Raw genomic sequence first — 65,175 nt, 5'->3', positions numbered from 1 at the left:
AAAAAATTTTTATGTATACACTATATATATATTATTTCATTGTACTTGACGTTTATCTTTTTTATTTTGGGATCTAGATTCTTTTAACAAGCAGGATCTTTTAACACACCCAGGGTCTAGTTAGGGGAAAGGTGTTGTTATTGTTGTTTTTCTTATAGTTTCTTTTTCTTTATTCTTTCTTTCTGGACAAAATAATGACATGGAGAAAATACTCCCAAAAAATAACACGAGGTAGCACTCACAACTAGGGAGTGAATCAATATAGCTATAAGTAAGATGTCTGAATTAGAATGCTAAACAATGATTATAAGGATAAAAGTTGGGCTGGAAAAGAGCACAGAAGACTAAATTTTTGTTTTTTAAAGATTTTATTTATTTATTTATGAGAGACAGACAGCGGGAGGCAGAGAGGCAGAGACACAGCAGAGGGAGAAGTAGGCTCCATGCAGGGAGCTCAACATCGAACTTGATCCCGGGTCTCCAGGATCACGCCCTGGGCTGAAGGCAGTGCTAAATTGCTGAGCCACCGGGGCTGGCCCTTTTGAAAATTTTGAAAGCTCGTCTGAGTTCTCTATTCTGTTCCATTGATCTATGTGTCTGTTTTTGTGCCAGTACCCCACTGTCTTGATGACCACAGCTTTGTAGTACAACCTGAAATCTGGCATTGTGATGCCCCCAGCTATGATTTTCTTTTTTAAAATTCCCCTGGTGATTCAGGGTCTTTTCTGATTCCACACAAATCTTAAAATAATTTGTTCCAACTCTTTGAAGAAAGTCCATGGTATTTTGATAGGGATTGCATTAAACGTGTAAATTGCCCTGGGTAACATTGACATTTTCACAATATTAATTCTGCCAATCCATGAGCATGGAATATTTTTCCATCTCTTTGTGTCTTCCTCAATTTCTTTCAGAAGTGTTCTATAGTTTTTAGGGTATAGATCCTTTACCTCTTTGGATAGGTTTATTCCTAGGTATCTTATGCTTTTGGGTGCAATTGTAAATGGGATTGACTCCTTAATTTCTCCTTCTTCAGTCTAATTGTTAGTGTATAGAAATGCCAGACTTCTGGGCATTGATTTTGTATCCTGCCACACTGCCAAATTGCTGTATGAGTTCTAGCAATCTCGGGGTGGAGTCTTTTGGGTTTTCTATCTAGAGTATCATGTCATCGGCGAAGAGGGAGAGTTGGACTTCTTCTTTGCCAATTTGAATGCCTTTAATGTCTTTTTGTTGTATGATTGCTGAGGCTAGGACTCCTAGTACTATGTTGAATAGCAGTGGTGGGAGCGGACATCCCTGTCTTGTTCCTGATGTTAGGGGAAAGGCTCCCAGTGCTTTCCCATTGAGAACTTTATGGTCAACTAGTATTCGATAAAGGAGGAAAGACTATCCACTGGAAGAAAGTCTCTTCAGGAAATGGTGCTGGGAAAATTGGACATCCACATGCAGAAGAATGAAACTAGACCACTCTCTTGCACCAGACACAAAGATAAACTCAAAATGGATGAAAGATCTAAATGTGAGACAAGAGTCCATCAAAATGCTAGAGGAGAACACAGGCAACACCCTTTTTTAACTTGGCCACAGTAACTTCTTGCAAGATACATCCACAAAGGCAAAAGAAACAAAAGCAAAAATGAACTATTGGGACTTCATCAAGATAAGAAGCTTTTGCACAGCAAAGGATACAGTCAACAAAACTCAAAGACAACCTACAGAATGGGAGAAGATATTTGCAAATGATGTATCAGATAAAGGGCTAGTATCCAAGATCTATAAAGAACTTCTTAAACTCAACAGCAAAGAAACAAACAATCCCAACATGAAATGGGCAAAAGACATGAAGAGAAATCTCACAGAGGAAGACATAGACACGGCCAACATGCACATGAGAAAATGCTCTGCATCACTGGCCATCAGGGAAATACAAATCAAAACCACAATGAGATACCACCTGACACCAGTGAGAATGGGGAAAATTAACAAGGCAGGAAACCACAAATGTTGGAGAGGATGCGGAGAAAAGGGAACCCTCTTGCACTGTTAGTGGGAATGTGAACTGGTGCAGCCACTCTGGAAAACTGTGTGGAGGTTCCTCAAAGAGTTAAAAATAGACCTGCCCTACGACCCAGCAATTGCACTGTTGGGGATTTACCCCAAAGATTCAGATGCAATGAAATGCCAGGACACCTGCACCCCGATGTTTATAGCAGCAATGTTCACAATAGCCAAACTGTGGAAGGAGCCTCGGTGTCCATCGAAAGATGAATGGATAAAGAAGATGTGGTTTATGTATACAATGGAATATTACTCAGCCATTAGAAATGACAAATACCCACCATTTGCTTCGATGTGGATGGAACTGGAGGGTATTATGCTGAGTGAAATGAGTCAATCGGAGAAGGATAAACATTATATGGTCTCATTCATTTGGGGAATATAAATAATAGTGGAAGGGAATAGAGGGGAAGGGAGAAGAAATGGGTAGGAAATATCAGAAAGGGAGACAGAACATGAGAGACTCCTAACTCTGGGAAATGAACTAGGGGTGGTGGAAGGGGAGGTGGGCGGGGGATGGGAGTGACTGGGTGGCGGGGACTGAGGGGGTCACTTGACGGGATGAGCACTGGGTGTTATTCTGTATATTGGCAAATTGAACACCAATAAAAAATAAATTTATTATTAAATAAAATAAAATAAAATAAAATTTTGAAAGCTCTTCCTGAATAGAGGGAAAGAAGGCATGATCATAGTAGGAATAATGTGACAGGATTGAGTGCAAGTCCCTTTGATTTGAGAACCCAAAAGGTCAAACTGCTGGATGAGGGCTTTCTTTAAGTTTCTCTGAGCACTCAGGTGGTTGGAAGACATGGGAGAGAGCTCTCATGAGGGTCATCCAGTGCCTCCATTCCCATATTAATTGAACAGCTCTGCTTTGGTTGATTTCGGTTTCAATTGGGCAGAGACTTTAGTTGCTATAAAGTACCCATCTGAAAGCTTTTAATTCAGCTCAGCCCAGTCATCCCAAATAGGGACATTTGGGAAAAATGATTTTTATAAGATTTTATTTCCTCATTCATGAGAGATACATACAGACTGAGAGAGATAGAGGCAGAGACACAGGCAGAAGCAGGCTCCATGCAAGGAGCCCGATGCAGGACTTGATTCCCAGGTCTCCAGGATCACACCCTGGGCTGAAGGCAGAAGCTTAACTGCTGAGCCACCCAGGCATCCCACATATGGGAAAAATGATTTCTAAAGCAGGAGGCATGGTGGCCCCCATGAAGGCTGAGAAAATCACCTGTTTGCCTGCCTGCCTGCCCATGTCCTGTAGTCAAGGTTTGCTGCCTCTCAGGAAGTCCAGGCTGACTGAGGGGGTGCAGAAAGGACAGGCATATGGGAGATCCTTCATCTGTCCTGGTCCTTCTGGAAAGAGGCCCACTCACCGGGAAACTTTGGCCCATGCCTTCTTTAGGCAGTGAATTGAGGCACTCTGCAGAGCAGAGAGGATGGCATGCAGTGAGTAGTTCCACAGGATTTGACAGTCCTGGGAAGGGAAGAGAATGAGCTGTCAGGTGGGTAGCAAGAGCCCTATTTGCCCAAGAGCTACAGTATCCCTCCGTGTCAGTCTCCCCTCCTGGATGAGACAGGTGTCCAGGGACCTGCAGAAGGGCACACTGAAGACCCAAGGAGTAGCACTGCTAGGGAAAGTGGGCATTTTACCTCACTCAAGGAAGGAGCCAGGTAGGAACTGAGCATCCCAACATTGGGCCATGCAAGTAAAGGTCAGCATGTCCCTGGAAGGAAGAGCTTAGACCAGAGACTTCAACCTTGAGAACTGATAAAGGGAAGAGCAGTTCCCCAGGCTCAGGAGAGCATGTTAGCTAGGCCTCCCATAGCATGCTTTGGCCACCTTGATTCAGTGCTTCACCACCATGGACCTGTCCTGGGATGTCATGCTTGGGTTGTCAAGGCAGGTGGTGATGATGCAGTTGGCCAGACCACTGAACTTGGTGATGGTGGCACAGACTGTGTGTGCCAGATACTCATTGCCAGGCTTATTCTGCTTGGACAAGATGGAGCCCAGGCACTGATGGGGCAGCACCTTCCTGAACAGATCCTAGAGAATAGGGGGATGTTCACTCACACAGCCATTTCACATGCAAGACTAATGTCCTACATAAGGGCCTCAGGTCAGAGCTGGAGCTCAGCAAGCTGAGAATATAGCCTGAGCCCAGTTGGAGTCCCTGGATTGCATTCTATTCCTCTTCACTGAGGGAACCCAGTATAGGATGAGCCAGAAGAAGATACTGGCAGGGGATGGAAGGAGGGCATTTGCATCCTGATCATTCTCCCTAACTTCAAGCTCCAGGTAGCAGTTCAAGGTGGCTCCTCACAAGGGGGCATCTTCCCCTCCAACTGTTCATCCCTCTGGTCCTACTTCCCTTTCAGCTGCACATTCTCACAGGATAGCTATAACCACAGGTTTGTCTGCCTGTCCTGTACTTAAGCACACATCAGTTGCCTAATAAGTGCAGAGGGTGCTCGGCCTCCAAGGCAGATGGATGTCTGACCTGTGGACTTGGACACACACCATGAATTTCCCTCCCCCACCCTAGGACACAGTCTGCAGCTGAACGGTGAAAGCTTGGGTTTGAGGAGTTGGACAGGTTGATGTGGTTGGTAAGTGATGGAACTGAGATTTGGACCCAGGCCATACAAGCCCACATCAGGGAAAGGCAGATCTGGGGCAGAGGATAGCAGAAGAAAAGCCTGCCCTAGCCCTGCCCTGAGAACCCAGCTGCTCATTGCATCTATGGATGTAAATTTCTCTGCCACCAACTTGGGAGGGAAGTCCATGAGGCCGGGCTTCTCCTCATGCAACTGGTTCTTGGGAGTTACCCACCAGTGACAGGTAGCCTCTGGGGCTGGAGTTGCCTCTCTCTAGTTTTAGGGTTGGAGTCACAATTCTCAGGAAATCTGGTGGTCAAACTGACTTCAGCTCAGGACCAGGCACACATGCAAAAGAATTATGTAATCCGTTGTTCCAGATCGGGAACAACTGATGGAGGTGATGTTGGCTCCGACGTTTGAGGTGATGGTTGAAACAGAGCTAGGGGTGTCTCTAGCTCCATCGGAGACCCTTTCTCTGGTTCTGCAGCTGGTAGGAGCCATGGAGCTGGCACTGGCACAGGATAAAGAGAAACGTTAGTCCACATGACTGACTTGCCCTGTGCCCTTCCAAAAACAGGACAGATCCCATGTCTGTTAAAGGAACAACCACCCCTGAACCCCATCCCAGATAGTCTTCCCAGCTTGCAATCCTTCTTACCCTCTACCTCTGCCTCAGTGAGCTCCAGAAGTTTCCACAGCATCAGGATAAGGAGGGCATGGTATTTCAGGTCCCAGTCATGCAACTTCGTATGCACATGGGCCTCCTTTACTTTGAAACAGGCATAGTGCAGGTATCCTGCAATTTCTCATCAGGCCAGGTATCCAAGATGGGAGAGAAGTGCTGGGGAGAGTCATATGTGGAGCAGCATCAGAGGCCTGGTCTTTCCTTCCACACGGTACTCCCATAGCACCATTCTTTCTGTATGGGTTCCAAAGAATGGCCCCAGCCTGACTTCCAACCTTTCTATAGCTGTCCTTGCAGTGGAAGGTCTGGTCATCCAGAAAACCTATATGAGTCTTGTTTTTCTACTTATCCTTTTCTCGCCATGGCCAAGGGCCTCGTCTACTCCACACTCCATGCAGAACAGTCCCAGGGCTTAGGTTTGTGGCAGATTGGTGAGTGGTCTGCTGACCACAGCTTCTGTTCTTAGCCCCAGGTGTGGTGGTCAGCAGAGGTGGTATGGAGAGGGGCAGGTAGAGCAAAATAGGACAGTTGAAGGGATGGGTGTTTGGGGCACCAAATCAGCCCAGACTGTTCTCTGCTTCCCAGAGGGCTTGGAACCCCATTTGCAGCTCCCTTTGATTCATTTGCCTCTTCACAGGAAGTCCCCAAAATGAAGGCTTCCCAAATGGAAATCAAGAGATCTGGGAGTTCCATGGCTCTGAAAGTCCCTCCCCAGCCACAACCCCTGTAGTCTCCCAATGTGCTCTGTGGAGGCAGCAAGGCCCTCCTTCTGGACCTAAAGATCAATCAAAGTTTTACTTGATCTTTAAAAAAAATTTAAGTATATTTATTTATTTGGAGAGAGAGAGGGAACACAAGCAGGGTAAGCAGCAAAGGGGGTGGGAAAAGCAGACTCCCTACTGAGCAGAGAGCCCAATGTAGGGCTCAAACCCAGGACCCAGGATCATGAATTGACCTGAAGGCAGAGTCCTAACTGACTGAGACACCCAGTGCCCTTACTTGATCTTATCGTCCATTATAATGGTCCAAATACAGGTGGATCCATTACTCACTCGAGATGGCCATGAAGATGTCACATCTAACAAACTATGGACATGGGTGCTTACGGCGTGTAGAGTGATTGACCGTCTGACCCTCTGATTAGAATTGAGACCCAGACATTGTATCTACTTTATTCCTTCAATTATCTTAGTGACTAGAAATGTGTCTTCAATACTAGATGCATAATATATATTATTGGATGAAGGAATTCCAACCAGTACTTTCCATATACTGAGTGGACTTTGAGCTCTTCTGCCTGCCCCCAGTGACCTCTAATCTGGTCACATAAAGGGCAAGTAGCAGGACCAGTTAGATGGAATCCCAGAAGTACTTTACAAACAGGAAAACTGCCTCCTTTCCATGCACTTCTTTTTTTTTTTTATGATAGTCATACAGAGAGAAAGAGAGAGAGGCAGAGACACAGGCAGAGGGAGAAGCAGGCTCCATGCACCGGGAGCCTGATGTGGGATTCGATCCCGGGTCTCCAGGATCGCACCCTGGGCCAAAGGCAGGCGCCAAACCGCTGCGCCACCCAGGGATCCCCTCCATGCACTTCTGTAAAGGCGGAAGGGCCACAGGCCATGAGGGTTGATGTCAGAGCCTCTTCACTGGGGAGAGAGAACTACTACACATGAAGATGCCCAGCATGTCCAGAAGCTCTTTCTACTGAGCCAGGCACCAGGTAAGTCTATGCCATGTTTTTCTCCCATGATTTCCCACAGTAGCCCCATGAAGTTCATCCTCTTACTACATCACATTTCAGGAGAGGAAAAGGAAACTTAGAGAGGTGCAATGACATTCCCAAACATACCAGTAGTAGAGGCAAGCCTCACCCCCTGTGCTGTGCATGGTGTAGTCACTTACCTGTTGAACTGCTGGCCCAGAACCTGTTGGGCTGTGATGAACACCTGGTATATGCAGGAAATTATTGAGATGTTTGAGAGGTTTCTATACTGGAATATGGAATATAGAGGGACTGTATAAAATTCTCCATCGTGTCTTCCTTGAGCATCAGCATGGTGCAGGCCTCACTCAGGGACAGGGTTGATTCCTTTTCACACCAGAGAGACAAGGAGGGGCACCATAGTCAGCTTCCAAACCATGAACCACTGGGAAGATCAGGGTCTGGCGCTCAGACTAAAGACTCCCATCCCTTTGGGACCTTGTACGGGACAAGGGACTTGAGTGCCCACACAGAAAAAGGTTACAGGCTTCAAAGTACCATTGTTTTTAGGGGAGACATGGTAAACCGTTGGTAACTTCAACACATTATGTTACCTGAGCAACAACAGCATTTCTCTCAGCTAATAGCTTTTATGAAGACCAGTATGCCATTGAGTCATCAGTAAACATCCCCACTGCCGATAGAACTCAGAGGGTTAGAATCTCAAATGCTGTTCAATATCACATATGTTAGGCCTGAGAATTCTCCACAGCATGGGCTGCATGGCATTTCTCCTAAGCTGATGTGACTTGGTCTGTTCCTGACATGGGGCAAGAGGGTCAGGGGAAAACCACGTTCCTCAGCAGGCCTCAGGGGAGCAAGTTGTTTCTAGTCTGGGTTCTGGGATTGTCCTTCTCATCTTTGGGTCTTGACAATGGGCATGAATGTGGACCTGTTCTCACCCCAGACCGACACTTGATGTAGTTGGTGGCCTAATGTACCTGTACTTCTCAAGAGAGATGGAGTAGTTGAACCCTTGGAGCAGCTCATTAAATATTTCCTGGGTGGATCTCTAAAAAAATACAGAGCCAGATACTGGGGCCAGGAGGAATCAGAGGTCTTCCCCCCTAATCTGGGGTTCCATGTTATGGCAGATCTAGCAACTAAAACAGTCTGTGAGGACACGTAAGGCCACTGCAGAAATGGCAAAAGAATGGCATCAGGTCAAGTGCCAAGGGCCTTAAAAGGCTGAATCACTGTGGCAGACAGCCTCATTTACAGAGTACTGCAAATATCTATAACCTGTTGGTTATAGACCTGTTGGGCCTACAATGATTTGGTGTGTTCTGAGAGAGAACAGGTTACAGAGAAACATATAGAATGGCTTCATCCCACCCTTTCCTTTTGCATTAAATCACCCTCTTTAGTGTGATGATTTGTAAGGGCTTGGAGAAGTTCTGCAGGGACAGTGGATCTGGGTTCTACACAGGCTATCTGGGATGAGTCGGTGAAATAATAAAAAACAGTAATAAAACGCAAAGATACTCATCAGGTCATGAAAAACAAAACAAAACAACCCCTCCCCAAACCCTCAAAAACATTAAATATATTCTGCACCATTCCAACATAGGTGAAGAGTGTCTTCCCACTTCATCACATAGCTGGTGGCTAGGTGTGGAGGTTCAGGTCACTTTGCGGTTGAGGCCATGGGACACTCATGTGGAAACACTATGAGACGGCCCCAGGTTTCTCTCCATGTTTGTGTGGGGGCCATATTTGGGTGGAGAACCTTCTTCCCATACTCAGCTCAGAACAGCACTGATCCTTGGTGGCCTGGTGCACCTGATAATTATCTAGGGAGTTGGAATATTTGAAGCCACAGACCATCTGCTCCAAGATCTCCTGGGTGCAGCTCTGTAAATACAGTGCCTTGTATACACAGGGCCAAGAGACATTAGGGTCCTCCCTGGACATCACCACAAGGGGACACCCCCATTAGAAATCGTGTTCTCCAGTTCAGGCCAAGAGAGGGAACTGAAAAGACATCTGGCAAGGAGGAAGCCAGATTAAAGAAACTATTGGGCTCATGACTAACATATTCGTAGTTGAGCTTGGTCACCAGCACTCGCCTTCTCATCTTGCCTGCTATGACCTGGGGTCTGAACACAATCGATGTTCTGGAAGGAACCTCAATCTAATCCAACTCAACCATTTTAAAGGTGAACATTTTTGAGTGAGGAGAGTTGACTAGTCAACCATCAGATGTTTGGTGAACAAGCCAGCACCAGAATCCTGGCTCCTGATTCACTTCCTGCCTGTTCTGTGCTCATTTCTAGAATTTTCCCTGTAATAAGAACTAAAAAGAGAATTAGCCTACACATTATTTTTTGTGCATATAGATGCAATATGTATTTTTAACCAGCTCAGACAGCCACCAACAAACTTCTTAAATTTTCATTTTTATTTATTTTTATTTTTTTTTTAATTTTCATTTTTAAATTAAACTTTTAAATAGTAAAGATGTGGTCTCTGTATACAATGGAATATTACTCAGCCATTAAAAACGACAAATACCCACCATTTGCTTTGACGTGGATGGAACTGGAGGGTATTATGCTGAGTGAAATAAGTCAATCAGAAAAGGACAAACATTATATGGTCTCATTCATTTGGGGAATATAAAAAATAGTGAAAAGGAAGAAAGGGGAAAGGAGACAAAATGAGTGGGAAATATCAGAGAAGGTGACAAAACATGAGAGACTCCTAACTCTGGGAAATGAACAAAGGGTGGTAGAAAGGGAGGTGGCAGGGGGTTGGGGTGACTGAGTGATAGGCACTGAGGGGGGCACTTGATGGGATGAGCACTGGGTGTTATGCTGTATCTTGGCAAATTGAACTCCAATAAAAATAAATTTTAAAAAAGTTAATATATGTAAGACATGTAATTGTAGAAATATGAAAGTCAAAAAGAAAGAAACCTAAAAATGAAGAAGTGTATAATATTGTAGTTAAGGTGGGAAAAGAGAAAAATATTGAAAATTTTTAGTTTGATATAAAAATGAGTTGCAACGGAAAAGGGGGGTGGGTGGGAGTACCCTCTAGTTCTATATACTAAAATCCCTTGACTTCCCTTGGAGCTTTCCAGCGCTTCTTGGTCAAGACCTTGCTCTTCCCCTGTTCATCCAGCTTGTCTTCTGGGGGAGGGGTCTGCTGTGCTGATTCTCAAGTGTGTGCACAGCTCAGTGGGAGCTGTTTAATCCTGTTATGCCTCTATTCCCTGGCAGCCGGCCTCTCCCAGGTGCAAGGTGAAACAAGGAAGAACAACAATTGCAGCCACTAGATCTCCAGCACTGGAGTCAGCTCCCTGATAGTAACTAATGCAGTCTCCCAGTCTGTACTGGCCTAGATGCTCCCAGGGCAGGTGCAAGTCCACTGATCTGCACAGCTTGCAGGTCACCCAGTGGCAGGAGAGTTCTCACTGTCCTGTGCCGTCCCTGCTTCCTGCTGTCCCAGGGGGAATGCAGGATCATGGGCTTTGTCACCTTGGCTCCCTGGGGATCCAGGACCTTGTGCTGCTTGAATAGAGCTCCCGGGGGATGCAGCTCCCGAAGGCAGCAGATGCACTACCACCTCCATCTGGGCCTGGCCTGCCTAACCAACTGACTTCTCCCAAATGCCCTAGGCTGCAGGCTCCAGCCCTTTACCAAGATGGGTCCACACTTTGTGGGGCACTTTCCCCCAGGCACACTTCCACTAATAGTGACTCCGGGAAACTGGAGGCTTCACTGCCCCTCCTGGGATTCTACCCAATTTCCCTGGTGAGCACTTTTTCCATCCGGGGAGACTCCTGTGTGGATTTTTAAAGTTCTGGCTTCTGTAGGGCTGGGCTTTACTATCCAGGACGCAGCTTCTTGCGGTTCCCCTTCCCCACTTGATTCAATTTTATTTTTTTCCACCTTCCTACCTTGCTAGAAGTGAAAACCCTTCTCTCTGTAGCATTCTGGTTGTTCTCTCTTTAAGTCTCTGGTCGAATTCATAGGTATTCAGGATGTTTTGAAAGTTATCTAGGTAAGTTAGTGGGACCAGGTGTGTCAAGGACCCCTAGTCTTCTGCCATCCTGCCCTGACCTCCTTACCACAGCTTCCTTATCTATATATCTGTCAAAGGACATCTGGGCTCTTTTCATAAGTTGGCTACTGTGGACTTTGCTATCAATATTGGAGTGCTGGTACCCCTTCAGATCATTGTTTGTATCCTTTGGGTAAATACATAATAGTACATTTGCTAGGTCATAGGGTACCTCCATTTTTAACTTCTTGAGGAACCTCCATACTGTTTTCCAGAGTAGCTCTACCAGCTTCAATTCCCACCAACAATGTAAGAGGGTTCCCCTTTCTTTGCATCCTCACCAACGTTTGTTCTTTCCTGACTTAAAAATTTCTTCTTTAATTTCCTGGTTAACCTATTCATTCTTTAATAGGATGCTCTTTAACCTCCATGTATTTGTATTCTTTCCAAATTTTTTCTTATGGTTGACTTCAAGTTTCATAACATTGTGGAGCATCATATGATAATCTCAGTCCTGTACTTGTTGAGGCCCGACTTGTGACCCAGTGTGTGAAATATTTTGGAAAATATCCCATGTGCACTCAAAAAGAATGTGTATTCTGATTTAGGATGAAATATTCTGAATATATCTGTTAAATCCATCTGGTTTAGTGTGTCATTCAAAGCTATTGTTTGCTTGTTGATTTTATGCTTAGATGATCTGTCCATTTCTGCAACAGAGGTATTAAAATCCCCTACAATTATTGTATTGTTATCAATGAATTTCTTTAGGTTTGTTATTAATTTATTTATATATTTAGGTGTTCCCAGGTTGGGGGCATAAATATTTACAATTGTTAGATTTTCTTGTTGGATAGACCCCTTTTTTATTATATACTATTTTTCTCCATCTCTTTGCTACTGTCTTTGGTTTAAAATCTAGTATGTCGGGGATCCCTGGGTGGTGCAGCGGTTTGGTGCCTACCTTTGGCCCAGGGCGCGATCCTGGAGACCCGGGATCAAATCCCACGTCGGGCTCCCGGTGCATGGAGCCTGCTTCTGTCTCTGCCTCTCTCTCTCTCTCTCTCTCTCTCTCTCTCTCTCTCTGTGTGTGTGACTATCATAAATAAATAAAAATTTAAAAAAAATTTTTTTTTAAATCTAGTATGTCTGGCTACTCTGGCTTTCTTTTGATGTCCATTAGCATGATAGGTCATTCTCCATCTCCTTACTCTCAATGTGTTTTTAGGTCTTAAGTAAGTCTCTTGTAGGCAGCACATAGATGGGTCTTGTTTTTATCCATTCTTTTTTTTAAAGATTCTATTCATTTATTCATGAGAGACACAGAGAGAGAAGAAGGCTCCCTGCAGGAAGCCCAGTGCAGAACTCGATCCTTGGACTAGGATCATGCCCTGAACTGAAGCCAGACGCTCAACCACTGAGCCACCCTGGTGTCCCTTATCCATTCTGATACATTATGTCTTTGGATTGGAGCATTTAGTCCATTTACATTTAGAGTAATTATTAATAGATAAGAATTTAGTGACATGTATTACCTGTAAAGTTAGTGCTTCTGGTTAATTTCTCTGTTCTTTTCTAGTCTTTGTTACTTGTTTTCCCCCTCAAAGAGTCCCCTTTAATATCTCTTGTGGGGCTGGTTTAGTAGTCATAAAATCTTAGTTTTTGTTTATCTGGGAAACTCTTTATCTCACCTTCTATTCAGAATGAAAGACTTACTGGATAAATTATTCTTGGCTTCATATTTTTTCCATTCATCACATTGAATAGATTGTGCCACTCTTCTGGTTGGCCAAATTTCTGTGGATAGATCTGTTGTGAACGTTACTTGTCTTCCCTTGTAGGTTAAGAACTTTTCTCCCCTTGCTGTTTTCAGGATTCTTTCCTTTTCTGTGTATTTTCTAAATTTTACTGTGATATGTCTTGGTGTTGGCCAGCTTTTGTTGAATTTGAGTGGAGTTCTCTGTGCCTCCTGGATTTGGATGTCTGTCTCCTTTCCTAGATTAGTAAAGTTTTCAGTTATAATTTTCTCAAATAAATCTTTTACCCCCTTTCCCCTCTCTTCTTTTGGGATTTCTGTGAAGTGAATGTTATGCTTTATGGAGTCACTGAGCTCCCTAACTCTACATTTGTGATCCAATATTTATCTTTCCCTTTTCCTCTCAGCTTTGTTATTTTCCACAATTTTATCTTGTTTATCAATGATTCATTTCTCTGCTTCTTCCACTCTTGTCAATACATCAGTTGGTTTCACATCTCTGTTATAGCATTTTAAAATTTTAGCTTGACTAGTTTTTAGGTCTTTTAGTCTGTGGTAAGGGACTTCTTGGTGTCTTCTATGTTTTTCTGAGGCCCAGACAGTATCCTTATGATACTGACAGTATCCTTATGATCGTCATTTTAAATTCTGGTTCAGGCATATCTGTTTTGATTAGAATCCCTGCCTGTATCCCTATCAAAATACCATGGACTTTCTTCACAAAGTTGAAACAAATTATTTTAAGATTTGTGTGGAATCAGAAAAGACCCCGAATAGCCAGGGGAATTTTAAAAAAGAAAACCATAGCAAGGGGCATCACAATGCCAGATTTCAGGTCGTACTACAAAGCTGTGGTCATCAAGTCAGTGTGGCACTGGCACAAAAACAGACACATAGATCAGTGGAACAGAATAGAGGATCCGGAAGTGGATCCTCAACTTTATGGTCAACTAATATTTGACAAAGGAGGGAAGACTATCCACTGGAAAAAAAGACAGTCTCTTCAATAAATGATGCTGGGAAAATTGGACATCCACATGCAGAAGAATGAAACTAGACCACTCCCTTGCACCATACACAAAGATAAACTCAAAATTGATGAAAGATCTTAATGTGAGACAAGACTCCATCAAAATCCTAGAGGAGAACACAGGCAACGTCCTTTTTGAACTCGGCCACAGTAACTTCTTGCAAGATTCATCCATGAAGGCAAGAGAAACAAAAGCAAAAATGAACTATTGAGACTTCATCAAGATAAGAAGCTTTTGCACAGCAAAGGATACAGTCAACAAAACTCAAAGACAGCCTACAGAATGGGAGAAGATATTTGCAAATGATGTATCAGATAAAGGGCTAGTATCCAAGATCTATAAAGAACTTATTAAACTCAACAGCAAAGAAACAGACAATCCAATCATGAAATGGGCAAAAGACATGAACGGAAATCTCACAGAGGAAGACATCGACATGGCCAACATGCACATGAGAAAATGCTCTCCATCACTGGCCATCAGAAAAATAGAAATCAAAACCACAAATCGAAACCTCACACCAGTGAGAATGGGGAAAATTAACAAGGCAGGAAACCACAAATGTTGGAGAGGATGCGGAGAAAAGGGAACCCTCTTGCACTGTTGGTGGGAATGTGAACTGGTGCAGCCACTCTGGAAAACTATGTGGAGGTTCCTCAAAGGGTTAAATACAGACCTGCCCCATGACCCAGCAATTGCACTGCTGGGGGTTTATCCCAAATATACAGACACAATGAAATGCCAGGACACCTGCACCCCGATGTTTCTAGCAGCAATGTCCACAATAGCCAAACTGTGGAAGGAGCCTCGGTGTCCATCGAAAGATGAATGGATAAAGAAGATGTGGTCTATGTATACAATGGAATATTACTCAGCCATTAGAAATGACAAATACCCGCCATTTGCTTCGACATGGATGGAACTGGAGGGTATTATGCTGAGTGAAATGAGTCAATCGGAGAAGGACAAACCTTATATGGTCTCATTCATTTGGGGAATATAAAAAATAGTGAAAGGGAATAAAGGGGAAAGGAGAAAAATGAGTGGGAAATATCAGAAAGGGAGACAGAACGTGAGAGACTCCTAACTCTGGGAAACGAACTAGGGGTGGTGGAAGGAGAGGAGGGCGGGGGGTGGGGGTGACTGGGTGGCAGGCACTGAGGAGGGCACTTGATGGGATGAGCACTGTGTGTTATTCTATATGTTGGCAAATTGAACACCAATAAAAAATAAATTTATATTAAAAAAAAAGAATCCCTGCCTGTGACCTCTTATTTTTCTTGTTGTGGATGAATTCTATGGTCTTGGCATTTTGTTTAGGTCTCTGTCTCTGTGTTTTATGAAAATCTGTTATATTTCCTGCTTCTGAGAGTAATGGCTGTATTAAGAAAAGGTCCTATACTGTCCAGGATCTGGATCTTCAGAAATGTTTTTGGTGTATGCTCTGTGCACTCTGCTATTGTGTTTTGGCATCTTTCAGGTCAGTCCTCTGCAGTTACTCCTTGCCTGCGAGTGAGGAATATTTGGATCTTTTCCACTGTGTAGCAAGTTTTAACTCGGTGCATTTTGGTCTGCTTGTTAAAATAGGCTAGATCCTATTTCTGCTAAAGTTGAAGTTTTAGTAGTGAGTGTGCGAGTGACCAGTTCACTATGGTCAGTGGACTTGATTCATGTAGGAAGCTTTGTCTTGATCTTCTAGGGGAGGGATATGCTTCTGCTCTGTCTCTCAGGCACATTTGCCCTAGTTCAGAAGCACTCCAGAGTACAGGGGTAGAGCTTGGTGTAAGTGGCTCAGGCCTCTACTGTATGCACTATGTTGCTCACTGAAGTCTGTCCGTACTTATTGGTAGGTTGGGGGGAAATGTCATCAGCTGGCTCTCTCATCTCATGAGAAGAGAGTTCACCCCCACTGCTGTTTAGGAACGCCTCATAGAAGAGCAAAAATCTCTCATTTATTCCAGACTTCCATCAGATCCCTGCCTTCACTCTGTCTGTTTCTAAGCCATCTGCCCACCCAGCAGTACTATGTTCCTATATTTTATCTCAGGAATGCTGGAGGGGTTCAAAACTCCAAATTTTAGGGACCCAGCATGGCACAGACACTTGCTGATCCTCTAGGGAAGGGTCTCACCACATAAAGGCTGGTGCTGGTTTTTCCCAGAGAGGCAGCCCACAGTGCAGGGGCTTGGAATTTATGGTAAGTGCAGCAAAAAGCTGGTGTTCAGGTTAGATGACTTGAGCAGGTGTCTCTGCTCCTATGATAACGAATGGGGCAGATTAATGGTGCCCACTGGCTCTTTTCTCCCTGGAAATGCAATGCTATCTCTCCCAAATGCAAGAAGAGGAACTGCGTCTCTTACTGTGATAGAGGGGATCCTCAGGCCATGCTGTGTGCTCCTGGGCCTCTGCCCTCCTTCTCCATAGAAGCACCTGTACATTGGCCAGGCTCCACCCTGCCAATAGCGTGGGCTTCTAAAAATTTAGACTTTCAGTTTTACTGCTTGTGAAAACTTACAATTATCAGCCCCTCTCATTTTCCCAATGATTTTGGCGAAGTGTTTTTCTTGTGTAATCCCCTATGTCCTGCTCTCTCTCCCTTTCCCAATCTCTCTCTCTCTCTCCACTCTCTCTGATCAAGGCTCCCTCCCCTCCACAGTACAGTGATTCTTTTCTACACCAAATCATGTAGCTGCACCTCCTACCTTCCACAATATCTTTTCTCCTTCTAGTGTAGTTTGTTCTTTCAGTACTCAGATCAATTTCTTGGGTGTTCAGAATGATTTGATATTCATTTTAGCTATGTTTGAGGGATGATGCACGGATAAGGTCCTCCTACTTCTCCACCATCTTAACTCCCTCTTTATTATACTTTAATTGCCGATGTAGATGGTTTATTTCTGGAATCTCTCTCTCCTGTTCCATCAATCTATGTGTCGATTTTTTCTATTACTATGCTGTTTGGTATTCTATAGCTCTGTAGTGTATCTTGAAATCTGGAATTGTGATACCTCAAGCTTTTTCCTTCTTTTTCAAAATGCTTTGGCTAGTCATGGTCTTTTGTTGTTCCATACTATATAATTATTTCTTCTAGTTCTGTGATAAGTGTTTGGTATTTTGGTAGGGATTGCATGGAATCTGTAGATTGCCTTGGGTAGTATGGACATTTTAATAATATTAATTCTCCCAGTGCATGAACATGGTATATTTTTCTATTTGTTTTGTATCTTATTTATTTCATCAGTGTATAATAGTTTTCACAGTATACCTGTCACCATATTGGCTAAATTTATTCCTGGATATTTTATTCTTTTTCATGCAAGTGAAGTGGGATTTTTAAAACTTAGTTTTCTCCTTCTGGTACTTCATTATCGGTGTATAGAAATCCAACAGTTTCCTGTATATTCATTTTGAGTCTCATGTCTTTATTGAATTCACTTTTCAGTTCCAATAGTTTTTTTTTTTGTTGTTGTTGTTGTTGAGTCTTTACAGTTTTGCATGTATAATGTTATCTCATCTGCAAATTGTGAAAGTGTTACTTCTTCCTTACCAATTGGGATACCTCTTACCCTTTTTCTTGTCCTATTGCTGTGACTACTTCTTTCAGCACTATGATGAATAAAAGTTGTGAAAGTGGATATCATTGTCACCTTCCTGATATTCCAGGAAAGGCTTTCATTTTTTCACCACTGAATATGATATTAGCATGGGTTTCATATATGGCCTTTATTATTGAACTATGTTCCCTCTAACCCTGCTTTGTTGTGAATTATTATTATGAATGTATGTCATATTTTCTCAAATGCATTTTCTGCATCTATTGAGATGGATCACATAGTTTTAATCTTTTATCTTGTTAATATGATGCATCACATTGATTAAATTTTGAACCACCCATGCATCCATTAAATAAATCTCACTTTATAGTGGTTAACCTTTTTTAAAAAAGATTTTATTTTAGAGAGAGCAAGAGAGCAAGCATAAGCTGGGGGAGTGGCAGGCAGAGGGAGATGGAGAAGCAGGGATACTGATGTGGGGCTCAATCCAGGATCCTGGAATCATGACCTGAGCTGAAGCAGGACACTTAACTGACTGAGTCACCGAGGTGCCCTTGATTTTCTAAGTTTAATATTGAATTTCATTTGGTAAAATTTTGTTGTGGAATTTTTGTAACTATATTCATCAGAGATATTGGCCTGTAGATTTTTGTTTTCATTTTTTGTATATATTTTTTGGAGTTCGATTTGCCAACATAGAGTGTAACACCCCGTGCTCATCCTGTCAAGTTTCCCTCTCAGTGCCTGTCACCCCAACCTCCTGCCCACCTCCCTTTCCACTAGCCCTTGTTCATTTCCCAGAGGTAGGAGTCTCTTATGCTCTGTCACCCTCTCTGATTTTTCCCACTTATTTTCCTTCTTTTCCCCTATAATCCCTTTCACTATTTTTTATATTCTTCATATGCGTGAAACCATATAGTGTTTGTGTCTTTATTTGGTTTTTGTATTTATATAATGTTGGCCCTGTAAAATAATTTAGAAAGTTCTTCCTCTTCTATTTTTCCCCAATAGTTTGAGAATAAGAATTAAGTATTCTTTAAACATTTGGTAGATGTTAACCAACTAGAAATTTAAGTAAATACATGAAACAAACAAAAAAATATTTGAGATCCCTGGGTGGCTCAGCAGTTGAGTGCCTTTAGCTCAGAGTATGATCCAAGGGTCCTGGGATCCAGTCCCGCCTTGGTCTCCCTGCATGGGGCCTGCTTCTTCCTCTGCCTATGTCTCTACCTCTCTCTGTGTATCTCTCATGAATAAATAAAATCTTTTTAAAAAATAAATAAAATGAATAAATGTTCAGTAGAAATCACCTGTGAAGCCATTGGGTCCTGCAGTTTGGTTTGTCAGATGCTTTTTGATTATTGATTCAATTTAATTATTAATGATCTGTTCAGATTTTCTATTTACTTTTTATTGCATTTTGAAAGATGGTATACTTCTAGGAATTTATTTCTTCTAGATTTTCCAGTCTGCTGGAATATAATTTTTCTCAATATTATTTTATAATCCTACGCTTTTCTGTGTTTTTGAGGTTACTTAGGCTCCTTTATTTCTTTTTTCGTTAAGATTTTATTTATTTATTCATGAGAGACACACAGAGAGAGAGAGAGAGAGGCAGAGACACAAGCAGAGGGAGAAGTAGGCTCCATGCAGGGAGCTCAATGTCAAACTTGAGCCTGGGTCTCCAGGATCACGCCCTGGACTAAAGGCAGGGCTTAACAGCTGAGCCACCCAGACTACCCCAGCCTCCTTTCTTTCATATTTTATTTATTTGAGTCCTCTTATTTTTATAAGTGTGTCTAAAGTTTTCTTTTTTTGACGTTATCTTTTCAAAGAAACAGCCTTTGGTTTCACTGTTGTTGTTGTTAATTTACATTTTTAGTTGGTGTATTTTGTTTAAACATCACAAAAAGAAAGTGCTGGCACAGGCTTATTAAAAAGAAGAGAGAGAAGACTCAAAGTAATAATATCATGAATGAGAAAGGAGAGATCACTACCAACACCAAGGAAATACAAACGAATCTAAACACATATTATGAACAGCTATACGCCAATAAATTAGGCAATCTAGAAGAAATGGACGCATTTCTGGAAAACCACAAACAACCAAAACTGGAACTGGAAGAAATAGAAAACCTGAACAGGCCTATACAGGGAGGAAATTGAAGCAGTCATCAAAAAACTCCCAAGACACAAAAGTCCAGGGCCAGATGGCTTCCCTGGGGAATTCTATCAAACGTTTAAAGAAGAAACCATAACTATTCTACTAAAGCTGTGTGGAAAGATAGAAAGAGATGGAGTACTTCCAAACTCGTTCTATGAGGCCAGCATCACCTTAATTCTAAAACCAGACAAAGACCCCACCAAAAAGGAGAATTACAGACCAATATCCCTGATGAACATGATGCAAAAATTCTCAACAAGATACCAGCCAATAGGATCCAACAACACATTAAGAAAATTATTCACCATGGCCAAGTAGGATTTTTCCCCAGGATGCAAGGCTGGTTCAACACTCGTAAAACAATCAATGTGATTCATCGTATCAGCAAGAGAAAAACCAAGAACCATATGATCCTCTCAGTAGATGCAGAGAAAGCATTTGACAAAATACAGCATCCGTTCCTGATCAAAACTCTTTAGATTATAGGGATATAGGGAGCATTCCTCAACATCTTAAAAGCCATCTACGAAAAGGCCACAGCAAATATCATTCTCAATGGGGAAGCACTGGGAGCCTTTCCCCTAAGATCAGGAACAAAACACGGATGTCCACTCCCACCACTGCTATTCAACATAGTACTAGAAGTCCTAGCCTCAGCAATCAGACAACAAAAAGACATTAAAGGCTTTCAAATTGGCAAAGAAGAAGTCCAACTCTCCCTCTTCACTGATGACATGATACTCTACATAGAAAACCCAAAAGCCTCCACCCCAAGATTGCTAGAACTCATACAGCATTTTGGCAGCGTGGCAGGATACAAAATCAATGCCCAGAAATCAATGGCATTTCTATACACTAACAATGAGACTGAAGAAAGAGAAATTAAGCAGTCAATCTCATAAACAATTGCACCCAAAAGCAAAAGGTACCTAGGAATAAACCTAACCAAAGAGGTAAAGGATCTATACCCTAAAAACTATAGAACACTTCTGAAGAAATTGAGGAAGACACAAAGAGATGGAAAAAAAATTCCATGCTCATGGATTGGCAGAATTAATATTGTGAAAATGTCAATGCTACCCAGGGCAATTTACACGTTTAATGTAATCCCTATAAAAATACCATGGACTTTCTTCAGAGAGTTGGAACAAATCATCTTAAGATTAGTATGGAATCAGAAGAGACCCCGAATAGCCAGGGGAATTTTAAAAAAGAAAATCATATCTGGGGGCATCACAATGCCAGATTTCAGGTTGTACTACAAAGCTGTGATCATCAAGTCAGTGTAGTACTGGCAAAAAACGACACATAGATCAATAGAACAGAACAGAGAATCCGGAAGTGGATCCTCAACTTTATGGTCAACTAATATTTGACAAAGGAGGAAATACTATCCACTGGAAGAAAGACAGTCTCTTCAATAAATGGTGCTGGGAAAATTGGACACCCACATGCAGAAGAATGAAACTGGACCACTCTCTTTCACCATACACAAAGATAAACTTAAAATGGATGAAAGATCTTAATGTGAGACAAGATTCCATAAAATCCTAGAGGAGAACACAGGCAACACCCTTTTTGAACTTGGCCACAGTAACTTCTTGCAAGATTCATCCATGAAGGCAAGAGAAACAAAGGCAAAAATGAACTATTGGGACTTCATCAAGATAAGAAGCTTTTGCACAGCAAAGGATACAGTCAACAAAACTCAAAGACAACCTACAGAATGGGAGAAGATATTTGCAAATGATGTATCAGATAAAGGGCTAGTTTCCAAGATCTATAAAAAACTTACTAAACTCAACACCAAAGAAACAAACAATCCAATCATGAAATGGGCAAAAGACATGAACAGAAATCTCACAGAGGAAGACATAGACATGGCCAACACGCACATGAGAAAATGCTCTGCATCACTGGCCATCAGGGAAATACATATCAAAACCACAATTAGATACACCTCACACCAGTGAGAATGGGGAAAATTAACAAGGCAGGAAACCACAAATGTTGGAGAGGATGCGGGGAAAAGGGAACACTCTTGCACTGTTGGTGGGAATGTGAACTGGTGCAGCCACTCTGGAAAACTGTGTGGAGGTTCCTCAAAGAGTTAAAAATAGACCTGCCCTACGACCCAGCAATTGCACTGTTGGGGATTTACCACAAAGATTCAGATGCAATGAAATGCCAGGACACCTGCACCCTGATGTTTATAGCAGCAATGTCCACAATAGCCAAACTGTGGAAGGCGCCATCAAAAGATGAATGGATAAAGAAGATGTGGTTTATGTATACAATGGAATATTACACAGCCATTAGAAATGACAAATACTCACCATCTGCTTCGACGTGGATAGAACTGGAGGGTATTATACTGAGTGAAATAAGTCAATCAGAAATGACAAACATTGTATGTTCTCATTCATTTGGGGAGTATAAAAAATAGTGAAACGGAATAAAGGGGAAAGGAGAAAAAAATGAGTGGGAAATATCAGAAAGGGAGACAGAACATCAGAGACTCCTAACTGGGTAAAGAACTCGGGGTGGTGGAAGGGGAGGTGGGAGGGGGGGTGGGCGTGACTGGGTGACAGGCACTGAGGGGGGCACTTGATGGGATGAGCACTGGGTGTTATTCTGTATGTTGGCAAATTGAACACCAATGAAAAATAAATTATTTTTTTAAAAAAAAGGAAAATGCTGGCACTCTTGTTGATGGCCTGGTACATGCTCAGGTGGCTGGTGTTGTGGCTGGAGAGACCCCTCTTCACTCTGCTTATGTAACAAATCTTTCATTTTTAAAGACCTTATATTTGTAAATTAGTATTTATTCACATAAAAACTGAGAGGAAGCCACAGAGAGTTCCAAGACTTCTTCCACACATGCATAGGCAGTGGTCACAAGAATGTAAATCCCTCCTCCTTCTCTTGGAAAGAAATAATGGTAGGAAGAATACCACCAAAAAAAAAAAAAAAAGAATAATAACATCAAATGGGGATTAGTCAGAATGTGCCAGGCCAACTTTTCCTGGAGGCTCTCCTACAACAGTGAAACCAGCAGGCAGAGGATCCAGGGAGAATGTGGGGTACACACTGTCAAACACAGGCAAGGAGGGGCACCTGGGTGGCTCAGTGGGTCAGACAGCTGACTCTTGGTTTCAGCTCAGGTCATGATCTCAGGGCCTGGGACCAAGTCCCACATTGGATTGGATTGGATTGGATTGGATTTTTTTTAATTTATTTTATTTTTTATAGTTATCATGTTGTATATCACATCCAGGAACTTATTTATCTTCCAATTGGAAGTTTGTGCCTTTTGACTTCCTTTCCCTCACTGGTTTTAATTTTATCCCTTTGTCCCTCCAGCACTCAATTCCTGGGCCACAGGGTTAATGAGCAAATAACAGGATGACAAGAAAACAAGACACCTAGATATTCCAGGAGCTTAACAATTAAGACACAGCTGACCTGTCCCCCTCTCCCTCACGATTTTCCAGTTTCTTCTGCTGAATGAAAAGCACTCTGGGCCCATCCACAGCTTTTCATGTGCCTCTTCTTTTCTTACTTTCTTACTAACCAGTCAGCGACAATGAGAGTTCAAAGGTCTTGGAATAAAGGCTGAGATCCGTTGTCTGTTTGAGAATCCTGAGGTCTGGGACGGAATCCTGAGGTCTAGTTCATGGTCACACAGTGAGCAAGGAGTGGGCCAGGATGAAATAGCCACAATGCCATGAAGGGAAACTCCCAGAAGACACTTAGTATAGAGGCAATCACTCAGATCCTGCTCAAATCCTGAATGTAGAATTCAGCAGGGGGTCTGCTTGTGGATTCTCTCTCTCCTTCTCTGTCTGCTCTTCTTCTATGCTTTTGTGCCCAATCTCTCTCTAAAATAAATAAGTAAATCTTTCTTTAAAAAACACTTAAGGACAAACAGTATATGTTCTCATTCATTTGGGGAATATAAATAATAGTGAAAGGGAATATAAGGGAAGGGAGAAGAAATGTGTGGGAAATATCAGAAAGGGAGACAGAACATAAAGACTCCTAACTCTGGGAAATGAACTAGGGGTGGTGGAAGGGGAGGAGGGCGGGGGGTGGGGGTGAATGGGTGACGGGCACTGAGGGGAACAATTGACGGGATGAGCACTGGGTGTTATTCTGTATGTTGGTAAATTGAACACCAATAAAAAATTAATTTATTTAAAAAAAATAAATAAAAGACCTGAGTAAATGAGAAGAGTCATCATGCATAAGCCAAAGTAGATATCATAATTTAAGTTATAAAATACAGAACTAAATGTAAATATAATACTACCCTCCAAAACATGTTGGATGCAGTCAAAACAGCACTTAAAGAAAAATTTATAGTCTTAAGTTCATGTATGAGGGGGAAGAAGGGATGAACCTTAATATGGTGGTAAGCACTCATTTAAGAAAAGTTGAAAAAGGAAATAATTATAGCAGAAATGAATGCAATATAAGTAAACTTATAAAAGAGAGGTCCAAAGTTGTTTTTTTTTTGAGGGGGGGGTGGCTTTTTTGAGCAAAATAGTCTCCACCAAGATTGAATACAAAAAAGAAAGTCACTAATAACTAATATTAGGAATGGAAATGTAGATATAACTAAAAATACTGCAGATATTCAAAAGATAATGAGTATTATAAATAACTTTATGACAATATATTTGAAAACTTAGTTGCAATAGTCAAATTCCTAGAAAAATAGATCTCACCAAAACAGACTCAAGAAAGACAGCTCATTTAAAAAACAAATAAACCAACAGCCTTTTTTTTTTTTGACAAACATCAAATGGTTCTACCAGCAAGTTTTGCCAAGTATTCAAGAGACAAACAATTTCAGTCTTAAATTCTTCCAGAGAATAGAAAAAGGGAGAGTGCACTTCATCTTATTTTATAGAGCTAGAATAAATATTGATGCCAACATTTGAAAAGAATAGTATGAGAAAGGGAAGATTGCAAGCCAGTGTCTTTCATGAACAGCAATGGAAAAATCCTAAACAAAATATTTGCCAACCGAATCCAAATATAAGAAAGACTGTGCGTCATAATTAAGTTGAGTTTATCGTAGGAATGCATCCTCTATGGTAACCTACAGGGAAGCAGAATATATGGACACAGACACAGGGGGGTGGAAGATTTGGGGTTGAGAATCTGTGGAATTTCTCAATTGCTTCAATTTTTTTTTCCAGTGAATTAGAAGTTGGGTGAAAGTGCAGATAGAGAAGCAGTCTGGGAGATTTGAGAAAAGAGAATGTATGAAATAGTTTTCTAGGACAGTGGGAGAATAAATGTGATATCATATGAATGCACTGATGCTCATCTGAGGTTTATGGTCATCGATTTAAAGATGATTTACTAGAGCACCCAGCTTAAAAAAAAAAAAAAACACTTAAGGAGAACTAACCTGCTCCCTTGTCAATAGGCATTTCTGGGGCTAAGTGGCCTTTAAGATTTTCAGTTGTCATGTATGACCCTGGGAAAGCCTAGCCCCCTTAAGCACATTGGTTATGATTCTCACGCAGTCCACTAGGATTAGGGCCATAGGAGGCTTAAACTCTGCCCCTCTCCAGGTCAAGTTTCCTAATGCAGTCCTCAAAATCTCCCTATCATCCTCTCCTCTCAAATCCTCTCCATCACTCACAAGTTCAACCTCCCAGGCCTGGTGTGTGCCAGAGGTCCCAAACTTCCCACACAATCACTGCCTTCTTCCTTAGTAAAAGGAATCATAATTTGATTCTCCTGAATAGTTACTTTTTGCAGTAGACTGGTATGTCTGTGTGATCCAGTTCCAGCTAGGGAGTTGTATAATCAGGGTATTTGCTGGCTTCCAAGAAAGGAGCACTGGCAGCAGGAATTCACCTTTTGTCCTTCTTCCTTCTTCTTTTTTCCTCCTCAAATGTGAGCACAATGATTAGAGCTCCTGCAGTCAAAGAGTAACCTCTAGGATGGAAGCTTCATGCTAAGGAGACAGAGAGAGACAAGACAGCTGGGCCCCTGATGACACAGGAATTGTCATGTTGCCCTACACTACCTAGCTTTCACATAAGGCACTGTGATTAAAGTTTTCTGCTGTATGTAGCTGAATCTAATTTAATATACTGTCTCATCGTTTTAGTATAAAGAGCCATATTTCAAGTAAGCTGAAGGGACAGTGGGAGAGAGAGGAACAGCCTTGGGACCACCCAGGCCCTTTTCTCTCAAAAGCAATGTCTGCTTCCTCCCACCATAAGGCAGGATCAAAAATGAAACCAAGGAAAAGAGAGCACCAGAGACAGAGATTTCTCTAGGATCTGGACAGTTGTTTTCATACATATTAATCTCCACAACCACCCCAAAGGGAGGCACTATTGTCCCTGCCTCACAGGAAGAGGCTCTGGCAGGACAAGTAGCTGGTACAGAATCAGATGTAAAGGCAGTGAGCCAGAGCTGGGTCCAGCGGAAGTCCTTCACATGCCAGACCTGGTCTCTGTGCCTCAGAACAAGAGGTGGTGGTCATCCTCTCACCTCTGCTCCAAGTATAAACTCTCTGTGATTGTCACCCAGAAAGCAAATGGGACAATAGATGGAGATTCAAGGGCCCCACTGAAGGCAAACCACTGATGTCTACAGAAATCCTGTCAGGAAGCCTGATATCCAGCATTTGTTAAAGAGTATTAAGAAAGAGGGGAAATAAATGAGGTAAATGAGTAAAATTATGGTGAAGGGAAATATTTGACATGGTTATGAGACAATGTATAGGGGGTATATAAATGTTCAACTCAGATAAGGCTAAATAAGTATTTCTGTAACTTTATGGATGTTATTGATAAATAAATGTTTTATTCATTCATTCATTCATTCACTCATTCATTCATACATTTTGCAAGAAAGAATAAAGAGAGATGAGGAGGAATGTGGAAGTGTGAATGTTTCTATTACTATCTGCTTTCTGGTTTTCTAAAATGAACAGGTATTGCTTTTGTAATAAGAAAAAAGGAAATTATACCTTTCATTTTAAAAGGTCATTGTATCTGACATTAAACACAGACTCCTCCAGCCCAGCCAGGGCCCCAGCCTCAGCCCCTGCTCCCACCCGTGGTCCTTACTCTGCCCTGGTGCCCAGGTCCCACTCCTAGCCCTGGTCTCTCAGCCCTGGCAGGATTCTGAACATACTCGGGTGGGTCAGCTCAGGGAGAGCACAAAGACTCATTTGTCCACACTGAATGTGATCCACCTCACAAATGAGATTCCACTAAGATGACCCAGTAAAGGGAGAAAACTAAAAAAGAAACAATAGATCCAAAGTGGAGTCACTTGTGTTAAACCTGTCACTAAACAGGGCCTAATTCCTAACTGATTGCAGTTTCAATCTTCCCCAGGAATGTAATTTTAACTAGTTTGGAATTTCCTGGTCAGCACTGATGAAGAAATCCACCAAAGGGAGGTGACCTTGCCCAAAATAACAGTTTTTGTCTGACTACCTTGTCCTGCCTTTCTTAGCCCTTTAAAGCTTGTCTCTACTTGCTAGATGGGATTCTACCCAATCATGAATTGTTCAATAAGGCCAATTAGATCTTTGAAATTTACTTGATTAAATATTTGCTATTTAACAATGGCAAAGGCCAAGAGACTGGTGGAAGGAAGATTCATGGTGGGAATGCAGAATCACTGTTCTCAGGAACCAGGGGCAGGAGGATGGCAGTAAGTGGAGGAAGGGCTGTGGATTACAGGCAGAGGTAGAAGTGCAAAGGCCAAGCCAGGGTATTGGTCTGGCTCAGAGCTGCTGGGCCAAGTCTTTTGTAGGCAGCTGAGACCCTGCATACCATTGAGAACTTCCACCTGCAAGAACTTGCAGCCTGCACCAGCCATGCTAGTTGGTCACCAGCTATTTCAGTGAGGGCCCACCTGGCAGGGGTGCTGAAGTGAGCTAGGTGAACTCTTTGGAATTACCTTTACATCTCTGAACTGAAGGTTAATCCTGAAATATTTAATGCATGGTACTTTTGCATTTGGTATTTCTACACATTTTGCATCTGCAGGAGGCTCATGGTTCTGAATGGATGGGAGCCATGTATGTATGAATCACCCCTGAAAATGATTCAACAGGGTAAATGTGGCCTGAGGACCTACATCAAAAGGAAAAGAAACAGCACACAGAGACATGTAAAGTTCTCCTTGCTTCAGGAGAAACCTGAGGAATCTTCTAAGAGTGGCATTTCCTCTGAAATCTCTCCTGGAGGGCTGCCCCTGCCAGCCCACCATCTCAGGCAAACCAGGAAGTCCGGTCCCATCCACTACGCTGGGGCTTGAAGGTCAGGAGACCAAAGCACAAAGGAGGCTGAGGAGGCATCCTGAAGGAGGGTAGTAAAGGATAGAAAGGGAATAGTCCAGTGTTAGGTGGTAGTTAAAAGCATGGGCCCCATTCAGATCCACCACTCCACCCAACCATATGTGTGACCTTGGGCAATGAAACCTCTATGTGCCCATTTCCTCATCTCTGAAACAGGAGTTCTTATCACCAATTGCTTTGAGGATTAAATGAGTTAATGTTAACTACGAAGCACACAGGACAATGCACTTGGTGAGCAATTGTTTGGTACATTTAATGCTAAGAACATGGAATTTGGTAGCCAAAGTGCTCCTGGCGCCAGTGTGTCGGGCCAGATTCAGTGCCTCACTGGGCCTGTCACTATCCACAAATCATGGATAATGACCATCTCCCTACCCCAAAACAGGGTTAAATTAATCCACCTAGGAGCACATGGGAAGACAAAACTAGCTCTACAAAAATCTAAAAGGTTAAAATTAATGTCTGACCACGGTTCCCTCAGCACACTCAGCATTCTTAAGCCCAGGAAAAGGAAGCCAGAACTACTCCCTTTCTGACCCGGTGACCTCACTCCCTCCGCAGTTCATACATGTTAATCTCCAGAATGGTATCTGTGAACAAAGTCACCTACCCAGAGTTTTCAAATCCACTAATAAAACATAAAAAAAAAAAAAAAAAAAAAGAGAACCGAAACTCTCAGAATGTGTTTTACATGATCTAAGTTTCAGTAAGTTTGCCAGCTCCATGTGCTTATTCTAGGTGGCAGCACAAAAGGCATCCTCACTGGGATCATGGTCAGGTCTCTGAGTGTCACTGACAGAGCTTACCCTAGCATCAGTTCTGCATCCGGGAGCTCAGGAAGCACCCCAGGAGGCCCAGGAAATGGAGTCTGTGCCACTGGGGAGCACCCAGCACATAGACTTGCTTTGTCAAGGACTGCCTGGGTTCTCTCAGACCAGGCCTTCAGGCTTACAGCAAGCTCAAATCCACTAAGGGTTCACAGCCCAACTCCAGAGATTAGCAGCAGGTGACTATAGCCTGGGACCCCTTCTACCTCCAAGCCTGGCCTTTCTTTCACACTCAACCCCTCCCAGCTCCCATCTTCTGGTCATCTGCTTTCTTCCTTTAGCTGATCCACTTCCTCCTGCCATCCAGGCCTTTCCTTCAGTCCTTGTTCTTCCTTTTTCCTTCTTCTTGACTCTTCACCAACTTCTCTACTCCTCCTCCTGTCCCAGGACATATAAATACACACACATACACACACACAGTTTTTCAGACAATTCAGCCTTTATTTTTGAAAATAATTCTGTAGCTTCAACTTTCTTCCAGGAATTGAGGTCAGGCCAGAAGCAAAAACACACACATTGCTCTCCAATCTGCCATCCTCATCCTAATCTGAGCAGACAAGGGAATGCCCAGGGTCTGCTAGAAGAGGAAGGCAGGAGCCATCCTGTCTTGGCTGCTCTACCTCACCCTGAGAGGGCCACCAGAAGCCTCAACCTTCATGGAGGAGCCTGTGCACCAAACACCAGGGGCAAGGGGACACAAGGAGCTAATAATCTCTCTTCCAAAAAGCCAGCATGAAACCTCCTACAGTAATGGAGAAGGGATCCATTTTTAGAAAGGCCAGGATCCAGGAACAGAGTCTGTTTCTTTGAGGCAGGATGAGGGAGGCATGTCCTATTACACAAAGGCTTTCCCCTACCACCTTTCCCTCCATTCCTCAGATAAGCTGAGGAGAGGTCTTGTTTCTCTCTTCAACTTTTCATCTTAGAATCACAAACTGCTAAGCTGCAAGGAAAGAAGAGCAGAAAGGAAGTCAGGGATAAGGAGACAGGTAAAGAGAAATAAGGGTGGGTGGCAATAAACCCTGAATGCCTAACAGCTCCGCCCAGACTCTGATGAAACCCCTTTGGTTAGTCTCATTTTGGCCATAGGTAAGTCCCCTTTTCAAATAAGCCAACAACCCCTCAAACTGGGGGAAGGTGGGAATGAGGAGCAAATATAAGGGGATGAGCTCATACCCTGGTTGGAAGAGCAAGGACAAGGAAAAAGAGAGCTGGTCAAGAGAGCTAATGCTGCCAACCTCTCTACAGATGCTCTAGGAGAAAACCTGGAACATGGAAGTCTGTGGCTCCCACATGCCCAAGTCTCTCCCTACCACACAGTGGTTTCTTGCTTAATACCACCCAACGTACCCCAGAAAGTTTCCCCTGACTTGACCCCCTTGAGAACAGGAGAATAACCCTCACCCTATCCTCTGTGCTCTTGAATGCCACTCGAAAAAACAAAAGATAAAGAGAAATATACCCAAGAGAGACACAAAGAGGACGATGCACCCCATCTCAGCCCATGATATGATAAGGAAGGTGCCCAGGAGGGACAGGCAGGAGCTGCTAATTCCAGCTAGGATCATAGCCATCCCACGTCTGTGGGGGGGCCAGGTGGACACGGCGGCCCCGGAACAGGAAGCTGACAATGCCCCGGTAGCCGGCCCTGGGGACACCGGACTTGAGGTCGTCCATGACTCCCAGAGCTTTGGCAAAGGCCTTGAAGCTGTCCCTGCCGGTGTACTGAACCCGCACCTCCCCCAGCTCGCTGCGCTCACTGGTCCTCACTTTTTCCACCTGCAGCAGGGGAGCCCCATAGACGCGGGCAAGGAAATCTCGGTCATAGGTCTCCTGCCGTAAGTATGACAGATCCAGCTGGGTGAAGGGCACAAAGTGCTGGTTCAGCTTAATGAATTTGAGGTGCTGGTCAAAGAACTGCCCATGGCTCACACCCTTGCGGCCAAAGGTCATCGTTCTGGAGATCTCAGGCCGCACACAGGCCCTGCCCTGCCGCTGCTCAGGCCTACGCATCCAGTCGTCCCAAAAGGCCCTGGGCCACTTGGGCTCCAGTTCGGCCCAGAGCTCGGCCAGCAGCAGCCAGCCCAGGCCAGGGAAGAAGTCGGTGCGGTACAGCAGCTCTGGCTTGCTGGAGTCCACCATCTGCTCCTTGCCGTTGTCATTCCAGGCAGACACACACCACAGGGAGGGGTCGGCCCTCAGCAGCGGGTATGTGGCCTGAAAGTACTCAAAGAAGTCTGGAGCCACCTCCAGGTCGTCCTCCACCACCACCGCTGCTGGGAACTTAAACTTGTGGAAGACCTGGCCCAGTGCCCAGCGGTAGTGCCGCGCAATCTTGTAGTAGCCCTGGAACTTGCGGTGGTCTGGGGGCACCGTGATGCTACTCAGGTCTGGCTGCCGGATGTGCGTGATGGCACTGCCGTAGGAGGCGATGACCTGGGCCGTTTCCTCATGCCCGCAGTCCTGGCTGACAATTATGGGGAAGTGTTCGGCTGAGGGTCGGTAATGGAGCAGCTTGTCCAGGCAGCGCCGGACAGTGCTGCGGTCACAGGCAATGACCAGGATGGGGATCACAGCTGGTGGGGAGGACACAGGCACACGCGGTGGGGCAGGTGGAGCAGCAGTGGGCACCCTCCACCGCTGGCTCCACCGAGCATGATGCTCCCTGATCTGCTGCAACAGCCCCCTCTGGCGCTCCAATTCCACCTCTGCATCCTCGGCTAGACGGATCACCTCCCTGGTGAGGCTGGCGGGGTCATCATCGAGAGCGCTGTCTGAGGGCAGCCTGCTGGGTGACGGGCGCGTCCAGAAGAAAAGGAGCAGCAGGGCATTCCAGGCCACAAAGAGGATGGCGCCCCACAGCACAAGCCCAGCAGATTGCTTCTTCAGCATCCTGGCCCCCACAGGGGAGGGCAGCAAGGGTGGGGCTCGAGGCTGCCCTTTGCTTGCCTAGTTTACTTCCACAGCCCTAGGGATGCTTTCTCTGGCCTTTGGAAACAGGAAGCAGCCATGCACCTGAGGAGAAGACAAACAAAACCAACCTTCATCACAAAGGCATGAAGCTGTCCTGGGGTGGAGGAATGGGGCCTGAAGGGGCATCCAAGAATAGGAGAAACAGTAGGGGAAGTGGGAGGCCAAGAGGTTGACTCCAGAGTTCTCTTAGAAATGAGCTGCCCATCTCTTAATCTGGGATAAAGAGGATAGGACTTCCCCCCACTCCAAAATGAGTCCATGAGCCTCAGAAAAGCAATATGGTTTGAGTGAGAAATAGAGCGTGATGTTGTTAAGGAGGAAGCAACAGAACCCTACTTTTCCTCCCATACGTGAAAGACTTCAGTTCCAACTTCTCTGCAGAGTTTTAGGGGCAAGGATGGAGGTGAGACATTCTGCCTCCCATTCCTCAAATCAAATTGCTCACAGATTACTGATTTTAAAACCCTAATATCAGGGGTGCCTGGGAAGCTCAGTCAGTTAAGCATAGGACTCTTGGTACCAGCTCAGGTCTTGATCTCAGGGTGGTGAGATTGAGCGCCAGAGGGGCTCCAGGCTCAGCAGGGAGCCTGCTCCAGTTTCTCTCCCTCTGCCCCTGCCCCTAGCTCACAGGCCCACGCTTTCGCTCTCTCAAATAAATAAATAAATAAAATCTTTAAAAAAATAAAAATAAAAACTCTTAATATCATACCTCTAGGCTAAAGTCAGACCTTATCTAATAAGGAAGCACTAGCGGCATTCCCACAAAAGTCAGGGGCAAAGCCAAGCTGCCCACCATCTATATGACAATTTAACATTCTCTTGGAGGGATCAGCCAATGTGAGTGGACTACAAAAGTGGAAAAAGAAGCATGACTATCTATTTGTTGATACTGTAAGAATATGCCTGGGAAACTGATAGAATCAATGATAAACCCAAACAACTGAAGAATTGAGCATAGTAGCAGGATATAAAACTAACAGGCACAAATCATTAGCCTTCCTATACACAAAAAATAACTCATTAGAAGTCACAATGCCTGAGAAAACCCTATTTACAACAGCCATAAAAATTATAAACTATGTAAGAATAAACTTAACAAGGAATATTCAAAACCTACACGAGCAAGGTTTTGCTCATTAGCCCTACCAGCCATTAAAATACTACACATTACAAAGCTTCTATAATTAAAACAATGTGATGCTAGTAGGTAAATAAATAGATCATCCAAAGGAATACAATTTAAACTACAAAAACAGACCCAAATATGTGTACAAACCCAAAAGAAGATACAGGTGATATTTAAAATTACTAAGGCAAAAAAAAAAAAAAAAAAAAAAAGGTCTATTAGTTGTTATAACAACTATACAGCTATTTGGAAAAAAAAAAAATTACATAACTGTACAGAAGAATAACTCCCAAGTGGATTAGAGTTCTAAATATAAAAAATCTAACTATACAAGTGCTAGAAGAAAATACACATCAATTCCTCTATAACCTGCATACAAAAAAAGGCTAAGTTTGATTCAAAATCTAGATGCAGTAATAAGTAAAACATTTGCATGATATAAACACAATTAGCCAAGTTGAAAGACAAACTGGGAGAAAATATTTGCAATATATATCACAAATAAAAAGCCAATAGTCTGACAAAAAAACTTTTAAACTGAGGGGGTAAAAAGCCAAAACTCCTTGTCTTTAGTTAGACAAGGGAAATTCACAAAAAGATACTGAATTGGTCCTTAGATACATGAAAAAATACTCAATTTTACTTATAGTAAGAAAAATGCAAATTATACTAAGATAAAATTTCTTACTCATCAGATGCAAAAATTCAAACAGTTGTCCTTCTTTTAAAAGTTTCAAGTGGAAAACAAGTTCTGATCATCCAAAGATGATCACCACATATTCATCTCACATGCTCTTCTTAACAAAGATGTAAGGCCATTCCTCTCAGTAGAGGTGAGGGATGTGGGGTCTCTGTTCCCTCTCTTTGATCTGTGACTATCAAGGAAGTGATCATGCAAGATTTGCAAAACTAGTCCACGAAAAGCAATACTCGGGCACCTGGGTGGCTCAGTGGTTGAGCGTCTGCCTTTGGTTCAGGTCATGATCCTAGGGTCCTGGGATGGAGTTCCACATTGGGCTCCCTGCAGGGAGCCTGCTTCTCATTCGGCCTATGTCTCTGCCTCTCTCTGGGTCTCTCATGAATAAATAAATAAAATATGTAAAAAATAAAAGAAAGAAAGGCAACAGTTTCCACCTGTTGCTGCTGAGATGCATGCTCTTTGAATATGGCCACAAAGGTTAGAGGAAACCCAAGCCACACGGATAGAACACCTACAGGTATTCCAGCTCACAATCCAAGCTAAGGTTCTAGCCAACAGCAAGCATCAACCACTAGACATGGGAGGAAGCCTTTCAGATGATCCCAGCTCTGGCCACATCAGACTGCAACTGCATGAAAGACCACGAGCAAGAACCACATAGCTAAGATAGAAATAAAATGATTCTGCTGTTTTAAACCATTAAGTTCTGGGGTGATGTGTGATACAACAATAAGTACCTGAAATAATGAGTAAAACAGAATCTATGTACCCTTGATAAGCACAGCAAAGTGTTCCTTCTGTCCTCTGTGCTCAGGCCCCAAGTTCAAAATCTGAGGGCCTGCTTCCATTCATATTACCTTCCTTATCAGTAACCATTATTGAAAAATAAAAAAAACACTTAATGGCTTAAATCAATAGCAATCATTTATTTCCTCTCAGTTTCAACAGGTCAGAAATTTGGACAGTGAGGTGCAGAGGGGATGACATGTCTCTGCTCCATGATGTGTGGGACCTCAGCTAGAAGACTCAAAAGCTGAGGGGTAGATTCCCCCTCAAAGGCATATTCTGTCACACATCTGCAGGTTGATGTTAGCATGGTTAGCTGGAGTGCTAGCTGCAACACCTCCATGTAGTCTCTTCACTTGGCCTGGGTTTCCTCTGAACTTGATGGCTGGGTTCCAAAGATGAGTGTCCCAAGAAAGAGAGTAAACCAGGTGAAACTGTATCCTTTTCATGATCTAGCCTTGGATCACTTCTGCCTTTTACTTGTAGGTCAGAGGAATCATGAGTCCCTAACCACACTCAAAGGGAGAAAACCAAAGATCCCACCACTTGTGAGTGGAGAACAATGTCCAATTCTAACAACTAGAGGAATGGGATATTTATGGGATGACCAATTTGGGAAAATACAATGTGCCACATCTTCCTCTTCTAAAATGGAATAGTCCTTAACCCTGAACTGAGTTTCTATGTTCTGTTATTAATGACATTTGCCTGCAAGGAACAGATTCAAAACTAGTTCAATTGATTTGCTAGTTTTCACACTCTTTCCGGTAAGTGACACAGCTGATCCACACCACCAAGTACAAAGACATCTGCACTGTGGTAGGAGATGAAGAGTATTTTTAATGTGTAAAACCCTCAGCCAAATCCCAGGAGGCTCTGAGCGGGTCCCACTAAGCCCTGTAGGTCTCAATTTCTTCTCTGAAGGACTGTCTAGAAGCTGTGAGATCCTTTCTAACACTGATTCCATGGTATTCTGCAGCCAGTGCCTCCTCATACCCCTTCCTGGCCCTGGTAAAAATACTTTTTAAACAGCAAGATACCAGATTGTCAACTTCCTTTCATAAGCAAGGAATTTTGAAAAAAATTCCTAATGAATTTTTTATTTATTTATGATAGTCACACAGAGAGAGAGAGGCAGAGACACAAGCAGAGGAAGAAGCAGGCTCCATGCACTGGGAGCCTGATGTGGGATTCGATCCCGGGTCTCCAGGATCACGCCCTGGGCCAAAGGCAGGCGCTAAACCGCTGCGCCACCCAGGGATCCCCATAAGCAATAATGAAGAAGTCATACTTAGCTTCAAAAAAGTATGGGAGTTAAGTAATATTGACAGACTTTCCTTTCTACCTTTGTCTTGCTAAGTATGTTAAAAAGCACTGCCTAAAAAATTCACAGTATGAAATACACTACAGTTAATGGAGACCTAACTGATTTACTTTCTTGTTCATTATTAGACTTCTGCTAGACTCCCACATCATGTATCAGGCTCCATACTTTCACAAGGACGGAAGAAATGAAAAGAAGTCGAGAAGATACACTAAATAATTCAAGAGCTTAGAGAATAAGACCTATGAGGAAGGGATGCAGGTTATTCATCCTGAAAAAGGAAAGACTAAAAGGAAGTATGGTGTTAGTGCACCAAAAAAGCATGAAGGCCTGAGAAACCAGGTAACTTTGGGCAAGTTGCTGGACCCACTTGTATCTTAGTTCCCTTATTTGAACAGGGAAAGAGTTGATTTGGATCTTCCTCAGGTTCCCTGGTTTCTGATGATGGAAAGGATAGCGACAACTTTCCCAAAGTCCCAAAGAGGAAGTGAGTTTAAGGTGTCACATATGCCACTGAGGCTAAACATAACTTCAATGCTTCCTAACTCTATGAAAAGGACACGGAAGCAGGAATCCAGATCTCATGGGTCTCCAGTAACCGGGTCAGACAGGGGTGACTCACGTGGGAGGCAGACTGAAGGTATGTAAGCATCTAAAAGACTCCATGGTCTGAAAACTGCTACAAACGACAGAGAATAAAGCTGGATCTCTCAGCCAGTGATGATCTAAAGCAAAGAGTAATTAAACAGGCCATAGGGGCAAGGGTTAACCAAGGTGGAAGCCTCACCCGGGAGCTGCCAACTAAGTACAAACGCCGATCAGCTGGCCACACAGCCTTTCTGCTCCGGTTTGTAAGATGGGAGCACTGTACATCTGAGGAGCCCCCAACACCCCACACCCTAACAAGTAGGAAAATGTTTTCTCTCCAATTTACTATTTTTACATTGAGTTGATTCTTCTTTGCGGCTGAGGGGAAAGAACCCTAGTTAGTACCAGTGGAAAGTACCCTGGGGTGGGGTTTAGGGAAAGCGACCTCCCCTTCCCACTCCCCAAACCTCTCCAACAACCACACCTCCCGCGGCCCCGCACCCACGCACGCCCAACCACCAAGTTTCACAACAGCCTCCCTCCCCGCGGAGCCCGCCCTCCCCCCCGCAGCTGGAGGCCCGGGACTTCAAGAGCCCAACTCTGAGTTCCACTTCCCGGGTCGGGAGCGGTGCGCGGCCAAAGCCCGCGGCTTCCGGGCACCCGAAGCGCTCGGAGAAGAGCCGCTTCTCCAGCCGGGACCCAGCCCCTGGGGCGCCCTCTCCACTCCCGTGGGGACCTCCATCCCCTCCCCGAGACAAGCCTCGGAACTGACGGACGCCAACGTTTCGGGCCCCTACTCACCGGGTCCTCCGCACTCCCTGGCCCTGACCTTGGAGCGCCCCGGGGCGCGAAGAACGAGCCCGGGGGCCCGGCGCGTTCCAACCACTCGCGCGGATGCCGGTGCCTACCTCCCGGCCCGCCCCTTCCTACATTCGCCCGGCCTGCCCGCCAGGCGAGCAACGTGGCCCTTCCCCGGGAAGGGCGGGACGGGGAAGGGCCGAGGGGCGGGACCCGCTGCCAGGACTCGCGGGGCCCCTTCCTCCTGGCCGGCCTCCGCGGGGCTTGGCAGTAGCCGCCGTCAGGATCCCAAGTTTTTCAGGGTTCCCAACTTCGGGAGGCGCTGTGTTGACAGTTGTTACCCTGGGCCCTTCCCTGCTCACAACCCTGAACCCGACCCGGTGGAGACTTCCGGAGTTTTGCGCTCCCAAGCCCTACAGCCTCAAGGAATTGATGGGGATCCCAACGTGAGGTGAGCCGGCCAGCCCCACAGCTCAGCTCTCATCAACCTGCTAAACTCGAGCTTCCTAGAGGGAGGAGTTGGGACAACGGAGGGGCCAAAGGGTGCAGCAGGGCTGTGAGGACAAGAACCACGGTACCAAAAAAGGAAGCCAAAGAGGAAACACCTGCTGCCAAAAGCCGAAGGGGCCAGCTGTTTTCCATTTTTCTTTTTTTTTTTTTTTTTTAAATACTTTGTTTTTTCCTTTCGATGTGGGGAATGAGAGCTGTTCGCTCTGAGTATAAGAGCAGAGACAGACTTGTCCTGGGATAAGAACCATGAATCCTAAGGAGTAAAGGACTTAATCTTAGAATTTTGTGAAAGGGGGTGAGGCAGCACCCTGGAAAAGCCTTGATGTCTTCATCTAATCCTGGGAAGTGAGAATCTACTGGCTACTCATGCACACTCAGGCTAGGGCCAGCCCTACCATGTGACCAGGACACATTCTACAGGCACCGGGCCTTCCCCGAATCCACTTCCCTCTGTGTTCCACACAGCAGGCAGGAACTTAGCAGTGTGTGGTTACTGATTTTGCTTACTAACTTGTTTCTACAGGAAACCAGGAATCACGAACGGTTTTAGAGAAACAAAATGGCAGGGCCTCCTCCCCAGGCTGGAGCTAAGGAAATAAACCAGTTGCACAGAGGCCTCCACTTGTGGAACCCTCCCAGCAGTCTGCAGAGTGTGCATTAATTATCATCCCATTCTACAGATCAGGAGTGTGAATCTCAGAGTAAGTGCCAACTGGCTGAAGGTCACAAGACATGATGAAGGGCATGGCCAGGTTTAGACCCAGGCATTCATGCACTCATTCCTTCCTCTTACATATTCTTGAGTGCAAATGCTCTGAGATGGCATTTGCCATCCGGATGTGTCCAGAATGACAGGTGCACAGTGGGGCAGCAGGGAAGTCCTGGTAGAAACAACTGGAGCTAGCCCTGAAGGAGCAGAGGAAAGAGCTGACACATCACTGAGGCTGGACTGTGTGTGTGTGTGTGTGTGTGTGTCCAAGGTTTCCAGCTGAGCTGACTTCATGGACTATGGTAAGAAATGCAAGCCCACGCTCATATGTCAGCCAGTAGCCACTGTCTCTGCACCTTTTCCCTCTCTTTATGCTTTCTTTATGAAGGGAATTGTGAGATATGGGAGACCTACACACTCACACTCCATGTCAAGGTAAGAAGGAAAATGATCATTCCTAAAAGTGTAACAAGTTGAGAAATACTGGTTTGTAGACCCAAGATATCAGGAGCTAAAATCACCCTCCAGGACAAAGGACATAGTGAGATGCTGAAAGGTAGGGAGGACCAACCAGCCCATGAGATGTAACGTTCCCATCTCTAACAATAATCCTTCTCTATTGAAGGCAGTTCAAAGAGGACAAGAATGGGGAACTGTTTGTGCACCATAACTCACATCCAATGACTACAATCCTTTGTTGAAATTCCAAGGCTCCCAGGAAGATCTAAGGGTAGAAATTCCCCAGCTGCAAAAGGACTATCCCAAGCAGAAAGAGCCTGGTTAGAGAAGTGGTTTGTGCTGAATTCTAGATGGAAACAAGAGAAAACATTTGGTCTGAGAGGCAAGAAGCCAGAGTGGTAAGTGCCACATTGACCTGGAAAAAGAGGCCCTGGGCTTTTGATGGAAATTTCATGAGGAGGTGTTTTTGGGGTGGGAGGTGGGGGCACAGGGAAGAAGGGCAGAAACAAGGAGCTAGGTGCCTGGATTCTGGGAATGAAACTGGAATTGGAGTATGTGAAAATGGAAGAAACAAGAAGATCTGCTCATGAGATAAGAGAGAATTAGAAGCAAAAATAGTGTATCCTGCTCACCCCCACTACCTCCAAGAGAAGACTGGAGAGATGAGGAGAAGGAAGTGAAAATTGTTCCAACTGCCTTCCCATAAACCATACCTAAGATACCCTGAAATTGTTTACAATTTGGAAAGAATTCATGCTCTGAACTTAAGGCAGATTTTGGCTGGAAACTATCAGAAGAAGTAAAATCAAAGGTTTAGATCTGTGTTGTGTCTATTTTTCCCTCTCCCACTCTCCCAACATCCCTATTCCCCGTGGATACCCGGAGAAACAGCCCATCAAGATCAAAGAAAAAAGAGATGAATACAATGACCAGTGAGCATTACCTGTAAAATGAAACTTTTGGTTAGCCACATATAATTCCTTTTATATGACAGAATGGTATAAATAAATTCAGTTAAAACACATACATAAAAAAAAGAAAAACACACATACATAACTTTTGGTTAGGTCTATCACTGGTCCTGGCTAAGTGGTCTGAGATCCTAGTATATCCCTGTGAGAAGGCAGATGACGGTCTTGAGAAGGCTGTCTTGTCAAAGGGTCAGGACTAGAGCTTTCAGTAAAAATGACAGAGGAGAGCTAGGAAGGAAATGTCTTACCAGAGATGCTGTCTGATAGGGCACTGAATTCCCCTCCCTGAAGGTTTGCAGCAGAATCCAGAGGGCCCTTATCAGGTCAGATGCTGTAGACACAGCACCACACTGGGCAGGCAATTACAGGGTCTGCTTCTCCACACTTAGGAAAGCCCTTTATGCTCAGGGCTTCTATAGCTTCCTTCCCCTTAAATATCAAACTGGGGAAATAATCCCTGTTGTCTTCCTTACAACAACATGGTGACAGAAAAGTGACACAACAGCGTGGATGCTTCATGTAACATGAATACCATGTAAATACAGCACAACTCTGTGGTACTTTAAATGCTTCTAAGTGCTCACAGGCTTTCCAGGTAAGATGAGAATTGCAGACGCATCCTGAACCAGGTATGCCTTGCAAGGACTGGCACCAGGAATTTGCTGGGCCCAGCTGGGGTAGGTAACATGCCACCCTGAAATCCAGACCTTCTAAAGTAGAAGCTTGGCCTGAAAGGTATAGCCCCAAGTAAGCCTCACACCAGAGAAGAAACAGCTCACTACTGGGGGAAGGCAGGCAAGAAAAGGAGGAGGAGGGAAAAAAGAAACTAAGTCATAAATACATATCATTTTCAGCTTGCAAAGGACCTTAGTTCTTGCTGCCAGCCCCCAGTGAATATGAGATGTTACACATCCAGTGAGAGGCAAAGAGATGCTAGAAGCCAGGCTTCCTGCCCCGGCACCAGGTCACCACAGCCCTCTATCAAAATTCTCAACACATCTCCTGTTTGTCGTCACTACGCCTATCTTGAACCGGAGTTCAAGGAAGGAGCAAGAAGGAGTGACAAGAAGCAGTTCCCTGCTTAAATGGAAAGAGAACCTGCAAAAAATATAAAGGGCTAAAAAGATGGCAGTCCAAAAAAACTGTCATCTTAAAGAGCAGGAGAAAATACCAGGGTATGCCACCAGAAGAAAAAGCTCAGCAATTACTCCAAGAAATGGGGCTCTGTCTCCTAACCACACACTTGGCCCTTGAGACTTACACTTTCCTCCACCCCTCTTTAATCTGCTACCCCCAAGAAGCACACTTGTCACAAGTGTGGAGAGCCCTAAGGACCAGAATCCCTCAACCTAAGTTCTCCTGGACTTATGCACCTTTTGCACCATCACTTGATGATCTCAAGTACTGTTTAACAGCAACAAAATGAGATAAATTCAGGGCAAGCTTTTAATTGAAGACATCAAAGGTTTTTGCCAGAACACTAATTCAAGAAAAGAACAGAACCCCTAATTCAGTTTTTGTATGTAACAATTATACAAGCATCATCAAGCAATGTCAATGGTACTGTTTTACATGTACATGGCCCTGGATACTTTTCAAAATCTATCCTTTCATTTGCTTCCAGTAACAACGTGTGAGGGACGTATAAAGTTAGTTATCCCCGTCTTTTGGGTGAACAAAACGTGACAGAAATAAACTGACATGTCTAGGGTGCACACTAAGAAAGTCAGAGCTAGAATAAAAATTCAACTGATCTCAAATCTGTATTCTGTTCCTCTGCTGTCACCTGAGGTTTCATGGCCTAAACCCCCTTATAGACGGAGGAGAAAGATAATTTAGGAAGTTATCTAGACCATCTTCAATCCTCCCCGCCAAGGCAGCTCTATTCAGTTAGTTCCCCAAAACACAGCAGCCTGCATCTGCCTGGGTAATCTAGAGTCTTACTTAGCCCAAATGTGTTGAATCGGCGTTGGCCCTTATAATCTAATTCAACCTTTCTTCAGAAGCCTAAATTCTTTTCATGTTCTCCTAGGCCTGATTTCACAACTGCCATTGCACACAACCCCTTAGAAGGTGCTCCTTCTGCCTGGGTAAAGAGAGGCTGGAAACAAGTCTGCATTCTAAGAGAGTGAAACAGATTGAAGCTTCCTTTGTACCCATGTGGTAAGGGTTCTCATCAGGCACTTCCTAAATGGCAGTGTCCCCAGATTTGCCCCACTGAACATTTTCTGCACAAGAGCAGCAAGCAAAAAGGCACCAAGTGGGAAGTGAGACACGAGACTTACCTTTCTTCTCTTCTCTTAGCTGCTACCCTGGAGATCACCAAACCCCCTTCCAGCACTCCATTTCCAAAACTTGGAATCCCAAATCAGATACACCAAAGTGCAGTTTCTCTCCTCTTATCCAGGTCCAAAGTCCATGGCTGAGTGGACTCTGAAGGGGAGGAGTCTGGGGGGGAAGGGGTATGTCCAGGCCCCTCCCCCCCCACTGCAGGGTTCAGTGTCCCTCTCAGGGGTCTGTTACATTCCTTCATTCAGCTGGTTTATTTAGCCCAGAGTGTGGTGTCTGGCAGATCCCAGGTTCTATCCCATCTCTTGCTCAGGGAAGGGAAGCCATCCACTGTGAGGGCCGGCCCGACTGTCTTCTGCTGGGGTTCATGAGAAGAAACAAGCCATTGAACCGGCATGGTCAGAGGCTGATATCAGTGTTAACCTGTGGAATATTTAAACATTATGACATTTTCTAATCTATTATTTGCCCAAATGGATTCCTAAGACCCCTTAACTAAATTATTTTTTTGCACATTTTTTTATTGGAGTTCGATTTGCCAACACATAGTGTAACACCCAGTGCCCATCCCCCAGTCACCCCATCCCCCCTGCCCACCTCCCCTTCCCTTACCTAAATTAGTTCCTTTGCTCTATCATCAATCGACTGTCTTGTAAAACACAGAGAAAAGAACATCCTTCTCCCCGCTCTCTTGTTCTTGCCACACACTAATCTCCTGCATCTCCCAAGCTTCTTAGAGTGTTCAGTTTTTTAATCAGCTCTCCCTGAATGAACTAAATCCATCCCAGACCTAGATGCTGGCACCTTGCACATACATTCTTCGCTCCTTTCCCTTCACCCTCACCTCCCCCTCTGCCTCCAAAACTGTGCCAGGGATGTGATTCCTCATCTCAAACTCTTCCCAGGGCCACTGGGAGAACCGTCCTGGAATAGAGGCCTGAGTCCTGCCAGCAATAGCTGCACAGCTGGGAAGACCCCTGCCAGTCGCCCCTCCCTTCTAAGTTCATGCCTAAAGGCGCGCGCGCGCACACACCCACACCCTTCCTTCCTGTAGGGGCGTGGCGTTCACATGACCCCCGCCCCCCGCCCCCCGCCCCCCGCCACGAGTTTAACTCCTCCCACCCTCCTCCTCCGAACCCAGCGCTCTGTGTTCGCCGCCGAAGGCAGGGACACTGCGACCCTCCCTGGGCCCCCCCACCCGGACGCTCTACAGCCCGGACGACCCTCGCCCCGTCTGCCTCGTTACCTGTGTCCCGCCGGCCGGGTGTCAGCCCGAAGCTGAGGCCCTCCCCGGTCCGAGGCCAGGCCCCAAGCTGGGTCCGGACAGGCGGCCCAGACCCCACCCCCCGGACCCCGGCGGCCGGACCCTCCCCTCGCGCTCGGGTCCCCCTCCCACCCTCCGCCGCTTCCGCTTCCGCCCGTGGCCCGGAAGTGAGTCCGCAAACGCCACCTCCCCTGCTCCGGGCTCATTCTTCCACCACGCCCTTCTCCATCCCACCCGTCGCCACCGCCACCACGAGAGCGCGGGACGCGGGTCTGCACTGTTCCCAAGACTGAAGACGAGGCGTGGGCAGGGCCAGGTCTGAAACGGAACGGAGCTCGGGGCTCCAGCACGAGAAGGGGCGGGGCAGAGAGCACGGCGGAGGGCGGGAGCTCGCGTCGCTTCGCCCAGCGCAGGAACAAGTGCGCATGCGTCCTGGCGCCTCGGCGGGTCTGCGGGTGGGACTGGGGCGGGAGGGGGTGGGCAGCTTGGCCGCTGGTAGGCCCGGGGTCGCCTAGCAACCGCCCGCGGACCGGATGCTGCCGAGGGCTCCGGCTGCGGGTGCTCCCGGCGAGGAACAACTCAGGAAGCCCCGAGGGCCGTGTTAGCCGCTCCCGTGCTGACAGCCCTGCAGCAGGACCAAAGGAAAGTTTTATTTTCTTCATCGCTCATTTTTTGTCGCTGCCTCTCTCGCTCAGGCAAGACGGTTCCTTGGTCAGAAAAGAGAAAGAAAAGGGTAAGAGTACTCTAAAATGAATGCCCCCTGCCCCGCGCCAGTAACGTACACGCTGTGCGAAGCACTTTACAAGCATTAATACTCAAGAGTAAAGTATTAATACTTTATTTATTTGAAGGTTTTACTGATTCATGATAGACCTAGAGAGAGGGAGAGGCAGGCTCCCTGCAGGGAGCCTGATGCGGGACTCGATCCTGGGACTCCAGGATCACGCCCTGGGCCGAAGGCAGGCGCCGAGCCGCTGAGCCACCCAGGGATCCCCAGTATTAATACTTTAAATCATAAGTAGCAGGTGCCCAAGTTACCCACAACTTCTGTCTGACTTGGCTTAAAGTAATAATACTTTTAAGTATTAATACTTGCAAAGTATCGATAATATTCATACTCGTAGTATTAATACTTGGTTACCATCCCTGAACAGCAGAGAGCCAGCCTGCAATTTCAGGACTAGAAAGCAGTAGAGATGGCCTCCAGCCTCCCAGTCTGTAACACTACCGGGTGCTGCCACTATCATGTTCCATCTGAGACCTCTCCCGGAAGAACATTTCCATTCCTGCAGGGGGACTTCCAAGACCCAAAATGGCCCTGATTGTTGTTTGTTTTTTCCTAAATATATTGGCCTGACTTACTCTTAAATTCAGCTTGAATCCCGGAAGGAGCCACTGCTAATTTTTGGAGTTCATATCTCATTCCTTTAATGACATATCTTAGAACCTTGCCAAGACTAGGAACGGATTGGCAGCCTCTGTTTTTTCCTCCTTTCTGAAAATGCTACCCTGAGCTTCAGACTTCTGGCATATCTTTTTATTATTTACGAGAAGGAATATATAGATTTGGTCTTCATTTCATTCCTGGCTCAAAGTTCCTAAAAAACCTTGGAATTTCTTAAGTAATAAGAGCACTAGGAGCATCATTTGTTCCAATATTTGGTCATTGACTGTGGTTCCTTGGGTACAGAAGCTTCTCTACTTTACACCCTCCCACACCCCACCCTATGTATCTCTTCATCTGGCTGTTCATCTGTATCCTTTAATAAATTGGTGAATGTAAATAAGTGTTTTCCTGAGTTCTGTGAGCTGCTCTAGCAAATAATCAAATCCAAAGGGAGGAGATCCTGGGATCCGCCAATTTGTAGCCAAGTCAGACAGAAACTGTGGGTAACTTGGGCACCTGATCCTTATGATTGGTTATCTGAAGTGTGGTCAGTCTCATGGGACTGTGGGACCTAACGCACTAGCTACCTCCAGGTAGATAGTGTCAGAATTGAGTTAAATTGTAGGACAACCAGCTGGCATCACAGAAAATTGCTTTGTGGGAGGAAAAAAACCCCACACATTTGGTGTTAGAGGGCATCAGAAGTGAAGAGTTGTATAGAGTAGAAAAGACATATGGAAGGAAAGTCTGGATTTTTCTAGTACATGTATTAGTCTGACTTGCTCAACTCCAAGCTGAATCCAAGAGGACCTATAAGTAATTTTTGGAGTTCACATGTTCTGTAGATGGATTTGCAGCCCTTGCAACCCTTGGTTTTTTTCCCCATTCTTGAAAATTGAAGCCTAGGCCCCAGTCTTCTAGCATATATTCTATTCCCGTGATTTCTCCAGATCACTAGCACTGACTAAGGTATATTTTTAGTACCAGAAATGTACTGGGAATGTCAAGAGTCTTGAAATGATTTATTTGGGAAGATGTCATCACAGTATTGGAAACATTCTTAAAACAGAATTTATATTGCTATTACAGTCAAACATAACAGATCCACAAATAAGTTCTTTCCCGACTCAGACATATTCAATCCAGCTGTCTTTCTCTTCTGACTCAATGGCAACTCCACTTGATTTACTCAGGCCCAAACCTTTAGAGCCATCCTCATACACTTCTCTTACATCCTGTACCCACATGGGAAAGTTTGTTGACCCTACATTCACGAGGGGGCAAGGTGGCAGAAGAGTAGGGTCCCCAAGTCCCCTGTCCCCACCAAATTACCTAGATAACTTTCAAATCATCCTGAAAACCTACGAATTTGGCTTGAGATTTAAAGAGAGAACAGCTAGAATGCCACAGCGAGAAGAGTTTGCGCTTCTATCAAGGTAGGGGGGGGGGGGATAAAGAAATAAAAAGCATCCAAGGGGGAGGGGCCCAGCGAGGATGGGCTAAGGGCTTAGCCCAGGCTAAGGCCACGTGACCCTACTTTCAAACTTTATCTGGTATCTAACACCTCAGCATCCCCACAGCAACCTCCATGCCTCACCCAAACAACCAGGTCTCTGCTGTATTCCCCTACCCCCAAAAGCCTGATCACCATACAACAGCCAAATGGATCCTGGCATTTCTCCACTCAAAACCACACAGTGGCTTCCCAGTTCACTTGGAAAAAAAAGGCAAAGTCCTTAAAGAGCCCAACACCAACTAACTGCCCTGGTTATCTCTGACCTGCTCTCCCTTTGCTGATTCTGACTCAGCCACACTGCCTTCATTGCTTTTCCTTGTGGCTGTTCCTTCTGCTTATAAAGCTCTTCCAGATATTTGCCTAATATACGCCCTCACCTCTTTTAAACTTTTTCTTAAATGTCACCTCAGTGAGGCCTTCCCTAACCAACCCATGTAACCTCCTCACAGCAGTGCCAGTCTATCTTAATCAGGTCCAATTTTTCCATAGCACTCACTTATCAACGAACATGCATTATGATTACTACTTCTTGTCTGTCTATCCCAGCTAGAATATAAATTCCATATTTGGAATTTATGGCTTTCTAAAAGCCATATTTGGCTTTTGATTCCTTGCTTTATCCCAATGCAGAGCCCTTAGTAGGTGCTCAACAGATATTTGTGGAATAAATGAACAAATAAATGAACTTGAACAGCTATTTTCATGAGTATTCTCACATGTAGAGAGAAACTATAAGTACAGTATACTTTGCATTATGATTTTTTTCTCACCATACCATGGATACTGTTCACATTTCTAAATATTCATAATATGCTTTTTAAAGATAGATTTTTGCATGCTTGTTCTAAAAAGTCAAACAATACAGAGTAGTGTCAAGAAAAAATTAGCTTCCTTCCCCCTCTAATCCCACCCTGCTGAAGGGCACTACTTTTAAATTTAGTGGATATCCCTCCAAATATTTTCTAGACACACATACAGACACAGTACAGATTTCACAGTTCAAAGACAGGTAATGCCTAAATTCTACCTTTATTTTTTATAACTCAAGTTATTTTTTATTCTAGGCCTTCTTAGCTCTGATGGCAGGAAAACAATCTAGTTAATTCAAGGTAAATGCTAGAAGTAAATGTTTATTAATGATTAGTTACAGTTTACTTCCATTGAATTCAGAATTTATTAATGCCTTTTTTTCTATCCTTTTATCTTCACATAATTATCTTTAAAATTATTATAAAAGAAATGGACATTCATTACAGAAAAACAGTAAACTGTAAATAAGCAAAATGAAAAATAAAAACATCTAGAAATAATCAAGCCTATGATCATATTATAATTAGCTTAATATATTATTAACATTTTTCCATGTCAAAAAAATACTTCTGTGTCATTTTTAAAGACTGCTTCATATCCCATTATACAAATGTACCGTAATTCTAGTCCCTGTCTTTTTTACATTTAGGTTGTTTCCAGCATTTCACAAAATTACTTGTAGCTACATCTCTGTGCACATCCCTAATTATTTCCTCAGGATAAAATCCTGGAACTGTTGTCAAGAGGTGCACTCATTATTGAAGGCTTTTGATTCATGTTCTCAAGAGACCTACATAAAAGTGAGACTGCTTTAACACCAGCAGGTGGGAGACTCCTTTTCTCTGCCTTCCTACCAGCACTGTCTTACCGTTCTTTGTCATCTCTGCCAATCTGATAGAAGAGTGGTTTTGTATTGTTTATAAGGTGTGTTTTCTTCATTACTGGTAAAGTGGAACCTGTTTTTATATCACTTTTTTCAATTGCCTACTTTCAGTTTTGCCCATTTGGACTTATCTTTGTGTCACTCATTTGTAAGAACTCTTTATAGAATATAAAATAAAATATTGTTACTTATATTGCAAATATTTTCCCAGCTTGTTACTTGCCTTTCAAGTCTATCTTTGTGCTAATTTGACATTGCAGGTGTCAGCAGCAGTTAGGCCAGAAGTCTGGTCTTGCTGCTCATGCTCTGCCTTCAGAATAAATATTTAGGAGTACACTAGAAACGTTTGTATCTGTTTTTGCCAATGTGATACAAGGAGCAAATAAGGGGATGGAACCATAGTGTCCACATAAAAGGCCACGAATCCCCAGATGAAGATGTTTGGGGATAATTTGCATTTTCTGGAGAGCATTGACAGCTAGTGCCATCCTAGATTTTTGGAGATAACCATTTTAAATATGTTATCCCTATTAATTATCCCTATCCATACACACATAATTATCACACCATTATTCTTCTGTCAGGTGGACATAGTCCTGACCGTGATCATGTTCTGACTTTGTCTTCTCTCATTCTCTTTGGCCTGCTGAGTGTTCTTTCCTAAAACGCCCTCCTTCTAAATGCCTTCCATAAAATCTGATTGACTAGAATCAGACCATTTTCTAAACTCTACTTCCTGCAGCAAATCCAGGAGGTGAGGTTGGCCTTTTCTGGAACACTGAAGACAGATAACACCTACTCCCTTTTTCATGTTCCTTTTGGCTTTAAAAATTTAAAATTAAAAAAAGGAGAGTGGGGAGAGCCAGAGTTGCACTTCGAATATAGGACTGAGGAGGATGTAACAAGCTCAGACATCACCACAGTTAAGTGTAAAGCTGGACTTCTTAAAGACACTGTAAGGAATCCTAGTAAATCCCAGAATATTAAGAAGCAACTTGAGATGAGTGGCAGGTGGAAGATACTGGGGATTTCAATTCAGTCATGGGATGAAATCTACTTAAGTACACTTAGAGTTACAGCACTTTAATTTCACAATGAAAGACCATTTTGTATCTGGTCTTTCTTTAATAAATGGCATTATTATTTTAATTTATTTTAATTTTGAGCATTTCTCCCCAAATAGATTATGAGTTTCTTTAGGACAGAGACCTGGTACCTTAAAACACTCACATATTTCTGTATTGGTTTAATTCAGTGAACATTTATTTACCTGCCAGCTCAGATCCTGGCTCCTCTGATTTCTGTGGTGGAAGATTAGGTTTTCTTTTCCGAGGTGCAGATAATGAAATCTGTCCTTCACCCCTGCCAAGGTATTTGTGAGGATCAAATAGAACCAGGGCTGTGGGAACTCTTAAAACTGCAAACAGAAATGTAAATATCTATGGGGTTTAGAGGTTTACAGATAGCAATCAGAAAATGCCACAGTGGTGGTCACATTGAGTTTTCATGAGCAATCACTTAATGCCCTCTCCATCCAAGGAAAGAGAAAGCCCTGAGGCCCACCTTCCCCCTTAGGAAGCTACTCCTATTTCTCACCTGGCCTGTCCCTTTCTCAGGGCTCTCAAAGTATGACTAGGTCATAGTGAAAGCTGATCTGTTTTTAAACACCTTTCTTTAACAATGATAAATTCTATCACTGTGTTGGTTTGTTTTTAAATCTGTGAATTTGCATTTAAACAAAGAGCATTTTGCTCGGATTAGTACTTCCTTAAACCAGCTCCATTATTGAAGTTGTCCAGTTACCTAGTGAGTATAAAAAAACCTTGGCTCCAGATGCCAAGAGGCTGAGGCTTCCCTCCTGAGCCTCCAAAGATGGTGGGGGTAACTGGGAGAGAGAAAGAGGAAAAGGAGAAGGGAGAAGTCAAGGGAGCACAGTCCAAAACAGAAGTGCCTTTTGCCTTCAGTATTTATCTGAATACTGATAAATATTCAGTATTTCCCTCATACTGAATGTCAAAGGGAAAGAAGAGACTTACTCTCAAGAAAGAAAAAATAAATTTACAAGTATAAAACTGAAGACATTTCAGAAGTATTGAAGTAAAGTGTTTAGAAGGACAAAAAGTCAATTCAGAGTATCTCCAGGTGTTACGTGGGTCACCAGCAAGGTCTTAATGGGAAGGAGAGAGTAGCTCCTAGTTTGGGGTCAGGAATGCTTTACTTCAAGCAGAATCAAGCTCAAACAGGAATATTCCTACTCCTTATAATCTAAGCTGGTTTGGGTGTCGGGGTGCTTGGATCCTAAAGGTCCTGACTGCAGTGACCAGCTCTCACATACCGCAACCAAATCCTTCAAAGCTTCTCCTCATACAGGAGCACTTGAAAGTAATTGGGAGAAAAGTTACAACTATTACCCCCAAACTATCATTAGAATCTCATCATAATTTCTTTATCTTTTTTGAAATGAGTTTTAAACCAGAATGGTCATTCTAATTATTAGAAACATTTTAAATAACTTTTAGTAATATTGATTAGTCATAAATAGTAAAGGACATAACATAAATCTTTCAAAGTACCATCTCTGATCTTTTGCTAGATGTGTGATATGCTGTTTTCTGTCTTACTCTGGGACAAGGGTGTGGTCCACAACTGTCTCCCATCCCCCCAACTCCGCCCCACCCCCGCAATTGGCTACTTCAGAATAATGGAGGAATCTAAGTTAAAGGCAACCCAACACCCCAGCAAACACTCATTAGGAATCATCTGGAAACTGTTTAAGGGGGAAAAGAAAAAAAGAAGCCACAGGCTTCTGGGAGTTAATAATCCTTTCCTGTGCCTAGCAACTCCCAGCTGTCTCACTGCAGTGTGGCAGTCACCTGTGTGCTGTGTCACGCACTGATTCAGTCCTAGTACCTGTTAGCAGGCTGGCCCAGCTAAATAATCAGACCCGTTTGAGATCTTGTCTATGGAAATATCAAGCTTGCATGCTTGCAGGTTTTTGTTTTTTTGTTTGTTTTTTTAAGATTTATTTATGTAGGGGCAGCCCTGGTGGCTCAGCGGTTTAGCGCCGCCTTCAGTCCAGGGCCTGATCCTGGGGATCTGGGATCGAGTCCCATGTCAGGCTCCCTGCATGAAGCCTGCTTCTCCCTCTGCCTGTGTCTCTGCCTCTCTCTCTCTCTCTCTCTCTCTCTCGTCTCTCATGAATAAATAAAATCTTTAAAAAAGAGATTTATTTATGTATTTGAAAGAGAACATGTGCGCAAGGAGGAGGGGCAGAGGGAAAGGGGAGAAAGAATCCCAAGCAGAGGGGCACTAAGGAGAGCACTTGATGAGATGAGCACTGGGTGTTACACTATGTGTTGGCAAATTGAATTTAAATAAAATATTAAAAAAGAAGAAGAATCTCAAGCAGACTCTCTACTGAGCAGAAAGCCCAATGCAGGGCTCAACAAGGGGCTGGATCCCATGACCATGAGATGACCTGAGCTGAAACCAGGAGTTGGATGCTTGACCTACTAAGCCATCCAGGCATTCCACATGCTTTAATTCTAACATACTTTCTTGAGTGGGCAAAAAACAATAGAATTTCAGTAGAGAATGGGATGTGTATGTTTGTGTGTATATGTGTGTGTTTGTGTATAAAAAAAAAAAACAACTTACTTTTTTCTGGACTTTGACAATACCTAGAATACCACAGGCACTTCATTCCAGGGAAGAGACCAGGGATCTTTGGTCTGAGAGACATGGAGACTCCGAATTCATCTCCCCTCCCTTAGGCTGGGTTCTACTTCATTCTTCTCTTCTCCCACAAAATCTTTGGAAGTCTTTTATTACCATCTCAAATGCTACTCCCTCTTTGAGACCACCATAATTGTCAGCACTGATTCTTCTTTGCCTTGATTTGGAATTTATTGTGGTGCAGCTGTCCCTAGTCTTACTCCTTTCCGTCTTCTTTAGTACCATCCAACCCCCAGCAATATCTTGGGGGACTGGAGTGGAGAGTGAACAGCTGTAAGGTGTCACTAGATGGGAGCAGCCACAGAGGAAACCAAAGTTTTAATGAAGCACTATATGAAAATCCTGCCTGGGAAGGTGTGGAATCAAAACTAAGAGGAGTGGGAGAGAGATACAGAATGCTGAAGACTTAACCTAATCATTTTGAGAAAATGAGAACAGAGACATGACACAGTGAATGAGGAAGGACTTTGGGCTAAAACCTGAGTGAAATTTACAGATTCCAGTAAGCCAAATCCCTAAAAACAGATCCGGCCATAGTCTCATAGATATATAGTAAAATGTTAGAAACGAAGTTGTAAATTGTACAAATTTGAGCCCAGAGGACCAAGTTTGTAGGGTAATGGAAAATAGCATAGGCATTCCAAGAATAATACATTGTTTCCCCATTAAAAACGTTAAGGAAGGGGATGCCTGGGTGGCTCAGCAGTTGAGCCCCACATCGGGCTCCCCGCAGGGAGCCTTCTTCTCCCTCTGCTTATGTCTCAGCCTCTGTCTCTGTGTCTCTCATGAATAAATAAATAAAATTCTTAAAAATATAAATATAATAAATGTGATACTAAAAGCACTGTCCAAATGGCCTTTAAATTTTATTTATTTCCTCCTCTAAAACAAGGTTTTTCAACCTAAAATTCTATGGAGATTACCTGGTTTAATTCCTCAGAACTATCCCAAATGGTTTGAAAGAGTCATTATTTCTAACATGCAGTGAACATATGATGCTTTTACTTAGGAAGAGGAAGAAAAAGTGTTTACAATATCACTTTGTACTTCAAAAAAATCTATAACATTTAGCTCGTGATTCAGAAATGATAAATAAAGCTGTTTTATCATCCAATGTTACTGAAACACCGAGTCCTGTGATGCTTTAGTCTTTATGGTTCCAGGGGTTTAATTTTTATTTTGCACTTTTTTGTAAGAAATAGCTTATGAATCCTAAGTCTAAATATTTGTTTCCTACACCAATTGCTCTGATCTCCGTTTCTGCAAATTTTGCTTTTATGCATGGATGAAATGGGTTTGCTGTGGTTTCTTAGTGGGCTATACCAGATACACCTGGATCTGAAATTAATCTTGACACACAGGAACACTCTAATTTTGAAAGGAATATAGAAGCTTGATGCCTCGGGAGACCTGGGTGGCTCAGTGGTTGAGCATCTGCCTTTGGCTCAGGTCATGATCCCAGGATCCTGGGATTGAATCCCACATCAGGCTCCCCACAGAAAGCCTGTTTTTCTCCCTGCCTGTGTCTCTGCCTCTCTCTGTGTGCCTCTCATGAATTAATAAATAAAATTTAAAAAAAAGCTTGAAGCTTCAATGTCCTCTGCTGTAAGATGGGCATAATAAAAGTACCTAACTTGTAGAACTGTTGTGGGGTTTATATAAGAGGATGAATGTGAGTCTGTTGTGGCAGAGATGATGCTATATAATTAACAAAATCCTGTTTCTGTTTCCCCTTCATGACGAATGAGACACATTTTCAACCTCCCTTGTATTGCTTTGGGGCCATGTGATGGGGCTCTAGCATGGGCTGTTTCCAGGCTTAGCTTCCCAGCCTGGCTATCATGGGGGACATATGCTCCAAGTCATGTGGCTGTAAGGCATAGGAGGGTGTCCTACCCCACATAGGACTTTCTTTTAAAGATTTTATTCATGAGAGGCACAGAGAGAGAGACAGACACAGACATAGGCAGAGAGAGAAGCAGGCTTCCTGTGGGGAGCCCCCCATGCAGGACTCTATCCCAGAACTCCAGGATCACACCCTGAGCCAAAGGCAGAAGCTCAACCACTGAGCCACCCAGTGCTCCCCCATATAGGACTTTATGTGAGCAAGAAACCAACCTTTATTTGTGAAGAATTGGGGATTTCTCTGTTATTGCAACATTGCCTGGCCTACCCTAATACACTTGACATATGTATATAGTAAACAGTGAATTTTAGCATTTAAGGTATCTATGAACCAATATGGAACAATTCCTTGCATACATGTTATTAAAAGAAAAAAAGTCTAGACAAAGAACAGAGTATATAGTGTTCTCCATTTTGCTAAGAAAAAAGGGGAAATTAAAATGTGTATTAACCCTTAAATAATACAATTTGAATTGAATGGGTTCACTTAAATAAGTACAGTATAGTACAATACAATAGTGTAAATGTATTTTCTCTTCCTTAGATTTCCTTAATAACCTTTTCTCGAGCTTATTTTATCACAAGGATACAGTATATAATACTATAGTGAGATATTAGTAGTTAAGTTTTGAGGGAGACCATATCCTTAATCCTTGTGTTGTTCCAGGGTCAACTGTAACTCCATATTTGCTGATTTTTGCAAAAAGAAATGCAGGAAAGGAGAAATCAGAAATGAATGAAAATAAAACAGAGTGAAGAGGATGCGCATGGGAGTGAGGCTTCTCTAACTAAATGTGTTGATTGATTTTTGAACCATATATTTTTTTTAACTCAAAAACAGGGGATCCCTGGGTGGCTCAGCAGTTTAGCACCTGCCTTTGGCCCAGGGTGTGATCCTGGAGTCCCAGGATCAAGTTCCACATCAGGTTCCCTGCATGGAGCCTTCTTCTCCCTCTGCCTGTGTCTCTGCCTCTGTGTGTGTCTCTGTGTGTATGTGTGTGTGTGTGTGTGTGTGTGTGTGTGTGTGTGTGTGTAATGAATAAATGAATAAAATCTTAAAAAAACAACAACCTCAAAAACAAAAGTTAATCATAAAGAAAATCCATTAAACCTGGAGCTTAAAAGAAACAAATAACCTAACTCTATATAAAACTAGTTACTGAACCAACAAGGAAAGAGAAAGTTATTTTGGGTAACTTAACATACTATTCTGACTATACCCTACATTAATATTATTGGTAACCAAGAATTTCCAACATCAAAGGAAAAAGAAAATATAAAAAGAATTTTAAGAAAAATACTGTTTAACGTAGCATGAGTTCATATTTTTGTTGTTGTTGTTGTTGTTGTTTTTATTCATGAGAGAAACAGAGAGAGAGAGAGAGAGAGGCAGAGAGACACAGGCAGAGGGAGAAGCAGGCTCCATGCAGGTAGCCCAACGTGGGACTCAATCCTGGGACTCCAGGATCATACCCTGGGCTGAAGGCAGCGCTAAACCTCTGAGCCACCCAGGCTGCCGGAGTTCATATTGTTATTGACACACACACACACACACACACACACACAAATATATTCCTACTTGTGTCCCTGAAGAGTCTAGAAGAAATGACACCTTAGTATAGCAGTGAGCACAACTAGCCCCCATATCATGCAACTCCTGATGTCATAACTGGTTCAGACAAGAATAATCAATGGGTACTAAAACCATTACATAAAAAGTAGTTGGGCCATAGAATATTCCTACAGGGGCAAAACAGCACTCCACAGATCATTACTAATTTCAAAGAGAAAGATGTTTCTTTTGGTATTGGATCCAATATGTGCCCATTCACACAGATGCTTTTGGCCCTGCTTACTTCTCAAGACCCACTTGTCCTGATTCCTGGCCCCAGTGATGGTTGTAAAGTTCCAGCCTCCATCTTGTCATCTCACCTCCTACAAGACATCTCTGTCTTTGGCAAGGCTGTCATTACACCAGAAATGTATGTCATTACATACAGAAGCTCCCATGCCCAAGTCTAACACGGGACCTACAGAAGCCCTGGCTTTCCCAGCAGCTGCCCACAAGCACTGGTAACACCCAGAAGTACAGGGGCATTAACACACTGCACACTTTGTGCCAGAGAAGGACTCCACCCAGAAGCAGTGGTGCCAAAAAAAAAAAGAAGCAGTGGTGCCACAGAGCACCTCCAAAGATGTCCCACATGACCAAGTGGAGCTGCTTATGAAACCAGAGCCAGCTTGGCAACAAGCCACATGGTATTCATTTTCTCTCTTTTTTCTGCTTCAATTCTGTTTTTTCACCTTTTTTGCATTCATAGGATTGCACTTGTCATAAAACTTTAGCCTGTGAACTTTGCCTCAGTCTCCATTTCCAGGCAGACACTTCCTTGTGGAGGTTTGGCAGTCACCGTCTTACCCAAGCCATCACTTTCAGCATAACCACTAGTGGAAAAAACCCAATGTATGAACATTCTTATGAGATGCCTCTGAGGTATTCCAAAAAAAGAAAAAAAGAAAAGTTTAACCTAAACCTAATCAAGTATCCAGACTTAACTTCATTTTAAGGATAATACAGGTTTAAAAGTAAAAGAGAACACCATCCAAATACAATCAGACGAATGTGTGACTTTCTATTAGTTACTTGGTCTGGATTCTTGAAAAATCAGCATAAGTCAACACCAAACCGAAGATGGAGGAGAGTTTCCAGATTAACCTCCAGATGGAATCTGTAAACCTTTAATTAGATCATTGGGGAAATGAATAGAAATCTTTAGGAGACAAGTGGGAAAATTTAAATATGGCTGGGATATTAGTTGTGATTGTAGAATGATTGTTAATTTTCTTAAGTGTAATACTGGCATTGTGTTATATAGGAGATTGCCCTTGTTTTTAGGAGAATCATGCTGAAGTATTAGAGATCATGAATCTTCTTATTTTCAAAACTAGTGTATTTTGGTGTGTGAGGAGAGGGGAGAGAAGGAGGAAAAGCAAATATGCTAAAACGTTGACAACCAATAAATCTAGATAGAAGGACTTTGTGGTTCTAGTCTTTCAGCATTTTTATTTCACAACAAAAAGTTTGATGATAAATACCAAAAAACAAAAACAACAAACAAAAACAACCTAGGTAAAATTTAGGATGTATTTGTATTTGAAGAAATGTTTTAAGCTATGTTTCGTTTTCCTCAGTTTCAAATAAGCAGCCAGTACTTTATCAGGGACTAATTCATCTACCTCAAAATGGATATTCACTCCTAAATTGCTGTGCTTTCAAAAGCTTTTTACCTCTTGCATATTTCTAGCAGTATCCCAGGTAGAAAAAATTGGATGCCAATTCTATACACCCAAATTCTTGGCTTTTGGCCCTGCTTACTTCACAAGTATTTGTCATTTCTAATGGCTGAGGAATATTCCATTGTATACCTAGACCACATCTTCTGTATCCATTCATCTTTCGATGGACACCAAGGCTCCTTCCACAGTTTGGCTATTGTGGAAATTGCTGCTAGAAACATCGGGGTGCAGGTGTCCTGGCGTTTCATTGCATCTGAATCTTTGGGGTAAATCCCCCAGCAGTGCAATTGCTGGGTCGTAGGGCATGAAGAACCACACCCCCCCCACCCCCCCCCCCCCCCCCCCCCCCCCCCCGTGAGTAGGACCAGCCCTAATCCAGAGGCAGCCCATCCCTGCCCCTTCCTGGAAATTAAGCAACAAAAAACATTCTGTTTGTCCGAGATAAGAAAACCATTCCCCCCCACACCCTGACTGAAATGTCCCTGAACAGGTTCATGTTGACCTTCTGAGAAATCAATAACCTGGATGCTATGCTACTCCCCCGGTTTCTTTGCCTTTAAGCGGTTTTTTTGCCTTTAAAAGATGCCTGTAATTGCTAATCAGGGGGCTCTGCCACCTCGGAGGCGGAGAGCCCGTTTGCGCAAACGTCCAATAAACCCTCTTGCTTGTTGCATCTGCCTGTCTGGGGTCTGAGTCTCTGGGGCGTCCACCGGGACACGTAGGCACCCGTGAGCCAGGGTCCAACGGGCAGGTCTATTTTTAACTCTTTGAGGAACCTCCACACGGTTTTCCAGAGTGGCTGCACCAGTTCACATTCCCACCAACAGTGCAAGAGGGTTCCCTTTTCTCCGCATCCTCTCCAACATTTGTGGTTTCCTGCCTTGTTAATTTTCCCCATTCTCACTGGTGTGAGGTGGTATCTCATTGTGGTTTTGATTTGTATTTCCCTGATGGCAAGTGATGCAGAGCATTTTCTCATGTGCTTGTTGGCCGTGTCTATGTCTTCCTCTGTGAGATTTCTGTTCATGTCTTTTGCCCATTTCATGACTGGATTGTTTGTTTCTTTGGTGTTGAGTTTAAGAAGTTCTTTATAGATCTTGGAAACTAGCCCTTTATCTGACACGTCATTTGCAAATATCTTCTCCCATTCTGTAGGTTGTCTTTGAGTTTTGTTGACTGTATCCTTTGCTGTGCAAAAGCTTCTTATCTTGATGAAGTCCCAATAGTTCATTTTTGCTTTTGTTTCTTTTGCTTTCGTGGATGTATCTTGCAAGAAGTTACTGTGACCGAGTTCAAAAAGGATGTTGCTTGTGTTCTCCTCTAGGATTTTGATGGAATCTTGTCTCACATTTAGATCTTTCATCCATTTTGAGTTTATCTTTGTGTATGGTGTAAGAGAGTGGTCTAGTTTCATTCTTCTGCATGTGGATGTCCAATTTTCCCAGCACCATTTATTGAAGAGACTGTCTTTCTTCCAATGGATAGTCTTTCCTCCTTTATCGAATATTATTTGACCATAAAGTTGAGGGTCCACTTCTGGGTTCTCTATTCTGTTCCATTGATCTGTGTGTCTGTTTTTGTGCCAGTACCACACTGTCTTGATGACCACAGCTTTGTAGTACAACCTGAAATCTGGCATTGTGATGCCCCCAGCTATGGTTTTCTTTTTTAAAATTCCCCTGGCTATTCGGGGTCTTTTCTGATTCCACACAAATCTTAAAATAATTTGTTCTAACTCTCTGAAGAAAGTCCATGGTATTTTGATAGGGATTGCATTAAACGTGTAAATTGCCCTGGGTAACATTGACATTTTCACAATATTAATTTGAGCAGACTCTTCTCACAGAGGGTGGCAATTGTGCCAGTGGGATGAGGAGAAATGTGACAGGCCCCTTCAGGCCTTGGCTTAGAACCAATACATTGTCACTTTTGCCCACATTCCCCTGGCCAAAGCCGAACATCAGTGGGGTAGGAAAGTACTCTTCATCTTGGGGAACCTTACCAAGGGCAGGAAGGAAGGCGGAGTAGCAAGCATATAGCACCATCAACCTCAGCCTCCCTTGTAGCTTGCTGTGTCCTTTCAACTGCATTCTGGCCAAAGAGATGGGAGGGAAGCAATGTGTGCAACCTCTAGGCCTTGCACTTGTAAGGACTGGGCATGCCCTAACTTTGCCCTGCCCGCCAGCGGAGGACATGGTGGGCTGCAGCAGTCACCTGGCCCAGAGGCATATGGCACCACTGTCCCTACCAGCCCTACCTCTGCACTGTTGTATGTATGTTATTTACATTGGAGGATTTTTGCATCTCTGTTACCACTTCTGAGAACCCTAGCTAGGACAGTATTAATTAATTAATTAATTAATTCAACTTCTTGGCGACAGGCATTGCTCCAGGCCTGGGAGGAAGTGATTTGGCCTTTCTGCCTCTTGTCCGTGGTGGTGGTCACAAATGTGATAAAATTGGGATCCCTGGGTGGCGCAGCGGTTTGGCGCCTGCCTTTGGCCCAGGGCGCGATCCTGGAGACCCGGGATCGAATCCCACGTCAGGCTCCCGGTGCATGGAGCCTGCTTCTCCCTCTGCCTGTATCTCTGCCTCTCTCTCTCTCTGTGTGACTATCATAAATAAATAAGAAAAAAAAAAAGGGGGGGGGGGCAAGCTCCCTACTTCCTAGATGCTGGAAAAAAAAAAAATGTGATAAAATTGCATAGAACCAAATAACACATGCACATACAAGTACAAGTAAAACTGAGGAAATCTGTACAAGATCTTTTGCTTGTACCAATATAGACATCCTAGTTGTGATATTATATAATACTTTTGTAAGATGTTACTATTTTAGAGGAACTAGGTAAAAGATCTCTGTGTTCTTACAGCTGCTTGTGAATCTAATGATCTCAAAATAAGTTAGAAACAAAAAGATTGGACTCTGGTCTCTTTGTGCTTATAGTTTAGAATGATGTAAAGAGAAAATCCAGAGAAACTTATTTGATATGAATATTTTGAGATAGAAACAAACTATTCATGAACAGGAAGACTTCAAACCAAAAGTGGTTATAGCTGGCTCTCAGCTATTACAGCTCAATTTATAGAGCATGAGGAAATACATTGTTTACTATTGTGATTGGTTAGAAGAAACTTATATTCTTTTTAGAGTAGAAGCACAACATAAGCTTATTTGTGTGTAGGTGAGTAGGAAAGGTTATGCTAACATGGTTATGCTAACATGGTTATGCTAACATGAAGAAAGCTTAACTTTGGTTAAGGTCAGAATCACCATTTTGGAAAAATCAGAACAGTTTTATGTTTTGATTATGTGACTAAGAATGTTTGGGCTTAGGTGTATATTCAAACTGTAGCCTCCACTTTGGTCTTTCATTAACCATGGGAATCAGAAGATTAAAACATCAGAAAGTCAGGGCACTGGTTGGCTCACTTGGTTAAGCATCTGACTCTTGATTTCAGCTCAGGTCATGACCTCAGGGTGATGAGATTGAGCCCCACTCAGGCTTTGCACTGAACATAAGGTTTCCTTGAGATTGTCTCCCTCTCCCTCTGCCCCTCCCCCTTGCTCGAGCACACTGACTTGTGTGCATGTTCTTTCTCTTTCTCAAAAAAAAAAAAAAAAAAATTCAAAAAGTCACTGATGACAACCTCACATGGCAGTAGCCCAGCTCCAACCATCCAGATGACAACAATTCCCTGAAATTTGCAGAGCAATTACATAAAAGGAACTCAGGACAGAGCTGTCAGGCAGGAGTGCTTACTTTGGACTGTGAAATGAGAGAAATATACAGTTCTTTTTTCCTTAAGTAGGATATCCATATAATTTATCATCCAAACTGAGATACCTGTGAAAATAATCACATGGCACAACTTGTGTAAACAGATCAGTTGCTTCACCGGGACAACTGCACCCCAATGTTTATAGCAGCAATGTCCACAATAGCCAAATTGTGGAAGGAGCCTCGATGTCCATCAACAGATGAATGGATAAATATGTGGTCTCTATATACAATGAAATATTACTCAGCCATCAGAAAGGATGAATACCCACCATTTGCTTTGATGTGGATGGAACTGGAGGGTATTATGCTGAGTGAAGTAAGTCAATTGGAGGAAAATCATTATATGGTTTCACTCATACAGGGAATATAAGAAATAGTGAAAGGGATTATAGGGGAAAGGAGGGAAACTGAGTGGGAAAAATTAGAGAGGGTGACAAAACATGAGAGACTCCTAACTCTGGGAAAAGAACAAGGGGTAGTGGAAGGGGAGGTGGGCAGGGGGATGGAGTGATTGGGTGACGGGCACTGAGGAGGGCACTTGACGGGATGAGCACTGGGTGTTATATGTTGGCAAACTGAACTTCAATTGAAAATATACATATAAAAAAACCAGATCAGTTGCTTGTTGTATTTTAAAAACATTGTATCATTGACTCTCTTTGTTACAGCAGCCTAGCTCCTTCTGAACAATACAGAGACTAACTGGATGCTGCTTTTGTCAGCACAGAATAGCCTAGGGGGAGGAAACCAGGAAACCCAAACCTCAGTGAATTAATGTGTTTAAGGTTTATTTCTTGCTCATACAAAGCCTAATATAGTGCTGGTGGCCCTTCTCCATATTCTAGTCAACTCATTTTGAATATGAACTCCCAGGTTGCTGGAATAGTGGAAGAGAGAGCTGGAGGATTACAATTTTTGTGGGCCAAGCCAGGATGTAGTTACATCACACCACCCATATTTCATTGAACAGAACCCAGTCCCATCATCACCCCTAATTACAAGGGAAACTGGGAAATGTAGTCCTCTTGTAAGCCCAGGAAGAGGAACTCTGACACAGGTGCATAATTACAAAGTGGGAAGAAGAGAGTCCACTAGTCTGACCTCGGCATCTTTGCATGGCTCACTTACCCCTGTGCCATTCACAGAGAAACCCCAGAAGCTGCAGGAAAGCAGTTCAGAACAGCCTATAGCGGTGTATCAACTTTCTCTCTGGTTCCTTTGGTTTGTAATCTACCAGCATTCATCTCTGAGAACAGTTTTCTCCAAAATCTGCAGCGTGGGCCTGCAGAAAGAAGACCCAAGGAGTAGCTCTGACGCTGCAGTTGAAGTCTGAATGCCCAATCCTGGTGGAATTTCTCCTGGCTCAGGGGAGGTCAGTCTGTCTGGTCTATGCATGTCTTCAATTAGATGAGCCCCACCCATATGATGGAGGGCAATCTGCTTTGGTATATCAATTTAAATGTTAATCTCTCAACCAGAAACACTCTCACAGAAACATCCAGAATGGTAGTTGATCACATAACTGGGCACCATGGTCAGCTAAATTGGCACATAATATTAATCACATTCTCCAAGGTCAGTTTTTAATACTTTATATTTCTTGTCTAAAGTGGAAGGCAGGGTGGCATGAGGGGGGAAAGGGTCAAGGCTGGGTTTAAATCCCTTATCTTCCTCTGAACTTGTTTCATTTATAAAATGAGAGTATGAATGTTTACCTTGAGTAATTCTGTAAAAATTAGAAATAGTGTATGTGGGCAGCCGGAGGGGCTCGGCGGTTTAGTGCCGCCTTCAGCCCAGGGTGTGATCCTGAAGACCCGGATGGAGTCCCACATCAAGTTCCCTGCATGGAGCCTGCTTCTCCCTCTGCCTGTGTCTCTGCCTCTCTCTGTGTGTGTGTCTCTCATGAATAAATAAAAAATAAATTTAAAAAAGTTAAAAAAAAAAAAAAAAAGAAATAATGTAGTGAGACACCTAGACCCTAGGCTGACTCATAAATCATGGCAATTACTAAGATTTCAAACTGAAAATAAAGTCCGCTAAAGTCACATTTCTTTTTACAGCTGTCTTTTTTTTCTTGTAGGTGACCCGTGACCTTTTTTGTTTTCCCTCTGAGGTTTGGCAGTGTCTCAGCAGGAAGCGCCGCCCCCCCCCCTGCCCCGCCCCTCCCGGCCTCTGCTCTCCTTTGGTATCACCATTTCCTGGTACTCAAGTTACCAGGAGTCTGCCAGGACCCATGTGATGTCACATGTTTGAACAACATATGTAGGCACTCCAGAAAAAATCCAAGGGGAAAGAGGAGGGAGGAAGAATTGTAAGCATAAATAAAAGGTGGGAGTTGGCAGGAACTGATGCAAGAAGAGCAGGAAATAGAAATCAGATCTTCAGGGATCCCTGGGTGGCTCAGTGGTTTGGCACCTACCTTCAGCCCAGGGTGTGATCCTGGAGTCCCGGGATCGAGTCCTGCATTGGGCTCCTTGCATGGTGCCTGCTTCTCCCTCTGCCTGTGTCTCTGCCTCTCTCTCTGTCTCTCATGAATAAATGAATAAAATCTTTAAAAAAATCAGCTCTTCTACTAATTTCCTTTGTGTTCTCACACCATTTTAGAAATTAGCGTCTACATTTATGACTGATTGGATGAACCAACCCTCTTCTGATCCTCTCATTCAACAAACTTGCAGATTTCTTTATTGGGGTAGAGTTGAGGAAGTTTTAAAAGTGAGCCAAAGCCACATGGGAACATGTGTCATAATAAGTGAAATGGCCTTCCATAAGTTGAGCATGGCTGAAGGCTGAGAGTAGGTAATGTAGAAGTTATCAAATTCCTCCTTTGAGCCTTGCTCTCCTGGTTAAGCAACTGGCTGATCCACTTTCCAAAAAGACCCAAACACACTGCCTTTAACAAGACAAGCCAGTAATAGTATAGTGGTAGGTAGGGGGGTGGTTCAGAACAATGTTGCTGTGCTCCACAAGGTCACTGTGCAATGATGCTGACACACTGACTTTATACGATCAATACATGGTATCTACCTGTGGGTTCAAGATGCCACTCCATTATCCCCTCTCCCAGCCAGGTAGAAAAAGGCAGAGGAAGCAGAGGACTAAGCTTTCTTTTCAGGGAATTACCTGAGAGCTGCCCTTTTACTTGGTTAGAAGCTTGAAGGAAGCTGGACATGTGCCCTGACAGAACTCTGCTGGGTGGGGTCTGACTGCTAAGTGGAAGAAGGTGAGATTGGGTGCCTTGGAACAGTAGTTTATGTGGTAGCAGGTTCTTTGGAGGTAATTCAGTTCCCTTAGGAGAGTCTGTTAGACCCAGTGGGCAACCCCTCAATTCTCCACTCTACTAAAGAAGCTCTATTGTCATCTGTTTGAGAGAATTATCTAAATTTCCATCTGAAAAGTTGCTACACATAAAAAAGTTTGAAGACCATTTTACAGATCAGTGTGCCAAGGTGGAAAGAGAATCTCAAATCAATGAAATGACTTAGCTAGAGGCACTTTGTTATACCGTGGAGCTGGATCTCTACTCCCTGGTCACCACCATCCTGACAAGCAGAACCTGAGGTAACTGTCCAGAGCCTGGCCGCACCTCCTCACACGGAAGCTCATTTGCTTTCCCACCCAATCCCTCTTCCACACTCAAACAGTTCTCAATCTCAGGAGAAAATAATAATCTCAACATTGAAAAATCCCATCTTGCTTTGAGTGTGGTCACTGGGGGAAATGCAGTGGGGGTGGTGAGCAGAATCAGGAAAGTAGAAATATATAGGTGCAGGATGAGGGCCATCTGGATTTGCTAACTAGTGCTTATGAAAGTTAGGCTCCCACTCTCTTGCAGAGACTGGGAGACAAGGACCTTATCCTTATGTGTTGGCTGGAATAAACTGAATTCTTCTGGCAGCTGTAAGCTTTCTCATGCAGGAACTTCAGGGGGCTGTGGTAGACATCCCAGGGACATGGATTTGACCTGTTAGAAACTATGCTACTATTTTTTCTGGTCTCTTAATGCAGGGTTTGGACTAAGTGGTTATGTGCAAAGAGTTCTTCCGCAGTGCTCACAGCCTACCCTTCCATATCTGGGATCTTTTTGAATCAGCCTTAGAACAGCATGGCTCTAAGAATAGGGACAGTGAAACAGACCCAAGGTTTCCCTGCTCAGAGGTCCACACATACCTGTCTTCTAAGCACCTCTGCTGGGATGGAAATCTTTCTGGACACAAGCCAGGAGAAAAGGAGCCTTAGTTGCTTCCACCCATCTTCTTGGTTGTCCTCATGTTTTTACATATTAGAATGGGCCCATAGTCACAGCCCCGATACCCAAGCTTCCTAGAGCACCTGAGCAGGGCACCAGGCACCAGGTCACATTTCTGGTGGTGCCTGACAGCTTTGGCTGGGTTGAGGGTTTGAGCTCCAACTGCAGCTCTGCAGAGTCAACAATCCAGGCTGACTTTGGAGCTCTAGCCCCATCTCTAGTGCACCTCACTTGCCAGCTCTTCTTCACACCCCACCTTCAACCCCTGCCCTGTCCCCAGAGTACTTTCCCTCTCTC

The 65,175-nt window shown here is 43.7% G+C and overlaps 2 protein-coding genes and 2 long non-coding RNA genes across 8 annotated transcripts; 2 read left to right on the top strand and 2 right to left on the bottom strand.

The window, feature by feature from the left end:
• Window positions 1-3,234: 3,234 nt before the first annotated feature.
• Window positions 3,235-7,583, bottom strand: LOC121495640. Its single transcript, XR_005989029.1, has 3 exons — window positions 7,268-7,583; window positions 5,336-5,518; window positions 3,235-5,188 (listed from the first exon to the last, which is right to left on the bottom strand). It is a non-coding gene; the product is annotated as an uncharacterized LOC121495640 (long non-coding RNA).
• A 21,651-nt stretch (window positions 7,584-29,234) lies between these two features.
• On the bottom strand, window positions 29,235-43,436 carry MGAT1 (alpha-1,3-mannosyl-glycoprotein 2-beta-N-acetylglucosaminyltransferase). Of its 5 annotated transcripts, none has more exons than XM_041762069.1 (3): window positions 43,294-43,436; window positions 42,044-42,470; window positions 29,235-31,829 (listed from the first exon to the last, which is right to left on the bottom strand). In XM_041762069.1, exon 3 carries the CDS (start codon window positions 31,704-31,706, stop codon window positions 30,363-30,365), a length of 1,344 nt encoding a protein of 447 aa, XP_041618003.1. In that variant the 5' UTR covers window positions 31,707-31,829; window positions 42,044-42,470; window positions 43,294-43,436; the 3' UTR covers window positions 29,235-30,362. The 5 variants fall into 5 exon arrangements, with proteins under 5 accessions (XP_041618003.1, XP_041618005.1, XP_041618004.1 ...); XM_041762071.1 differs by having other exon boundaries at window positions 42,044-42,402; XM_041762070.1 differs by lacking the exon at window positions 43,294-43,436 and adding an exon at window positions 42,660-42,884.
• On the top strand, window positions 37,266-42,018 carry LOC121494939. The gene is made up of 3 exons (XR_005988934.1): window positions 37,266-37,560; window positions 38,143-38,320; window positions 38,954-42,018. It is a non-coding gene; the product is annotated as an uncharacterized LOC121494939 (long non-coding RNA).
• On the top strand, window positions 43,117-63,131 carry LOC121495269. The gene is made up of 4 exons (XM_041762502.1): window positions 43,117-43,210; window positions 43,484-44,044; window positions 61,905-62,001; window positions 62,710-63,131. Exons 1-4 carry the CDS (start codon window positions 43,117-43,119, stop codon window positions 62,711-62,713), a joined length of 756 nt encoding a protein of 251 aa, XP_041618436.1. The 3' UTR covers window positions 62,714-63,131.
• Window positions 63,132-65,175: the final 2,044 nt, after the last annotated feature.

Source organism: Vulpes lagopus, chromosome 7, assembly GCF_018345385.1.
Source record: "Vulpes lagopus strain Blue_001 chromosome 7, ASM1834538v1, whole genome shotgun sequence".
Lineage (NCBI taxonomy): Eukaryota > Metazoa > Chordata > Mammalia > Carnivora > Canidae > Vulpes > Vulpes lagopus.
This window is presented reverse-complemented; position numbering and strand designations above follow the sequence as displayed.

Excerpts from the sequence above, each read along its gene's own strand:
- LOC121495269 (XM_041762502.1), top strand. The coding sequence starts at position 43,117 with ATGACCCCCGCCCCCCGCCCCCCGCCCCCCGCCACGAGTTTAACTCCT. Across the intron at positions 43,211-43,483 it reads CTCTGTGTTCGCCGCCGAAG|TCCGCAAACGCCACCTCCCC; the intron begins GCAGGGACACTG and ends CCCGGAAGTGAG. Across the intron at positions 44,045-61,904 it reads CAGAAAAGAGAAAGAAAAGG|CGTGGGCCTGCAGAAAGAAG; the intron begins GTAAGAGTACTC and ends CAAAATCTGCAG.
- MGAT1 (XM_041762069.1), bottom strand. The coding sequence starts at position 31,706 with ATGCTGAAGAAGCAATCTGCTGGGCTTGTGCTGTGGGGCGCCATCCTC.